The following is a 72,089-nucleotide window of genomic DNA, read 5'->3' as shown; positions in this document are numbered from 1 at the left end:
AGAAAGTATCCTGACTGGTTTCATGGCCAAGTATGGTAATTCTGACATACAGGAACACAAGCGGCTGCAGAGAGTAGTAGACACACCCCGGACCATTATTGGCATGGCCCTTCCCCCCTTTGACAGCATCTACAGGAGGATCCCCACCATCTGGGTCATGCCTACTTCTTGCTGCTCCCATTAGGCAGGAGGTACAGAAGACTGAAGTCCCACACCACCAGGTTCAGGAACAGTTATTTCCCAATAGCCATCAGGTTCTTGAACTGACCTGCACAACTCTAACCCTACTTCAGCAATGGAAAACCATGGACCATCTCTTGCACTACCATGGACTTGTCTCTGTCTTTTTTTTGCACTAATGTCTTGTTTTTGCACAATCTTTTTTTTTCTTTCCCTTCACTTTTTTGTGTAATTTATGTATAATTTACATTCTGTGTGTTGTCTGTACCTATGTCTCTGGTGCTGCTGCAAGCAAGTTTTTCATTGTACCTGTACCTTACTATACTTGTGCAAATGACAATGAATGCAATTTGACTTGACTGGAAAATCGCAAATTTTTTTACTTTTGTTCAAAAAAAATGTGCTGCGATAAAGCCAATAACTACAGACCACTCACTTAACTTCAGAGGTGAGGATATTCTAGAAACAATAATCAGGGACATGATTAGCAGTTACTTGTACAAGTGGGGATTGATCATAGAAAGCTACCATAGATTTGGAAAAGATAAGCTATATCTAACTAACTGGATAGAATTGTTCGATGAAGTCACAGAGAGGGTTAAGATAAGATAAGATACAATATCTTTATTAGTATCATGTACATCAAAATACACTGTGAAATGCATCTTTGCGTAGAGTGTTCTGGGGGCAGCCCACAAGTGTCGCCACACTTCTGGCGCCAGCATAACATGCCCCTGACTTCCTAACCCGAACGTCTTTGGAATGTGCGAGTGAAATGAAATTGGTGTAGTACTTATAGACTTCTGAAAAGTGTTTAATGAAATACCAAAAATTAGGTTTTCCATCAAGATTGAAAGCCACAGAAAAGCACTTACAGAAAATTGTCAAAGTAACAGGAAAAAGCAGGGAAAGGCTGTTTCTCAGACTGGGAGAAGTATACACTGGACTGCTCCAGCAGTCAGTATTAGGACCATTGATTTTCTTAATTTTTTTAAAAATTTGGACTTGAATTGTATAAGGCACAATTTTCATATTTTCAAATAACTCAAAATTTGGATCCACAGAGGATTGTGAGGAGAACAGTGATAGGCTTCAATGAGTTGGAAATATGGGCAAAGAAATGGCAGATGAAGTTTAATCTGGACAAGTGTGAGGTTTGCATTTTGGGAGGCCAAATGTAAGAGGAAGGAATACAGTAAATGGCAGGACCCTTAGGAGCATTGATGTGCAGAGGGATCTCGGGGTGCAAGACCATAGCGCCCCGAAAGTGGCAATGCAAGTAGATAGGGTGGTAAAGAAGGCATATGGCATACTTTCCTTTATTGGTTGGGTCATTGAGTATAAAAGTTGGCAAGTATAAAACTCAGGCCACATTTGGAGTACTGTGTGCAGTTGTGGTCACGGCAGTACAGGAAGGATGTGGAGGTTTTGGAGAGGGTGCAAAAGAGATTCATCAGGACTTCTTCAGGATTAGAGAGGTTGGACAAACTTAGATTGTTTTCTCTGGAGAGTCAGAGGCTAAGGGCAATCTGATAGAAGTACGTAACATTACGAGAGACATAGATAGGGTGGATAGTCAGAGGCTATTTCCCTTGAGTGGAAATGTCAAATACTAGAGGCCATAGGTTTAAGGTGAGGTAGGGAGAGTTTTAAGGAGATTTGGTAGGCATGTCTTTCACGCAGAGAGTGGTAGGTGCCTGGAGGGCTCTGCCAGGGGAGGTGGTGGAAGCGGATATGGAAGATACATTTAAGAGGCATTTAGACAGGTACATGAACAGGCTGGGGATAGAGGGATACAGATCATGTGCAGGCAGATGGGATTAGTTTACATTGGCATCATGGTCACCACAGACACTGGGGGCTAAAGGGCCTGTACCTGTGCTGCACTGTTCTATGTTCTATACAGACAGACTGGTGAAAAGGATGGAGAGCTGGCAGATGGAATTTAACGCTGACAAATGTTAAGTGTGACATTTTGGTAGGATGAATAAGAAGAAACAATATAAACTAGAAGCAAATACACCCAAAAGCTAAAGATGTTATGGCCAACATGAGCAAAGGGGTACAAAAGCAGAGTGATCAATGGGTAATTTGAGAAATGAAATTGCAGAGGCAGGCTGAGAAAGTTTTTAAAAAGACACATGGGATCTTGAGTTTCATTAACAGGCACATGGAATACAATAGCAAGGAAGTCAGAAGGAAATTTTATGAAACACTGGTTCAACCATTGGTTCAGCTATGGTGTCTTCTTCCAGTGCCACATTGCAGAAAGGCTGAGAAGACTTTTGGGGCCATGTAAAAAAGCTTTACCAAAATGATTCAGGGATTAAAAGAATTTAGTTATGCTGATAAACTGGAGAATCTAGGGATGTAGTCCTTGGGATAGAAAAGGTTCCAAGGGGATCTGATAGAAGTATTACAATCATAAAGAATACACACAGAGTATGTAGATGGAGACTGTCCCCATTGGCAAGGTGTCAAAAACTATGGAACATAGACTGAAAGTGATTGGAAAAAAGAACCAAAAGACACATGAGGAAAAACATTTGTACACAGCCAGTGGTTAGGTTGTGGAATGCACTGCCTGGGCTGGAAGCGGAAATAGATTCAAATGTAGTCTTCAGAAGGAAGTTGGGTAAGTATCTGCAAGGATACCATGCTTTAGTCATACTGTGATCCTGTAAATCAGTCCTGTCTAATTAAGTGGTGAGTGGCAATGGACTATTAAGCAGTTAATGGGAGGAGGAGGCTCCAAGGATATGCTCATCCTCAATGATAAAGTAGCCCAACGTTTTAGTGCCAAAGACAACGGTGAGCTGAAAGTGCAGAGTACAGCAGTTATGGACTCAAGGGGCCAAATGCCCTCCCTCCATGCTGAAACCATTCTATCAAACTGCGATTCTGTGCTCCTATAATTTGTCAGATCTCAGGCTGGAACTGCACCTGCTCAGGGACAATTGGTCTTCTGCAGTTTATTGCCACCAGCAAATGAACCCTTGCTGTCTGAGAGGGCAATGAATGATGAGATAAACAAAGAGAGAACGAGGACGCTCAATCTGACTTGTACTTACATGTTCAGTGTTGCTGAACACTGATTATCACTTGTCAAGTCACAACTATTCACGTTGGCCGTGAAACCATTGACTCCTAATTAGATCTAATCAGGCATGGATCAGAGAAAGCAGGGTCAATGACAATCAGCTGCACCAATCCACTGAGTTGCTTGTGTAATGATTGTGCTTGGAAGAATAATTATGGCTTTCAAATATTGAATTGTTAATTTTCTGTCCATCTTATCTTGAACAAGGTACAGTCAGTTAGAAAATGGTGGGAGAGCATTTGGTACCTGTTTTCTTTGTTGCTGAAGCTGGCTGTCATCATAATTCCTCTTTCTCTGTGACACGTTCCTGGCTATGGTTCCACAGTCTCAGTTAAGTTTCAACTCAAACAACAAAGTGCTGATTTTGTGAAAGGGTGCTATAAAAGGGGTGTTTTGCAAGCCTGAGGTGTGAATCCCCCAACTTGGTAGCTTGGAGCGAGAGTAGGATGTGGAGAGCTCAGGCATAGAGTCACAGAAACAGGTCTTTTGACCCACCCTCGCATCCTATCTATAATAATCCCATTTATCAGCACTTCAAGTTCAAGTTTATTGTCATGGGCATACATACCCAGAGTATAAATGCCATGAAAATTAGCTTTTTGCAGTAGCAGCACAGTACATTACAAACATGACAAACATAATTTTTTCCTCCAGGTGCTCCGGTTTCCTCCCACATTCCAAAGACGTACAGGTTAGGAAGTTGTGGACATGCTATGTTGGCTTCAGAAGTGTGGCGACACTTGCGGGCTGCCCCCAGAACACTTTGCGCAAAGATGCATTTCACTGTGTGTTTCGATGTACATGTGCCTAATAAAGATATCTTATCTTATCTTACATAAACTTAAATTAACATTAATTATACTTAACTTACACAATAAACAAAAGTAACATAACAACGTTTGTGCAAGTTGAGGGAAATAGCACTTGGTCCATCGCCTACTATGCCTTGGCGATTCAAATGCTTGTCCAGATGCTTCTTAAATGTTGTGAGAATACCTGCCTCTATCACTCTGCAAGGCAGGGTGTTCCAGGTTGCAACAATCCTCTGAGTGAAAAATTTCTTCCTTAATTTCCCTCTAAACCTTTTGCTCTTCACCTTAAACCAATACCCTCTAGTCTTGGACACCTCTGCCATGTGGAAAAATTTCTTACAATCTATCTATGCCTCTCATAATTCACTTTTCTGAAGGGTTACACCAGTTGCTCCATGCACATGTGGTACAACAACACGCAGGCTGGTTGCCAGTTGCAACATCTTGCCAATATGAAGTGTTTAAAAGCATGGGAAAAATTAAGGAGAATTTGAATCCTGATAAATGGTGGGGTTTGGGTGGGATGTGAAGTAATAATGTTAAAATTCTCAAACTTGAACCCAATCTGCCTTGAGCCACCCCCCTCCAAGTTTAAGTGGAAGTGGGTTGCACGCAAACCACCATGCTCCCAGGAGGCAGTTAACTCATTTAAATATTTTAAAGAACTATGTGTCTCATATTTTACTTCCTTTGTGGACTTTAACCCTGGTCAGCTGGGTTTCCCAGGCTTGGAAACCTGGTTGTTAAAGGGAGGCAAGGGCTTCTTTGTGGATGAGACTACCAACTTCCCAACACTCTCTCTGGGCCTGCAGGAGCCATTGGCTCCTAATTCTGCAGAGCAGAACAGCTGCTCGCCCACTTCCCCTGGCCCTCTTCCAAATTAACCTGTTCCTCCCTGAAAATGACATCTCTGCAATCAGACCCCACTGTGATATTACTAAATCTTTACCCCACCTTCTTGATTAGATTCCTTACTGTAACTGTCAGCCAACCCTTGTAATCTCAATCTTACGAGTGTTGTCTGGACTGTGGCCTCAGCCACAGCATTCTCTGCCCAAAAGGGAGGCAAATCTGTCATCAAGCTTTCAGGCAGGAATCCCGTAAAAATAACTCCCAACACAGTGTTCTGTGACTCCCCATCGTCCCTCCACCTCAGGTGAAGATGTCACCCTTGTTAATATCAAAGTCAATAGATATGAACATCACTGTGTAAATGTGGTTTGGTGGTAGAATGGTATTGGCGACTTGCTTGTGAGGTCAAGTTATATCGATTCACATAATTGCCATACTGAGGGAACATTGCATTGCCAATAGTTCCATCTTTCAGAAGTCTTTCAAGTGATGCCACACCTAGAGTCTGCAGGTGAGAATAAAAGATCCATTGAGGAGCTGTACCTGGCCTCCTGGTTAATATTTATTCCGCAAACAAATTAACTAAAGTTATCTATCTGGTCATTATTGCAATACTGTTTGTGGGATGATGCAGCATGAATTGTTTCTACACTTTTTTTAAGATTACAATAATAACTACCAACTAAAAGTACTTCATTGGGTCTTAAAGTACTTTGGGGCATTCTGAGATCATAGCAGGTTTTATGTAAATGTTTCCTTTAGCAAGTCTTCAACTTGCTCAGCCACTTTGTAGTGATTATTTTTTCTACTTTCTGATGTAACAGGAGATGGTAATGTACAATATATACCTTGTGCAGTGAACAAAGCTCCACGATTTGAGGTTGACTTTTCTGTTATGCTAACTCTTGCACAGTAAAGAATCTTCGTATTAGTCTTATATGCTTTAGATGCCAATCATTACAATACTCTGGAGGAATGGTTTACTGCACTTATTGATTTTTGTAGATATTCTGACTTATGGACAAAATTGACTTCCATCTGTAAAAATGAAACCTGTTTGTTACTGGGGATGACCTGTAATCCCACAGCACAGATGGAGGGCATTCTGCCCATTCTGCTCTCTGAGAGAGTTATCCAGTTAGTCAGACTCACTCTTTCGTCATCACCCTGCAATTTTTCAAGTTTGTTCCCAATTGCCTTTTAAAATTTACTTCAGAAACTACCGGTTTGAATTATAAAAACTCATTATTTGTTTTTCATCTCCCCTTCTGTTTTTTTGCTAATTTTCTTAAATATGTGTTCCCATATTTAAGAAAACAATTTCTTTCCATGAGGTCCGTCAAAACCTTTCATGACTTTGAACATCTTCTACTGAATCTTCCTTCGACCTTCACTGCTCGAAGGGAATCAATTACATCCTCTTTAGATTTCATGCATAACTGAGGTCCTTCGTTCCTGATGTACTTCCAGTAAATCTGCATTGCCTGCTTTCCAAAATAGAATGCTGATCCTGGAAGCTCAGGAAGGTAAGTACATTTAAAGTATTTTAAAATATTGAGGTAAAATAGCTTTCTTAGGGCCAGGTTGTGCAAAGCTACCTATCTCTGAGTGGTTTTGTTGATGTTGTATTTGGACCAGTTTCAGTGCTGCTGTATTAGTGGGGAACACAGCAGTCTACCTAGGGAGACTGGGATCACCTTGGGCCTGCTGACATTCTCTGTGCACTAATTTTGGCATATTTTTTATGTTATTTGTGCTAAATCCATTGATAATGCAGCAGCGCAGTCCCACTATGAGATAGATAAGGCTAGCATCCTGCCCAGGGACAACACATAACATTCCCGTAATAAATGTCCATGATCAATTAACACTTTCCCCAAAGAGAAAAACAGCTCCATCCTGACATTCAGCAGTCATCACTCGATGACGCTTGGGCACAGGGGCTCAGAGAGTCAGTCAGACAGTTCGACCTTGAGTATTATTCAGCCAGATTAACTGAGCCTGGATTCATTCCAGTCAGACAGTCTAACCTCAAGGTTAGTCCATCCAGATAGTTTGACCTTTTGGGTCAGTCCAGCCTAACAATCTGATCCTGGCTCTCCTTCAATCAGATGGTCTGATCCTACAGTCAGTCCATCAAGACAGTCTGATTCTGGGGTCAGACCACACTGGGTTCAATCACATCAAGTCATCTAACCTGAGTTTAGTTTAATCAGGGGTAGTCTGACCCTGGGTTTGGAAAGAGATGGTCAGACAGACCTGGGATTATCGTAAAATGTGACTGACTTTCTCCCTGGTTTTGTGGTTTCTGAGTGAGTGATGAGGCAATAGGGGAAGTAATGGCTGACTGGGCGGGTGGATGGGTGGTTTGTGAGGTGGTGCGCTTCTTCCACTGCTTACATAGGCCCTTTGTGTGCTCCTGATGCATAGCCTCAAAGTTCTCAATACCATCCTGAATGCTACTTCTCCACATCATGCAGTAATGGGGCAGAGGTTCCCAGGAGTCGGTGGGAATGTTACATTTTTTTTAGAAGGATTTCAGCACATCCTTGAATCTTTCCCTCTGTTTGACTGGCAATCTCTGACAGAGCTCGGAATAGAGTGACTTTCTTGGGAATCTGACGTTGGGCATGTAAATGATGACTGAATAATAATTAAGGCCCCAAAACTGGGGATGTTGCCCTGGGAGAGAACATTGACATTCATTCACTTTGTCCTTCCACTGAATTTGGAGGATTTTATGGAGACAGTGTTGAGGTACCTGCTGTAAGTAACTCAAGTTTCTTAAAGCAGTACTGAACTATCATGTGACAAATTAAATTAAGACAATCATCTGTTCAATTGATTGTCAAAGATCTTATGGCATGGTTTGAAGCTAACCATGAAAGATAATTCAATCAATAGTCACTCCTCAAGTAATAGCACAAAAAGTGGATTAATTGGTTTCTAATCCTGCTCTAATGTTGTTTGATCAGCTGAATTTTTCTAGAATTTTCTGTTATTATTTCAGATTTCCAGATTCTGCCATTTCATCTTCTAATCTCAATGCTGTTTGTGAAACCGTCTCTGCACAAATTGGCCTGTGCGTTTGACATTAAAGGATTCTTTGACGTTCTTACGGTGTGAGAAGTCTAATATGGCTTCAAGTTAATTTATCGAAACAGGTATGAAGTGATCAGAGTGAGGATGATATGTTGATAAGTGTACTGGGGTGGGGGGAGTCCCCAGAGGCAGAGTAATTAAATCAAACTCCTATTCTGGTCAAGAGCTGCAGGTAGGTTAGAAGTGGATCCTCTTCTTCACAGACCCAAAGAGCTTTAGGGAATGAGAGAAAGCGAGGATGGTAAAACAAGATGAAACTGAGAGTAAGATGGAGTAGCAGTGTTAAAATAAAGGCAACAAAAAGAGGGGCAAATGTAATGTGGTTGTGATACAGAGACAGCAACAGTCACAATTCTGTCAGAAACCAAAGTACTAATTAGAAAGAGCATGAAAATGAGAAGAGATAAAACAAAATCTGTTAGAAAGATCGATATACACAAGTGTCCTGAAATTCTTGAGGGATTCCTTCAGTATTCCACCATAAAGCTTGCTGTGCCAGGATTCCACAGTTTCTAGGAATTCCTAGTTGAATGGCAAGTTTAGGAATCCCTGTTTACCTTTCATATGGCCTGAGGTCATCAGAGCTACGTAAGGGGGCTCCATCAGTCTGCAGTTCTTCAGCTTTTGTGGAACATGTATATTAATCGAGGATCACATGTTGAGCAAGCTCCACGAAGATGCATCCAGTCGCCTCTGCTGAAACTCAACACAAGAATGCTTTTTGCAAGATTTTGTAGATTAGCCCCCTGCATAGCAGCAGTGCAGGGAAGGGCTTGGACAACCCTCCCTCTGCTTCCCTTGGGTGCCTTCTTTACCCAAGCTAATTAGGTGCCTTCCACTGTCTGCAGTAGCCTTGGTAGCCTTGGTTGTGGCGTGGGTGGGTATAAAGTATGCGATTTACACAAGAGCAACTTTGCATGTGTTAGGTCATTGGTCCTGGCTCTTCTGGTCCTGACTCATTTTAGCAGGTCTGATGTTCGCCCAACATCGGGCATACATCTAATGATGTCGTCCAGTATGGAGTGTCTTTCTGCAGCTTTTCCCCATTTACCAACAGAGATCTACGACAAAGCTGTGACTTATAACCAGTACTTTTCACTCACAGAGAAACAAAGACCAAACTATACTGCAGATCATCAAAGACATGTGAATTCAAGGATCCCCAATGAAGCCAAAGCCTTTGCCACACTTGTATTTCTGTGCTCTACATTTATCATTAACCACTAACCAAGATCACAGTGATTCTATATCACATACCTTCCAGTAAAGGAAGCTGCTATTTCCAACCTCTTGATGTGTTTGCAACTCACAGTAGCTTGGGGCCATTAGTAGCACTGAGGGGATTGATCAGGTCCAGTATTTTGTGTGTGGGGGTGCCCAGACACAACAGAGAGCACTTTGTCTCTGCCCCCCCCCCCAACCCATGTTCTCTCTTACCCTGTTTTCCCTCACCTCCAAGGCAGCCTTTTATCCTGCAGTATTGTGGCTGCCATAGAGTATTTTCTTTAAGTCCTGCAGTTCTTCCCAACAGCCAACAGAGCAATACAGGCAATTCCTTTGAAAGATGTGGAAGCAATGTTTTTGCATATGATCCAGGATAAAAAAAAACACACAAATGATTTTCTAACTGGGATATGCACCAGTTCCCTATTTTTTGCAGATCTCTCAGATGGATGCTGCATGTAGAACCTGCTCGGTGCAAATAAAAAGGGTGAACACTAATTTCAAGGCAACTATACCCACTGTAGTTGGATCCATGAACCTGTCTATTTTTAGTCCAAGTAAGAATGTGCATGGAAGTCAGAAACACAGAGAAAAAAGCCATTTTGAGAGAATAAATGAAGAAATATACAGAAGAAGAAACATGTACAAGAAAGAGGAAAGGTTAAACAGTAACAATGTTGTGCCATTGTTCACATCAAATAAATTGTTCTCTTCAATATAAAGCATAAATGAAAATGGGCAATGAATGACCTCTGCTGGGACACAGCATGTCATTCAACAGCCCACTTCACCTTGTACATTTGGTTTGTAGGCCAGGAATTTTCTTGTAACATAGAAGGAGGTCATTTGGCCATTGATTCCATGCTGGCTGTCAGTGCAATTCCATTCCCTCACTTATTTCCTTTAAATCCATTTCACACATGCCCACTAACATCTATCTGATTTCCCAACAGCCACCAATGCATGAGATAATTTACAGTTGTCAATTAATGTCACAACCCACATGTTTTTGTGATATGGGACCAAATTGGAATACAGGAGAACCCATGCAGTCACAGGGAGAATGTGCAAACTCCACAGAGACAGCACTGGAAGTCAGAATTGAATTGGGTGAGTGGAACTGTGAGACAGCTATACTCCTTCCAATGTTCCCCTCACTGTGTCCACTGAGGCTGATGGAACAAGATGGGACAATCCTTAGTATTCAAAAAACTTTGAAGGAACTATAAAATGCATTTTTTTCAAAATCTGTGACTTGACATCTCTAATACTTTCTGATTAAAACTACACTTTGATTTTATTTATTATTCATTCTTGATATGTGAAGGTCACTATGACACCTCATCCCTAACTGTCCGGTGAGGAGTTGATCCTAATGATGTAGTGACATCGAATGCCTTGTTATGCCACTTCTGTAGGCAACTGATAGTCACCTCATTGATGCTGATCTGAAGCCACATATGAACCAGACAATCTGAGGCAGTTTTTCTTCCCTAAAGGGAACCATTACAAAAAGCTGACAGCTTTATGGTCATTTTTACTGACATGGGCATTTTAAAAGTGAATTAACTGGATGAGTGCCCCAGGTTTTTGGATTAGTAGTTGGAAATGTAATCACGTTCATAAATACCTTGTGAATAAAGAGTATACTAATGTAGGGAATAAGAGTCATGAGTGGGCCTATGGACCCTTGATCCTGCTGTACTGTTCAATACGATCATGACTTTAACTGCATTTCCTAGCCTAATCACCATCATCCTTGATTTCTGTAGTTTCAACATCTATCTATCTCAGGCTCAACAGCTCTGTGATAAGAGAGAATGTAAAAGTTTCATAACCCACTGAAAAATGAATTTTCTCCACATTGTAGTCTTAAATGATTTATCCCTTACCCTGGACAATGCACTCAAGTTTTCGATTCCCTAACTAGAACCAACTTTCTCAAAGCAAACCCCTTAAAATCTCTCTCCATCTTCTAGACTCCAGGGAATACAGAACAATGTTGTTCAATCTTTCCTCAACAACTTCACTTCTGAAGTTTATCTAGTAACCTTCATTTCACCTTCTCTAAGGAAACCAAAACTGTACAAATTATTCCAGATGTGGTCTTGTCAAAGCACTGTATGGCTACAACAGGACCTACTAATTTTGTCTTTCTTTCCCTCGCAATAAAGTCCATCATTCCATTTGCCTCCTCAATTACATCCTGTATCTGCAAGCAAACTTTCTTTGGCTCTTGTACCAAGGCATGGAGATCTCACTGAACCCCAACAATAGTCTCACACTATTTAAATCATATTGTGTTTTTCTATCTTCCTACAATAATGGATGACTTCATTTTTCCATTCATTATATTCCGTCTGCTATATTTTTGTCCACCTTTTGCATACATTTTGTCTTTTATTCACAACTTACTTTTCTACCTATCTTTATCTCAACAGGAAACTTCAGTACATTACACTTGGCTCCTTCATCTAAGTTATTTATAGAGATGTAAATACCTGAAGCAACACCACTGTGAGGCATCTCACCAGTTATAGTTTTCCAACTGAAAATGACACATTTTCTGTCTGTTAACCAATCCTCTGTCCATAATAATGTGTTAGCTTCTACCTCATGAACCTGTATCTCATGTATTAACCTTTTATGTGGCAGGTTATCAAATGCCTTTTGGAATTCCACTAGATTCTCTTATTCTAGAGCAAAAAAAAGCAAATTGCTGGAGGAACTCTGCAGGCTGGGCAGCATCTGTGGAGGCAGGGGGATAGTCAACATTTTGGACTCAAGCATTGAAGTTCCCCTTATTCTACCGAGCTAGCTATATGCTCAAAGAAGTTTTTATAGGCTTGTTAAATATGATTTCGTAGAACCTTGTTGACTCTTCCTAACGATGTCTGCTCTTCTAAGCTCTCTGATATCACTTCCCTAATAATGGATTCCAGTATTTTCCCAATGACAGGCTTGTAATTCCTTGTTTTCCTCTCCATTCTTTCTTGGATAGAGTTATTTCAGCTGCTGCTTTCCAGTCTGGAGGAATATTTTTAAAATTTGGTTACCTTCGGAAGATGACAACTACTGCCTTTGTGTCCGTGTCTTTTAGAACCCCAGGATACCAACCCATTAGCTTGCCTAGTACATTTGCTCTATTGATATTATAAGTTTTAAATTCCTAACTCTTTTGACTCTTGATTATTTTTCATCTTTACTACTGTGAAACAGATAAGAAGTATTTGTTTATCACCTGCGACATTAACCTGTTCTTCATTGCTAATTCCCCTGTCCAAACTGCAAAGGGACCAATGTTCATTTTTGTTCATTCTTTACATTTTTTGTACTTGTAGAAGCTTTTATAATCTGTTTCTAAATTTCTTGCTGGTTTATTATATTTCTCCTTCAGTATTAGTTTTTTCCTTTGCTGCATTCCAAAATTCTTCCAATTCTTACACTCTGTAACTTTCCAAGCCCTTTCTTTCAATATGTTATATTTAACTTGGATGGATTGGTTTTCTTATGTCCATATTTCTCAAAAGAATTATGAAATATTTATTTAAATGTTCGCCACTACTTATCTACCATCAAATTTTCAATCTAATTTCCCAACATACTTTAGCTAACACACCCTCCCCTTCCACATTTCTATAATTGCCTTTATTTACTTTAGGCTTAGACTTAAGTTTGTTGTCTTCAAACTGAATTTGAAATAGTATCAGATTATGATCATTCTTCCTCTAGGGTCTTTTATTATGAGCTTACAAATTAATTTTATCTCATTACACATGATCAGATCTGAAATAACCTGTTTTCTCATGAGGCCCACAAATATTGTTCCAGAAAACTATTCTGTGAACTTGACTTCATGTATACCCTTGCCAATTTGATTTGCTTAGTCCATTTGAAGATTACATTTCATCATCTTTGCTTCAAATCCCTGTTATTTCTTAACTTATAGCTTATTAAGAGACCTCAGTTCTACAAAATACATAGCAATTTAAAAATTGTGGATTTATGTCTTCCATGTAACTTTTCCATGTAATTGTTCCAAAGAAAGTAAAAGTAGAATGTGAACAGGCATGTATAGTAGGTAATTAGAAATCCAAATAACATGTTACTCTTTATTCCAAAGGAATTGAACTACAAGAATAAAGATTCTTGATGAAATTGCATAGGGTGTGGTGAGACTTCATGCAGAATACTGTGTACAGTTTTCCATCTTCTTACCTAAGGATATACTTGCCTTAGATTGAATGCAATAAAGATTTGCTAGATTAATTTCTGAAGAGACTGTCCACTGAGGACACATTGAGTAAATTAGGTCTATAGTTCCCAGAATTTTGAAGAGTAAGAGGTGATCCCAATGAAAAGTGTAAAATTCTTAAGGGGCTTGACAGGTTAGACATTGGAAGGAGATCTAAACTTAAATTTCAAGGTCTTAGAATAAAGGTTTAGCCATTTAGGATTGAGATGAAGAGAAATGTTCACTCCAAAGGTCATGAATATTTGGAATTCTCCAGCTTAGATGCACTGTTGTTCTATTTCTCATGCTGTTATATTTTTAGGTGGAACATGACTCTTTTTGTAGTAATTCCTACGTTTCATGTCCCACACCACCTATGCTACTATGCTGCTAATTCAGACTGTTAAAACCCACAGTAAAATAGGGGTTAAATTGCCAAAAAATAAGATTTTAAAAACAGGATTCAGTGCTTAGGTGTGGGAAAGTAGCAGGCATTATGGCTTTGCATGCAATTGACCACTAGGAGTGAGGTTTCGATTTGAGCAACCATTACAAATCAGGTTAGGAGATTAGCAGTAGTCTGAGTTTTTGAGTTGAGAAGATTAGGAGTCAATGTTTTTAAAAATGAGTTGAGAAGAAATTTCTTTATTCAGTGAGGTTTAAGTATTTGGAATTCTTCACCCTGGGGGATGTATATGCTCTATCATTGGGATTGTTTAAAGCAAAGATCTATAGTTTTTTTAATCTAGGAGATCAAGGAATATACAGATAGTGTGGGAAGGTGAATCCCATTATTGAATCTAAAGGACAAACTGAAATTACCAACAGAGTCCTTGAGAAGCAAGAAATGGCGATTTATTGCATCCACATTACATAACTGATAAACTACCACACCTGTTGATCAAGTTTAAAAATAGAGCTCCTGCACTGACAGGGAGGTAAGATCACTGCCTCTGCACTCCAGCCCAAAACTTTCCACCTTAGCTCACATTTTGGACACAATAGAGGATTCTTTCCATTAAAAAAAAAGATGTTGCCATGTAGACATTTACAGCATGCACCCATTGAAACTTATGACAAATACATTTCAATTAAAAGGCAACTCACTGAAAGTTCTTAATTTAGAGCTGGAGAATTTGGGGCTGGAACAGGTGGAGAGGCAGGAGTATCTACTAGAGATCCCTATTGGTAGAAGGATTATAATAAATGTACAGAAGACAGCCGAGTGAGTAGTGGTCTTAATTTCAGAGAGGAGCCATTTCATCTTCTTCTTGAAGGACTGGAAGAGAGTGGACAGATCTGTGCTGGAGTTGACCAGAGACAGTTTGCAGAGGGATAGTGTCAGAAGAATCTAGGATTCAGTGGAAAGAAAGAGGAAGAGGAAAAGAAAGAGAAGATCAGAACTAAGAAACAAAAACATAATGCTTTTTTTCTGGTGTTTTATTTTTCTGCATAAATCTCTCTCCATTTTATTCTTTAAATTCTGGAGCCAGAGTACAGATCAACAGGGACTGTAGATCTTCCATTGCCCCACCAATTTGATTACTTCTTTCTGAAGAACATCATAACCTGACTGGATCCTGTCTTTTCTAAACTCTTGGCACACATACATATGAATTAATGTGCACAAAAAATACCCTTGGATGTCCATACACAGATGGACTACACAAATGTTTGCAATTGCCCATACAAATTTCGGCACAAACTCACGCATGCTTGCAGCAGCATCCACACAAGGAGATAAGTGTGCACTCATCGACACACTGGCACAGATCCAGATGTATTTGCATTAATGGATGTGTTACTATGTGTGACAGACTCACGTGTACGCTAAAGCACACATCAGTGCACACACTTTCCAAGCAAACATACAGATTAAGAGCAGGACTAGACCAGCCAGCCCTTCAAATCTGCTCGGCCATTTAATAGGATTGTTGCTAATCTGAGTGTAACCACATTCCTCTACCCCCTTGATAATCTTCCATCCTGCTACTCATCAAGCGTCTGCCTACCTCTGCCTTACAAACTGTTCAAAGACTTTGCCTGACTCTTTGAGGAAAAGAATTCCAAAGACTCACCATCCTCTTTCAGAAAAATATTCTACCTTTTTCCCTCTTAAATGAATGATCCCTCATTTTAAACAGAGAACTCTAGCTCTAGATTTTCCCACAAGAAGAAATATCCTCAGCCACCCTGTCAAGAACTCTCGGGATTTTAAATGTTTCATCAATTTCCTTCTCACTCTTCTAAATTCCAGTGGATTCAAACCCAGCCTGTTTAATCTTTCCTCATAAGACAATCCTTCTATTCCAGCTGTTAGTCTGGTAAACCTTCTCAGAACTGTTTTCAATGTATTATTAATATCCTTTTTTAAATAAGGGGACCAATACTGTACACAGTATTCCTGTTTCTGGTTTCAGCTAAGCAATCCAGAGTAGAAATACTGACTGTTATTTTATAAAATTTCTTCATCTCCAACCCAGAATATCAAATCCAGTTGTTTCGATTGCTGATTCAGCTGCGATCAGCTAGCTACACATGAACTGTCTCAAACCTTAAAGTTTCAACAGGAATTTCAACCCCAGGGCACCTCAGACAGAAACATTTCAATTAGCTATAACAGCAGAGAAGGAAGGTAAGCACTAATGTGACGGTGATCTAATTGTGAAGTACATAAATCAGAATAAGGGAATTACATGCAGGCAGTCACGTTTAATTAGATGGTGAAATAATGAAATGAAATGTCTGATAAAATCTGATTTAATCTTTAGCATATGGCAGGCTAATTTCCATATTTTATATATATGAGTCATCAGGCAGATTCTGCACCATAAGAGATGTAGAACAATAAATCATTATGGCACAGAAGGTGGTCCTTCAGCCCATCAGGTCTGTGCCTATTCCAGGTAGAGCAATCATCCCATTCACCTCCCCCCCACCTTTCCCCCAGCCTTGAACATTATTCATCCTTAAGTACCTACCCAATTCTCTTTTGAAAGCCCTGATTGACTGTATTTCTACCAATATTACAGCCAGTGAGTTCCATATCATAACTACTCCCTGCAAGAAAAAAAGGATTTCCTCACATGCGATGGTGGTGAGGTATTATGTTACCAGATCAATAATCCAAAGGCCAGGATTGACAATTCACAAGTGTGAGTTCAGATTCTATAATAGCAGATGTGGACTTAAAATTCAATTAATAATCTGGCAGTTAGCCAAAAAAAACACAACCAGCTTCAGTAATGATGATCATAAAGCTGCCAATTGTCGTAAAAACCTATCTGGCTCACAAATGTTCTTCTATTCTTGCCTAGTCTGTCCTACTTATGACTCCAGACATACCGCAGTGTGGTTAACTGTTCAGTGAACTAGTGAACAACTCTGTTGTTGAACCAGAGCCACCATGTTAAAGAGAAAAAGAATAAGAGTGAGTGGGCTACCCACATCAATCCAAACACTATCTAAGTTGAGAGGGCTGCCCCACAGTCAGTCAGTCAAGCAGCATTCAGATAGAGTTGTATTTACAGAATCATAGCTTACAGACAATCTGCCAAACTTCTTCACCACCATCTATGGGACAGGATCAGCAGAGGGGCAGTATGCAGGTGGGAGGAAGTAGCTCTGTGAATCCTTGACATTGACAACAGACCCAATGAAGCCTCATGGCAGCAGGTCAAACATGGCAAGCAAACCTCTCCTGAATTACTACCTATCATTTTCTCTCAGCTGATGGATCAGTATTATTCCATTTTGACCAACATTTGCAATAAGCTTTGAAGGTAGTAAGTCCATAGCATGTATCCTGAGTGGGGGATTTCACCAAGAATGGCTTGGTAGCATCATACTGACTGAGCTGACCAGGTCCTGAAGGACATAGCTGCCCATTTGGGTCTTTGACAGGTAGTGAGCCAACCAACACCAGGGAGAAGCCTCTCTGACCTTGTGCTCACCAATCTACCTGTGGTGGATGCGCTCTCCCTGGCAGCTTTGGGAGAAATGATGGCTATACGGCCCTTGTAGGGACAAGGTCCTATCTTCTTACCAAGTACATCATTCATCATGTTGTGTGGAACTACTGGTGCTAATTGAGGAACTCTCAGAACATATCTAGCAACTGGAAATAGGCATCCATGAGGTGCTATTGACCATCAGCAGCACCATCTGTGATTTCCTAACTTTTGCAATTAACCCAGAGAATCAATCCTGGTTCGATGAGACAATGCTTAGAGCAGCACCAGGCATACCAAAAAATGAGGTGCCGACCTGGTGAAGCTGCAACACGTGTACTGAATGGCAAATAGAATAAGCAATTGCTAAAAATAGACAATCCCACCACAAACAGATCAGATTAAAGCTCTGCAGTGCTGCCACATCCAGATATAAATGTTGTAAAATTAATTAGCTAATGTAAAAAGGAGACTCTAAGAACATCCCCACCCTCAGTGATGCAGGATCCAGCATGTTAGTGCTAAAGACAAGGCTGAAACATATGCAAACATGTTCAGCCCAAAGTGCCACCTCAACTTTGTCCTGAGATCACCACTGTCACTGGAGCCAGTCGTCAACCAATTCGAGTCATTTCACATGGCACCAAGAATGGCTGAGATCACTGGATATAGCAAAGGTTATAGCAAACATCACTGTACTGAAGACTTGTGCACTAGAATTATTCATGCCTCTGGCATCTATCCAACAATGTGGAAAATTGCTCAGATATGTCCTCTTCACAATAAACAGGTCAAATCCAACCCATCTAATTACTGCCCAATCATTCTACTCTCTGTCATCAACAAAGTGAGGGAAGCGTCCTTGACAGTGTTATCAAGCAGCACTTACTCATCAATAACCTGTTCACTGATGCCCAGTATTGGTTTTGCCAGGACCATTCAGACCCAGACCTCATCACAGTCTTAGTCCAGACATAGACCTATAAGCTATTTCAGAAGTGACATGAGAGGAACTATACTAGCTATCAAGGAAACAGTTGACCGTATGTAACATCACGAGCCCTGGAAAATTAAAGTCAATGGGCATCAAGAGGTAAACACTCCAATATTTTGAATCCTTCCTTGGACAAAGGATGATGGTTGTGATTGATGAAGGTCGGTCATCTCAGCCCCAAGACATCACTGCATAAGTTCTCCAGGCTGTGTCTATGCACAACCATCATCAGCAGTTTCATTATTGACCTTACTTGCACCATAAGGGCAGAAACACGGATATTTGCTGATGGTCAGATTGCTTTCACAACTTCTCAGCAAATGAAGCAGTGTATGCCAGCATGCAGCGAGGTTGAAACAATATTCAGGCAGTGGCTGATAAGTGTCCAGTAACGTCCGCAGCAAAGAAGTGTCAGGCAATGACTATCTCCAACAGGTCTACCATCTATCCTTGCAATTCAATGATGGTACAATCACCAAGTCCTCAGCATCAACATCCTGGACATCACTATTGATCAGAATCTTAACCAAAACAGCTTTATAAATATTGTGGCAACACAGCAGGTCAGAGGGCATCTCCTTATGCCCCAAGCCTTTCCATCACCTTCAAGCAACCTCCACTTGCCAGGATAAGTGCTGCTTCAACATGAAGCTTGACACTATCCAGGACAAAATAACCTAACTGTTCATTTGCTCCACTACTAGTGTACTGTGGCTGCCATCCACACCATCTTCAAAATGTTTTGTAGTTACTCATCTAAGCTACTTGGACAACACACAAATTCACAACCTCTACCACCAAGAAGGACAGAGGCAATAGGCACTTTGAAGCACCATCAACTGCAGGTTCCCCTTCAAGTAACATCCCATTCTGACTTGGAAATGTACCGTGATTCAATCATTGTCACTGGGTCTAAGTCCCAAAACTCCTTACCCAACAGCACTGTGGGAGTATCTTCACCAGAGGGATTGCATCAGTTCAAGAGAGCAACTCACTGTCAGATTCTCAAGGGCAATTTGGGATGAATAATGAACGTTGGCCTTGCCAGCAGCATCATGTCCAAAAATTATGAATGCAAAGAAATTCCCTTTCAATCCTTTTCCAAAACTTTAAATGTTTGCTTTCACCCATGGTCCTTGAACCATCCACTAATGGGAATGGCTTCCCTCTATTTTCCTCATCTTAACACCTCTCAACCTCCTTTGATCCAAAGAAAACAATCCCAGTTTCTTTTGTCTAATCTTGCAGCTGGAACCCCTGATCCCTTGAATGGTTCCAGTAAATATTTTATGCACCATCTTCAGGGTCTTCAGAACCTTCCTAAGCTGAACATAATTGGTCACAATTTTCTAGCTGTGACTTAACCAGGCATAACCTCCTTGATTATGGACTTTGTGCCTCTTCTTATGACTCTAAGGATCCCATTTGCTTTACTAACCAATATCTGATCATGCCCTGCCACTTTCAAAGATTTATGGATGCAATTCTTTTGGACACATTCACTCTCAGCCTTTTCTTATATATTTCTGGCATCTGATTTTTTTTTGCCTTGCATTGTTTTGTTTCTTTAATTAAAATACTTCATGCTACCCAAACTTAAACTTCACAATTTTTGTAAGCTGCTGTTACTAAGCAGCTGAAAGTGCCAACAGTCAAAGACCATGTGCTCAAACATTAAACCCTTCATAGAGGTTGGCTTTCGAAACTGCTTGTGGATAATTAGCTTACCTCCTGGCATCTCTGTCAGTTCATTCAGTGGAGGGACATTATCCAAAGTGTTGGCGTACTTCTTTGCAGCTTGACGCTGGGCATAACGTGCTTCAATTTCCTTCTTTGTCCTAGGTATTCGACACTTGAAGATGCAACATAGTACGATTACTGAAAAGAAACAAAAAGATCTCAAGACTTTCCGAATAAAGCAATTTGCTGATTATTGAATGGTTGTAGTATTTGCCTTTGTGTCATAAGTTCATGAACCCAAGCCCTTATCTAGAGATAAGCATAAACTCTAAGCTGACCCTCCAGTGTACTGCAGAGGTCCTGACTGTCTTCTCAAGTGGATGGCAAAGATCCAATGGTACTACTTGCATCTTTAGGTCTCTTTCACAGCAAAATTCCAATAATCTGCTATCCAACTATCCGGAAATCCCAGTTGTTCAAAATCTGGCTCACTGGGTGATATTTGTAGTGCTCTCTTTCCACTTCTTAGGATACTGGTTTCTACACTTCCTTCCACTTACCAGGTACCCTGGTTGTATGCTCCGTTTCCACTCTCCAGGGCCTTGGTTCTCGTACTCCCTTCCATTCACTAGTACACGGTTCATGTGCTCTGTTACCATTAACCAGGGCTCTGGTTCCCCTGCTCGCTTTCCACTCACCAAGGCCCCAGTTCCCACACTCCCTTTAAAATTGCCTGATTCACTGGAAGATATGTTACTATACTGCCTAGCATCTTAAAAAGTGAGTTAATAGGTGCTGAGGAATTAATGAGATTCAGCAGCCCAGAAAATCTGCTAGTCTGACACCAACAATGTCCCAAATATGCCAGATTATTGTAGGATTTAGTTCTGGGTGGTAACAAACATCACAACTGTACTCTCGGTTCTGTATCGTCTGTAACTAATGCTCACATAATCAGGAACAATCTTTTTTTTATGCATTCTTTTGTCCATTTTTTATTTGTTTAACTCTATCCCAGGCTGAAAGTGTGTTGCTGCCTCACATGCCTCACATAGTAATCAGATGGGAATACACTGAAGTACCATAATCATTGCTCTTGCTCACTGCTGTTCTTCTGTTTTCTTCAATCTCAAATCTCTTCTCCCAATTCAGACTGTTGCTTTACTGTCATTTGAAGCAGTTTCAGGCTATATTGAACACTCAGTGATTATCCAACGTGGATAAACTCAATACTTAAAATCCTATTTGTTCCAGTGACAAAACTGTCCTAAATCTGTCATTAGGTTGTGGGCTCAGACCCACTCTGAAAGATCAGCACATAATAAAGCAGTGAGGGAATTGTGTGTAACAGAAGTGGCATTTTTGATAAGACATCATAATCTTATTGCCCTGTAGAATACTGAGATAAATCTGTTAATAAGCATCCTGTTTACAATCAGGAACCCCAACCATTCGCTTCCGTATGAAGGTGCAGCAGCCCTATGCCAGAAGGGTTGGGATCACATTCTGATCTTTCACCATCCATTGTGGAGTTTAATATTACATCATACTTACTACCAAAAATATTTACACAATGAGTCTTCTTTCTTTTACAAAAAACTGGATGAGAGGGAATGAACTGCACCCAGGGTATTCAAAGATGTAGAAATATTTTGCTTTTGTTGAAGCTGAAGCACTGAAGTGTATGAGTACAATGTGATCGTCAATCCATCTCATTGATTAGTGCAGAGACAGTTTTATCCATCAGCAGCACAAGTGACACAGAATTATATCATGATTGGTGTCTCCTTTCACTCATAGATATTGGGAATGGGGAGTGGGGTTTTAGTTATGTAGACCACAGTTTATCCTGGGAAAGCACAATTGGATCAAGCAAGAACATTCAATGACTGACTCTATCCCCAGCATAATAAAACTGATTGAAGGAGGGCAAATCAGTACTAAGTAAAAACTCATCATCTATGGTTCTTATGGGATTCTGACATCCAGCTTGGGATAGTTTTGAAGAACTTGCAGATGGAAACCAGTTTCCAGTAATTCCCATGATTAAAAAAGTCATTAACTTGCCAAAATAAGAACATGATTTCCATCCTCTGCTATGAATTCATGTTGGCATCATATCTCTGGGTACAGTCAAAGAACTGAATGAAAACAAACAAATCAGGAATGTATGTCAAGAGTGGGTTTGAAGTGCAGCCAATACCATTGGAAGTGGGCCTCATTTTTGCGTAGGCAGTGGCTTCTCTATTCCACTTAGCAGGCCCCAACTTTGCAGGTTTTCAGCTGGTTTCTTACTTTTGTAGCACTTGCAACGATCCAGTAATTGGTATAGATATCCAAGTTTTTAAGTTTAGGACTAATGCTAAGTCCATCTTGAAGCAGACTTGACCTTGAACTTCCACTGTTCCTGAACTTACAGCTGACATGGAGAGTGCTTCCAGATTTTCAGTTCCCTTTATATGGAAAATGCATTTCCTCAATTCACTCTTGAGTGACCTACTTCTAATTTTAGGCTTAGATCCTCATATCCTGCATTTCTCCACCAGAAGTACTTTTTCTGTCATCATCCCATCGATATAATTCTTGGATTGCTCTTCCATCTTTGTGAGTGGAACAGATTCAAAAGGACAGTTGAGTATGGGGGATGAATTGTCAATTAAAGCTGGGTTCTGGTGGGACTTCCAGTCTTCAGACTGTTGACAGAGGATCAGGGCAGTTCTCTCAGTTCGACCTTTTTAATGTGTTAGAATCAGGGTACCATGTCATAACAACGTCTCTCCTGGAAACCCACACCTCCCCATTTGCTCCAGGCAAAATCTAGTGAATTAGCATGGTTGGGATCTGCTTGGGTAAGGTTAAAATCAGTCAGTGATCATCGATCTGATAAAGTGAAAGCATCCATTTCTGTGGCAATGATGCTGTGGTTATTGTAGCACTGCTCGCTTTTTGGGACCACAGGACAGTGCTGCTTCATTTTGGTATATTTGCATATAAATAAGCAAAGGTGTCATGAGTGCACATGATGTAATTTTTCTGCTTATTTGCAATGTAAGCACACCCATCAGTTGCTATTAGTCTGCAATAAAGTATACACCCATGTTCAATAACCTAGAGATAATCAAAGGTAATACTAACCAACAACAGAAGCCTTTCTCACATGCTACCTCCAAATGTAGTGCAACAGGCAACAAAGGACTGTTGCAACAACCGACATGTTTTGACCCTGAGAAACAATGATGGCTTGAAGAAAATCTTCAAAGCTTCAAATGAGCATTGCAGATTAATGGCTCTGACCACAGGAATTCCAAACCACATTCAGGAGAGAAAAACCACTTGGGTGCTAAAAGATTTCCTGGCTACAATGTGTGTCAGTAGACCTGCACTGGCAGAAACAATTGGGGAAAAAGAGGACGATAAAATGTGGCATGGAGAATCATCCTGATAATTTAAACACAATGAGGTGCAACACAAGTTAAGGAACAGCACCGCATCTTCTGTTGGGACTCATTGCATCCTTCCGGACTCAAAATCAATTCTCTAACTTTAGGTAACCCACTTTCTCTGTGTGGCCATTTCTGTTGTCAGTTTTCCTTCTGTGATTTTGGCTCAGTTTTTCTCTCTCCATTAGTACAGCCTCACCTGCTGAGTATGTCCACAGCCACAGAATCAGCAAAACATAACACAGGCAAACAAGAAAAATCATCATTTAACTGCCCCTGTTAACCCATTTGACCTGGCTTCACTCCATCACAGATATTTCCTGTGTCCTATCCATCTCTCGCTCCCCATTCTTCGCAACTTGCACTAACTTGCTTTTCATTTAAGGAATAAATTATGATGACCTATTGCCTAAATTGGCTTAAATGTCCTTGAGTACTTAAGGTGAATTATTTGAATGAGGCTTTTAATTAATGAAAGGATTTGATAGGGTAGATACAGAAAAAAAACATCTTCTCCAGTGAGGAAATACAGAACAGGACACAATCTAAAAGTAAGACTTAAACCTCCAGCACAAAAATCAGGAAGATATTAGGGAACCCTAATTGTAACTCTGACCCACAAATTGAAACCCAGAACTCTCTGCCTCAAGAGAGCGGTAGGCCCTTCTGTTGAAGTTTCCAAGGTTTAAATCTCTGTTGTCACAACAGAGAAAGAAAAACACTTTTTTTTTGGTAGCAACTTAGTGATCAAGCTATCATGGGAATGCTGATAAATGGTCTTCAGGGAGCACCCTGCCAGCCTAACCTTAAGCCTAACCATAGGTGGGGAAGCAGTAATTAGCTGTGCTCTTGTGTCCCTGCTGTAATCAGTCTTAATGCTGTGCCATGGGTGATATCTGTCACTGCGTGTTTGTGCTTGACTCGGATATCCTACCACCTAGACAAGACCAAGTCTGATTCAAAGACTCGTGTACGTGATGAGAGCCCAGGGCACTGCCTGCTTCCTCTCAACCAGTCTCTGCCAGAGTAGGGAGATGCCAAATGTAATTTATTTCCATAGCAATTATGTTTCCAGTGGGACATACTGGCGTCAGGGCTGATCAGTGAGACGGAATGACAATCTATCAAACTGTGCTCAGATTTTCCAAAGATTTAGCTTCAATAGAAATCCCCCCCAAAAAATTCTACTCCTACAAAGTTTCAATAAATAGAGTTGGAAAAGGAGGACTTGCCTTCTATTAGTTTGTCTGAGGGCTATGCTGCCCATTAAATACTCCAGGTCACATAAAGAATGGCCTTAATGCAATGTCAATCTTTCCCTATACTTTAAATTAACTGCCCATCCTCAAGACATAAACAGAAGTAAGGTGACATAGAATAACCTTCCACACCAACTCATCAAACAGTCATTCCTTGGGGACAGACTGGGTTGGGTACAAAGTAAAACTCTCTCTGGACTATGCTATCAAACACTCTACATGGGAAAAGTACAAGAAGAATTATTGTCAATAGACAGCACACAATGTCCTTAGATTCAATGAATCTGTCTGAGCTACATTACAGACAAGTTCCACTGTGCTGGTGTCACAGTGTGAAGTTAGATGAATGTCACCATAAACAGTAACATGACAGCTAAGGTGTTTAAATAGAATAGGCCTCAGTAGGAATTACTCAGTAGATATTAAAAAAACCTTGATAATTTCTTGTAATGCTGCTGCTCCAATGCTCTTTTGATTCAAACCGGCAATCCAGAACCCTACAAGAAGTCCAGGTACGACTTACAGAACACCATCGTGAGAATGAAAAGGCAATTCCATGTGAAGTTAGAGACACAATCAGATGCACGACAGCTGTGGCAGGGTTTGCATGCCATTACTTCTTATAAGGTGAAACCGAACGGAACCGATGCTTCAGTCACTGATGAGATCAACGCCTTTTATGCATGCTTTGAAAGGGAGAATAACACTGCACCTGTGCGAATCCCCACAGCATCTGGCAACCCTGTGATCTCTGTCTTGGAGGCCGATGTCAGAATATCCTTCAAGAGGGTGAACCCTCGCAAGGTGTCAGGCCCCGACGGTGTACCTGGCAGGGTACTGAAAATCTGCGCGGACCAACTGGTTGGAATGTTCCCACCTGCTTCAAAAGGGCATCAATCGTACTGGTGCCCAAGAAGAGCAGAGTGAGCTGGCTCAATGACTATCTCCCAGTAGCACTCACATCTACTGTGATGAAGTGCTTTGAGCAGTTGGTCATGGCTAGAATTAACTCCTGCCTGAGCAAGGATCTGGACCCGCTGCAATTTGCCTACCGCCACAACAGATCTACAACGGACACAATCGCACTGGCTCTCCATTCAGCTTTGGAGCATCTAAGCAACAGCAAAACATACATCAGGCTGCTGTTTATCGATTACAGCTCGGCGTTCAACACCATCAGCCCCTCAGTACTAATCAACAAGCTTCAAAACCTGGGCCTCTGTACCTTCCCCTGAAACTGGATCCTCAGCTTCCTTATCGGCAGACCACGGTCAGTGCGGGTCGGTAGTAACATCTCCTCCTCACTGACAGTCAACACAGGTGCACCTCAAGCTCTACTCTCTCTACACTCATGACTGTGTGGTTAGGCACAGCTTAAATGCCATCTATAGATTCGCCGATTACACCACTGTTGGTGGGAGAATCTCAGATGACAATGAGGAGGCGTATAGGAGTGAGATAGATTGGCTGATTGAGTGGTGTCACAAAAACAACCTCGCATTCAACATCAGCAAGACCAAGGAATTGATTGTGGACTTTAGGAAGGGGAAGTCCGGAGACGACCAGTCTTCATTGAGAGGTCAGCGGTAGAAAGGGCGAGCAGCTTCAATTTTCCGGGTGTCGACATCTCAGAGGATCTATCTTGGGCCCAACATATTAATGCAATCACAAAGAAGGCACACCAGCAGCTCTACTTCATTAGGAGTTTGAGGAAATTTGGTACGTCGCCAAAGACTCTTGCAAATTTCTACAGATGTACGGTGGAGAGCATTCTGACTGGTTGCATCACTGCCTGGTATGAAGGCTCCAATGTGTGGGATTGAAAGAGGCTGCAGAGGGTTGTAGACTCAGCCAGCTCCATCACGGGCACAACCCTCCCTGTCATTGGGGACATCTTCAAGAGGCAGTGCCTCAAGGCGGCAGCATCCATCATTAAGGACCCTTACCACCAGGGACATATCCTCTTCACGTTACTACCATTGGGAGGAGGTACAGGAGCCTGAAGACCCATACTCAATGTTTCAGGAACAGCTTCTTCCCCTCCACCATCAGATTTCTGAACGGTCATGAACCCATGAACACTACCTCGTTATTCCTCTTTTGCACTATTTATTTATTTTACTACTGTAAGTTAACTTTTATGTCTTTATGTCTTGCACTGTACTGCTGCCGCAAAACAACAAATTTCGTGACATATGTCAGTGAAAATAAACCTGATTCTGATTCTGATTCTGATTCTGAACCTGCTGCATTTATGCACAATGATCACTGCACACCAAAAATCAATTCATCCGCTACCTTGGAACCTGTTCTATGAACATGTAAAGTCATCATGAATTAGTTCTGCTTGTAGAGTGAAATGCTTCACATAAGAAAAGGGCCAGAGACAAATTCCCAAGGTTATAAATTTAAGGCGTGTTTCCATTAGTGATATTTTACCTTGACAGGATATATAACTGGAATCTAACCAAAGAAATGGAGCACCTTTTATGACTTTAAGTCATCCCAAAATACCTCACAGATAATGAAGAACTTTTGAGGTTGTGGTGGGAAACAAAATAGCATAGTCCATAAAAAGCCAAGTGATTTTGACCAGGTAAACAAGTGTCAGCTGAGAGATAAATATTGGCTGGGACACCAAGAAGAATCCACTTGCTCCTCTACAAAATAGTCCTATGAACTTCTACAGTCCCAAACAAACTCACACAGGGCCAATTAGAAAAAGGTAAGACTGTGCTCCTTCCTATTACAACTGAACCCCATATTCCCAAACTCCAGAATCCTTTCATCTTAGAACATAGAACATTACAACACAGTACAGGCCCTTCGGCCCACAATGTTGTGCCGACATTTTATCCTGCTCTAAGATCTAGCTAACCCTTCCCTCCCACATAGCCCCCCATGTCTCTATCATTCAAGTGGCTATCTAAGAGTCTCTTAAATGTCCCTAATGTATCTGCCCCCACAACCTCTGCCGGCAGTGCATTCCATGCACCCACCACTCTCTGTGTAAAAAACTCACCACTGACATCCCTATTATATCTTCCTCCAATCACCTTAAAATTATGCCCCCTCATGTTAGCCATTGTTGCCCTTGGAAAAAGTTTCTGACTGTCCACTCGATTTATGCCTCTTATCATCTTGTACACCTCTATCAAGTAACCTCTCATCTTCCTTCTCTCCAAAGAGAAAAGCCCTCACTCACTCAACCTATCCTCATAAGACATGTTCTCCAATCCAGGCAGCATCCTGGTAAATCTCCTCCGCACCCTCTCTAAAGCTTCCACATCCTTCCTATAATGAGGCGCCAGAACTGAACACAATACTCCAAGCGTGGTCTGACCAGAGTTCTATAGAGCTGCAACATCACCTAGCGGCTCTTGAACTCAATACCCCAACTAATGAAGGCCAACCCACCATACGCCTTCTTAACAACCTTATCAACCTGCGCTGCAATCTTGAGGAATCTATGGACGTGGACCCCAAGATCCCTCTGTTCCTCCACACTGCTAAGAATCCTGCCATTAACCTTCCAGAAGAGGGACAGAAGCCAAGAGAAAATGGAGACAACAATTACAGAGTGAAGAGGTGGGCGTGAGAGGTTATGGGTTGAGTAGGGGTGTGGTAGTAACTGTATTTTAATTTGTTGTAAAGTGTGGATGTTACATTTAAGGCTGTTTTTGCCCAAAGGCCCTAGACAACAAGAGAGCAAGAAATGGACTCACCTCTCTTTTAAATATGCCATCTGGCTTGGAGATAGAGGATATGGCAAATTTACTAAAAGCTAAAACGAAAACAGGAAAGATATAGCAGTGGCCATATCTGGAATTACATGTTGCGCACATACTGACTGGTTGCGCTGACTTACTCACGGCCAAGACGAATATGGAGAAGACACCGACCACTTGCCATAGTCGCAGGCCCCAGAAAACCACGGTCTCTGATGTCACAGGATCTGGCTTTTTCGGAGGAATTGTAGTAGACTAGAAGAGAAAGAATGTCACTGGTGGCTATGCAGATTTTAATACATTTTTTTGCTATAGAGTGTAGAAGTCCTGCAACTGAATTCATTTCACAGGACACAATGTCAGCTTTACAGCAATGTGGGAACAGATGCGGGAACAGGAATCTATTCAGCCCCATTGTGCTACACTGTTAATTGAGGGTTGAGCTACATCACAACTGAACCTACCCATTGAATTCCATATTTCTTGATAACCGCCCTTTCACACAGTGCATTCCAGAGTGAAACTGTAAAATCTCACTGCCACAATTCCACCCCCGCCATACTTCTTTTATGCCATGTACCTTACATCTGTACATTTTAGTCTCCCACCCTTCTACTGTTGGAATTACTTGCTCATTACTTATTTTTTTAAAGCAGCAGGATTCCAAAAAACTTTATCAATTTTCCTTTTAATCTTCCTTATTCTGATAGAAACAGTCCCAGCTTCTCCACTCTCTGTCCATAGCTGAAGCCTTTCATCCTCAGTACCACAGGAGCAAATCTCTCCTGCTTTAACTGAGGTATAACCCATCATTTATAAAGATCTGGCAAAACTTTGCTTTCGTACTCATTTCTTCCATTGTTATAACCATACTATTCCATATGCTTTTAACCACCTTTTTGGCTCACCTTTCCATATTCAAGGATTAGTACACATACTCCCTGTTTCCGCACCCATCTTGAAGTTGTCCTACTTAGTTCATTTCTCCTTTCTTCATTCTTCTAACCAAAATGTGTCACTCCTCTGTATTATTTTTTCTGATCACAGCCTACCCATTTCACAGGTCTGTATCACATCTGTGAAACTGTACTGTTATCCTCCTCACTGTAATGTGCTTCAGACTTTTGTGTTGTCTACAGATTGTAAAATGCTATCTTGTATGCAGATGTCCAGGTTATTAATTTCTATCAAATAAATACATGCTTGCGTGTAACCTCCTGTCTCTGTGACACAGCTTATTGTGAGGGAGCACTTCACTCAGATCCAAAGGAAAATTTAATTTAACAAAACAACAGAAAACTAAAGAAAAATAAACAGAAAGAGATTAAATAGATTACAGGAAGACTAGAAGGAAACAAAGAATGAGATTTGTGCTGTAAGAGCTACACACATTAATCAGCTTGATGTTGTATGCTGTGATGAAAACTTGTAGAGCTGGGGATGGTTTGGAGGGAAATGAATGTCTTAGAAGCTAAAAAAAATATGTGAAAACTTATATTACTTGACTGTACATACTTTCGGCCTGCACCTCCAGTAGCACCAGCCATGTAGATTATTCTGTATGTTTTATATCCACAAACTCAAGGAATGGAGCTTCACTCAGTAGTAGGATCTTTTCAGGCATTGAGGTCAGGGTATTGTATGTGGGTGACATCCATTAGAACACAAGAGGCAGCAAGGATATTGTGGCTATGCCACTCTTCAGTCTCTTGTTTTATTAGTTTGGATCTTTATACAATTTTGTAATAAAGGTGAGGGTGAATTGGAAAATCAATATAAATAAAATTCAGGAGAGGAATAAAATAGTTGATTTACCATAACCTGTTTTAAATTAATGTTCATTTAATCTGTAGGAAATATTGCAGAAAGTTTGAAATCCATCATTACGGATCTATACCAACAAGTATTTACTCATTCAGATCTCTCTCTATCTCCTCAGTACTATTTTTATTGCTCTTTTTAGGCAGTCATTCAGATTGATGAAGACTTGTTCCGCTCTAGTTTTGTGGGTCCTCTTGTGGCTAATGAGGCCAATGTGGGGACGACAGACTCTGTCACAGATGGGGCAAGAAGTGATTGACGGAGTGAGGGGGTGGTAGTTTGTGAGCTGTTGTGCTTTTTCCATCAGGGCACATGGTGGAAGGAGTGAATGCTCCTCTCCACTTTGACTAGCCTTGGGCAGAGATTCCGAGGAGTTCCTTGAACTTTTTTAAAGCACACCCTTGAAGCTTTTTCTCTATCCTCTTGTTAATCTCCTTCCATGACAGAACTCAGAATGGACTGTCTGTTTCAAAAGTCTGGTGTCAGGCATACAAGCAAAGTGGCCTGCCCAATGTCTGAGAGTAATGAGGACCTCAATTATGGGGATGTGGCCTGGCTCATGTTAGTTTGTTTATCCTTTCAGTGGATTTGGAGACTTTTGTGAGGATATTGTTGGTGGCATTTTTCCAGTGCCTGCTATAGTTAGTCTGTCTCAGAAGCATATAAGAGGGCAAGGAACACTGCTGAGAGTAGACCATGAGTTATTTCCAGGTCTGAAGTCTTGATCTTCAAATACCCTTTTCCTCAAATGGCCAACAAGTATGCTTGCACATGGATTTCATCACTGATGTCTATCTTTGCCAAGAGGTGGTCTGCATTTTTCAGTGTCTTGTCGTGAATCTTTATTGGTGGAAGAAAGTGATGCACATGGAGGTGAGGTTGGGAAGGTTGGAAGAGGACTTTGGTCTTGGTGAATGTTGTGTGCAAGCTCAATCCTCTTGTTAAAGAGGGGATGTGGGAGAGACAAAAGGTGGAGATTGGAGGAGGTTAAAAGAAGAGAGTCAGAGAGGTTAAAACAGGGAAGGAGAGGGAGGGTGAAGGTAAGATGCAAAGGGACAAAACAACTGAGGGAAGGTGAGAAGAAGATAACAAGGGGAGAGAAGTGGAAGGTGGTAATTAGTTGCAATATGTTGAGATGTAAAAAGAAATGGGAAAGCAAAAGCAACAAAGCTTTGAAATGAAAACGACATAAAGAAATAAAAATAGAAAATGCTGGAAACACTCAGGAAGGCAGGCAGCACCTGTCGAAAGAGAACTTCAGGTTAAAGGCCCTTTGTTTTCATCTTCTGATGAAGTTCTCCGAGGCAGAATCTGTGGATAGATTCTCCGAGGCAGAATCTGTGAGGCAGAATATCTTTCCACAGATTCTGCCTCACCTGCTGACTGTTTCAGATTTCCAGCATGGACAGTTTCTTGATAATCACCTAGTGGAAGAAGTTGTTTAAAAATATTAAACTACATTTAAAAAAATGCTCTGCTCCTGCCATCTGTTGGCCGGGACTAGAACTACAGGCTGCTTGTCACCCTATCAATGAATGGACTTTTATTACTTTCTCCCATCCTGAAGGTGCTATCCCGAGTTAGCTGAGGCACCTCTTATACTGCCTCACCTCCTCCAGCATCCTTGTGGTTTGATCAGTCAGTACTCCTTCAGGTGAGAGAGTTGGCCAGTTCCTGCTCCAGGTTAATCTGAAATTGGCTCATACCAGGGCAAAATGATGCTTATCCTGGAACACATAGGCTTGAAGTGGACCCAGTAATTGCTTCATTAAAGAGGTATGGACGTGTACTGTGGGTCCTTGATAACTCTCCAGGAAAACAAATGTAAGTTTGCATCTCTGTCAGAAGCCCTCTGATTGAACTATAGTGTCGTACAGCGTAGAAACAGGCCCCAAGGCCCAATAGGTCCCTGCTGAGCATCAAGCACCCATTTACACTAATCCCATTTTATTTTTCTACAATTCCATTAACTCCCGCCAGATTCTACAACTCACCTATACACTTGGGGTATTTTACAGCGAGCAATCAACCTACCAACCTGCACGTCTTTAGGTTGTGGGAGGAAACTGGAGCACCCAGTGGAAACCCATGCAGTCTGGAGGATGTGCAAACTCCCTACAGACAGCAGTGGAGGTCAGGATTGAACCTTAGTCACTGGAGCTGTGAGGCAGCATCTCTACCAGCTGTGCAACTGTGTAGTCCAAAAGAAATTCATACAAGAGGGACCCTTCAGTTTCACATTTGGTGATGCATTTAAAAATAAATTGTTTAGTAACAATCATTCATTAGGAACTACCATATGGGCCATTTTTAGAGCTGGGTATCCACACAGTAAGCTCCACATATGCTATCTTCAGGAGAGCCTAATTTTAGTAAAGGGGCACTGGCTTTAGCCTCCCTTACTGGTAAATGCAAAGGACTCGATATCTGTTTCAGATGCAAGCCCTGGACTCCTGTATTTCAGTTAGCTGGCGGAACAATTCGGATGCCCTCACATTGCTTGTAAAATAGTCATGGCATCAATGGATTTCTAAGCCAAAGTGTTAATTTTTCCTTTCAGACAGGTCACAAAATGTAATATTGGACTGTAGCTGACATGGATAATTGCACTTTGCATGATAAAAATCTCTTATCGGCACAGAGTCAGAGCAAATGAATAAAGGAGATCAGTACAGGAAGTTTTATAAAAGCTTACCGATAGGTTATGTTCCACTTGTAATAACAATATTTAAGCTTATCGGGAATTGGGTTGTTTATCACTGCATCACCTTGCAGCTGCAATGGTGTTATAAAGGTAGATGCTTTCATGTAACCAGAGCTTGCATATGCTTGCTGATGAACTGCATGAAAAGACATAAGTAAAAGGTAGAGGGGTGTGTGGTTCAAGGTGAGCCCAGGCACTCTCAGTCAAGGTCAATTCAGAGTCCTGCTGCAGATTTGAGCACAATTTCTAGACTGACACAAGTGCAGTGATGAGGGGATGCTGAATTGTCAGAGGTGCCCATTTGTCAGGTGAGATGATAGACTGAAGCCTGCTTGACCTCACAGCTGGCTAGAAAAACCTCATGGCATTATTTCATGAAGAGCAAAAGAACAATATTGTCCCTCAACTAGTTTCACTTACACAGGTGATTTGTCCCTTTGATTTATTCCTGTCATACTCCCTGCATTACAAGTGTGATTTCAATTCACAGCTACATAATCAATGATAAAGGACTTGGAGAAATCTTCAGGTGAAAGGTGATATATTAATAGGGACTTGAAATTTCTCCCTGTCTCAAAAGGTACCAAACACTAATGGGCTCCTGACAGCAATATTTTTATTGGATATGAGGCCCAAAGTGCTGAACACAATGGAGCTGGCCTTGCTTAATGAAGTAGTCACTGACGTCTCTTCTCTGCTGGCTCCATCATTGTGGAGCTATTGGAGGATCTCAAGCAGATCACAGATTACAGGCTGTGGATCACCGATGGATGGTTACAAATGACAGAGGCCGGGGGAAGCCAGGGGTGTGTTGGAGCTTCAGCTGGGCAAGGGGATGTTGGGTCTGGCGGGGGCACTGAGAGTAAGGAGGTTGGAGTCTCAATCAGCCATTGGAGGGTCAAGATAGTACTGGCATGCAAGAGTGAAGGGAATGAAGGAGACATAGTGGGGAAGGGAGAGGCGGTAGTGGGAGCAAGGGCTGAACAGAAAGCTTAAAGGAGATCTAACTTTTGGGGGATCCATGTGCCAGGAGCCTGCTTTTCTTCACGGTTGTTGCCTGGCCTGCTGAGTTCCTCCAACATCGTAGTGTTTTTCATCTGTGACCTTAACTTCTCGACTATTGCACTCTGTGATCTTGATGTAACCCTGAGCTATCAACCTTCACCCTGGTCACTGATTAAGTTCACGGTCAGCAGCTGTGGCACAGAGGGCACAGCAAGAGCCCTACCTTGTCATTCTCCTTTCTTTTTGACCACATCCAGCTTACTAATAAGCCTTCCTAGTGTCAGTCAACACCAGATTTGTCATGGAAAGGAGAAGTATTTAGAACTTTTAATGAAACAACCCCACAGATGAAGGAAATTAAATAAGAATAAAGGGCAAACCTTCCATTCTCCAATACTTATTTGCTTTAAATCCCAATAATAAATGACAGTGATGACATTTGTCATCTTCATATTGCTTATCACTCCCTACAAATTAACCACTGTTCATTCAAATGCAGCTACGGGGTGTAGTTAATATTTTTTATTAATTCCCCAAATTTGAATGCTGTTGGCAATTAATATATCTGAATTGTCTCACTAATTTCTAATTTACATGCTGTGCTTTGGCAATATTTTCTGAAAGCACGTATTTTTACACGCCCAGTGATAACATTCAGTCCTATCACATGCCATCTCACTGACACCTTTGGGTTTCCACACTTGATCAAAGTTGAGCAGGGATGTTTATTGGGTACTGTAAATTACCCCTTTGCAGGTAAGTGGCAAAATAATCTAAGGGGAGTTGATGGGCATGTGAGAGAGAAAAGATTGCAGGGGTACAGGGAAATAAGGAGGGGGAATGGGAATAATGGGATTATTTTGCTGGGCGCCTGTATGGACCTAATGGGATCAATGGCCCCTCTCTGTGTCATAATAAAGAAGTTAAGTACATTAAAGTTGGTAGTGTAGGAACAGAATTTTACATCAGCTAAATATTGAGAGGAAGGTGCCATTATCTTTGACCCCTTGACATTAATTTGGATTAGGTCAAAGCTGGTGATTTGTTTACATTTTGGTTAGTGCTTTGATTAAGTTATGACTAATTTAGAATTGGTTAGAGAAAGAATAATGCCTGTATTGAGTTTAAAAGCAGTGCTATATGGATAATGTTAGAATCAGCGTAAAGTTGGTGTTAGGATTTGGGGTATTGGTAGAGAGTTATGGTAAAAACTGGGTAGAGCTAGTGGTAGGGTAAAGGCTAGGGTTAAAGTTAGAAATTGGAAAAACATTTAGAGAAGGTTAGTGGTAATGTGAGGTGTTTTAGCGACCTTTTTGTTAAAAATGTATTTGGCCTGATCTGGATTTCCAGCATTTTCTGCTGGTTTACTTGAAATTTCTACATTCACATTTTTCATCTGTTACTATTTTGCTCCAGGTCTCAATTAATTCACAGATACAATCCTACTTGCCTCATATCTCCACCTGCTAACAACCCCCAGCCTTACCAACCTAATTCTCTGGCAAACAGAAACCAATGTATTTTAGGTAAAGCTTTTATAAGAAGACTAGATTTAATTCTGTACTGGTCATAACAACATAAGGGATAGGAGCAGGGGTAGGCTATTTGACGTTCAAGTGCTCTGACATTCAATAAGGTCATGGGTGGTCCTCTACTGATGTATAATCTTGACCTATCCCCACAACCTTTGATTCATCTATTATCCAGAAATTTATGAATCTCAGTTTTGAATACAATGAATGATTGACCCTCCACACCTTCTGGTGAAGAAGTTCAGAGATTCATCAACTTTGAGTGAAAAAGCTTCTCTTCATCTCATTCCAAGTCTGTGACCTTTACTAGAGAAACAAAGGACTGCAGATGCTGGAATCTAGATGAAAAACACTATGATGCTGGAGGAACTCAGCAGGCCAGGCAGCAACCGTGGAGAAAAGCAGGCAGTCAATATTTTGGGTCAGGACCCTTCTTCACCACTGAATCAGTCCTGAAGAAGGGTCCTTACCCAAAACATTGACCTCCTGCTTTTCTCCATGGTTGCTGCCTGGCCTGCTGAGTTCTTCCAGCATCATAATGTTTTTCATCTGTGACCTTTACTTCTGGACTCTCAGCCAGGAGAAATGTCCTTCCAATATCTACCTTGTTGGGACCTCCAAGAATTATGTATGTTTCAATGAGGTCACCTTTCATTCTTCTAAGCTCTGAAGAATAGAAGCCTAGTCTACTCAATAACTCCTCCACTGACACACCTGGCATCCCAGAATTCTGGTGAATTTTGAGAGCACTCTCAATATAGCTAACGTATTCATTTTTTTAGGTAAGGAGAGTAAACTTGTACATCATACATTAGGTGTGGCCTCAGCAAGACCTTATTACGATACCACAGAGTGAATCTTGCTTCACCAGATAGTAGTATATCCTGACAGTTGCTGACAGTTAAATCTTGAATTAAGGCTGCTACAACAAAGCTCAACACAACCTTGAGGAACAACTCCTTATCTTCTGTCTGAGCACACTGCAGCCTTCAGGATGCAATATAGAACTCTCAAACTTTATGTAACTCTACTTTCTTTTTGTCAGTGTCAGAATTGGCCATTTCTGCTGTTTTGATTCTGTTTTTTCTTTTTCTGTTTTTATAATCTAGCCTGTTGGGCATGCTCTACAGACCTACTGTTCAGAAAACATTACACAAAGAAGCATAATCTCTACTTACCTGCTGCAGTAAATAATTTGGTCTCACCCTGTTCACTTTGTTCTACTCATCCATTCCAAAAGTTTCTCTGCGATTAAAAATTAATTTGTTTTCTTTCTCAGTTCTGATGAAAGGTCCCGGAACTGAAGCTTTATCTGTTTCTCATTCCGCAGATGCTCCCTGACCTGCTGAGTTCTCCTAACTTTTTATTAAAGATTTCCAGCATCTGCAGATTTTTGATATTCATTTAGTTGAATTAGTGCTCTTCTCTTAAACTGTTATTTAGGGCATTCTTCACAGAGAGAATTTCAGTGATTTAATTGGTCCAGCTACCTGTTGATTGACCTGAGTATCAGGCAGGTTCTAATATGTTTCTCACACAGAAGGTCACAGATTCAAGACCCCCTTAATGACATTCTTTATGACGACACACACAGATTGCTGAGAAGTATCAGAGGTGACGTCCTTGCCTCAATTGCAAAGAAAGTTCCAAAGTCCTCCGTTCCAAAGAAAATAACCCTATCTTATCAAATCTTTCCTCATAGCTACAAGTTTCCAATTCTTGCACCTTCCTTGTAAATCTCTTCCTCTGCACCTTCCCCAGTCCAATCATTCGTTTCCTGTAATGTGGTGACCAGAATTATATGCAGTACTCAGTCTGTGGTCGAACTGGGTTTGCTTACAATTCTGGTGGGAATATTGGTCTGTGGACAAGAACATTTTTTTAATGATGTCATTCCTTTAAGGATTGTTTCAAGTGACTAACTACTTCTTGTGATGCAACACAGTTTGAGAAAAGAAAGCTCCAGAACGAGTCTGTTGTAAAGAAAGCAACTTTATGAATGTCAGTTGGCTCTGTAAGCTTTTGTTTTGAATAAAGGACTTTGCCATATGTTTATATCACTGACTACTTCCAATAAGGGAGAAGCTGATTCATGGTATTTGCAGTGATATTTGATGAAATTATTGTACTTAGATGCAGTGCCTGAGTAAAGAGCAAAAGCCAGGGGTTGATACCCACCCACAACCCTCCCATGCCCTCCCCCAATCTGGATGTTTACTGAGAGACAGCAAGTTGCATGATTTAATGAGAGAGCGCACAATGGAATGAATAAATCTGCCAAGACAGTGGATTTTCTGCCTATGAATACAGAGCGTGGAAGGAAGGATTTACATTGTACAATGAGCTGGCTATGGCAGATAAAGCTGAATATGAGAAAATAAAGATGGTCCTGCATCTCACTGGTCACAAAGAAAAGGAATTGTACTGTACCATAAAGCCTTCAAATGAGACCCAGGGATCAATTAGATGAACTATCACATATTGCAACCTGCCTGGAAATAAAACAGTTGATATTTAACAGTTATTTACATACAACCAGGAGCAGGGAGAAATTATCAACAGGCCTGTAATAAACATGGAGATCAGTGACTGAATGCAAAAATTTGAGAGCCAAAGATCCCTAGAAAAGAACCAGCAAAGGGAACATGTCACTCCTACCAAGACCCAGTTATCCCCTGGGTAAAAGTCAAGCCAAGTCTGCTTCACCCAGAGGGGAAAATATAACTAGAAATATTTCAAATATCTGAGAGTTAACCCATTCAGAAAATCAACCACTCATCATCAACGGTCATTCGCAAACTCAAAGTTTGCAAGATCTGTGGTCTCTAAGGTACAGACCACAGTTCACAGCAGACTTTGTGAGGCTTCCAAAGGACTGACAGTTTAATCATTAGATATCATTGTGTCACCTTCTCAGAGCAACTGAAAGGCTGAAAAGGACAAGGAACTGCTGAAGAAGGCTAATTCACAGTCATTACGCTGTTTGAGCGTTTCACCCTTCCGCAATACCTCAACTCAATGGATGATAAGCAGTCCTGTGCAGAGGCTTATGAGCACATGAAGTAGAACTCGATTCCCAACAACAGAAAGGCAATAGAAGCAGAAGTGCAAGAAATTGTAAGCCTGCAAGAAGTGGCCAAGAAAGACAGGCACATCTTTACAGTGTCACAGTGAGTGAATGGGGAAATAGGAGGCAGTCTGTGATTTTCCTTCTGGGTCCTCCGTGCACCGGACACAGTCGCAACCAACAACATGTTTGATGGCCACCACTCCCTGTCCCTTTGACATGAATTTACTGGTGCTATTAGATTTCAAAGTGAAAGTAATTAATCTGGAGTGTTTGAGGCTAAGATATCAAAACCAATAAGGGTCAATCTGGAGGAGGGAGAAATGGATGAGGATAAATAAATGCAAAGACAAATGAGTGATGGGAATTGGTGTAAATAAATGAAATAAAATGGCCGAGTTATAAATAGGAATAAGACTTAAGTATAGGTAGGGATGAATGAATGTATCTATGCAGCATGGAACGGGATTGATAAAACAGGTGATAATACACTAAGTGTGGAAAATAAACTGAAGTAATTATTTTAAAATTAAATTTTTTTAGAAATTTTATTTACTGCGTTATAACAGGCCCTTCTGGCCCAACGAGTCTGCGCAGCCCATTTTAAGCCCAAATTAACCTACCCGTACATCTTTAGAATGTGGGAGGAAACCGGAGCACCTGGAGGAAACCCACGCAGACATGGGAAAACATACAAACTCCTTACAGACAGCGACTGGAATCGGACCCCAATGGCTGGCACTGTAATAGCATCGCGCTAACTGCTACGCTACCGTGCCAAGAGATCCGGAAAAAGTATCCAAGCACTCATGTAAGTAAATGGAATTAGAATAGATGGGTGCAATGGTCACCATTGAGGCTGTTTCTGTGGTCTACAACTTTATGGCTGTATGACTCTACACTTGAAACACCAAGGCGTGGAAGGCTATGGATCACATGCTGGTAAGTGCGATTAGTACAGATGGGTACTTAATAGTCAGCATGGATACAATGGGCTGAGGGGCCTGTTTCTATGCAGTATGATTCTATGACACTTTGAGAATGCATGGACTGAAATCTGGATGCAAACTAGATGAGGACGGAAAAGAAGTGTATCAAGACAGAAGAGAATGAATAAATAGAAAAGGAGGCAAGGTATCAAAATCTATTAAGAAAGGAATCCAGGCTGTAAAGAGGAGTTCAAAAAGAAGAAAAAATGTTACAGAGAGCATTTATATATTTGAAGATCAAAGATGTAATATGACTTATTTTATTATTTCAGTGTGTCACAGACCTTGAAGGCAGGAAAAGAAAGAATCTGCAGCCTAAGTTTCAGAGAAGATTTGTGAGCTGTTCAAAATCTGAAATATTCTTGATAGAATGCTTACAGTGGTGGAAGTGACAATAACCCGAGAATACAAATCTGAGGAAATATAGAGTCTCCATATGGAATCCAGTCACAGAGCAAATGACATATTTTGGTGTTCTAGAGCATAGTTCCAGAGGTAAAGGATTTCAGCTACAAGATCAGAGAGCTGAAGATGGGGCTGTTCTCTATGGAGCAAACAAGACTGAGAGAAGATTTGATAGAGATGAACAACAGCTTGATAATATATATGGGGTAAATAGAGAGCAGCTGCTCCCATTACCAGGTGGTTTAATGACCAGACGACATGTCCAAAATGATGGGCAATTGATAAGGGGAATGTAAGGGAATTATTTGTGCAGAAAGTGGATTTGATCTGGAACTTACTGCCCTGTAAAGGTGTTGAAACCACAGACTTATAAAAGGTAATTGGATGTGTGTTTCAGGGAAAGTAATTTGTAGGTCCATTCCAAAAGAAGTAGGAATGAGATTATAAAGAGCTGGAAAGAACTTAATGGGCCAAATGGCATCTGCCTGCACTATGAATTCTATGAAAATCTGAGTGGGTTGCTTTAAAGATTTCTCAACCATCCTGTGGGCAGGGACTGGTCAGCATAGCACAAGCCAGTAGGTCAGCATTGGGGATATACAAGTGATAAGTCCATAATTCTTCCATGAGTGCAAGGAACTCACCAGTGGCAGCAAAGTTTGAGCCATTACGTTTCTGACTGTGCTGATGACTAAACAATATGAACAGTTGAATGTATCTTCATTATTTTTGATCCTCATTTTCTTATACTGATTTATGATTCTCTTATCCACTCTTTATAGCAAAGTTTTCTTATCACATTGGTTGCAATAGGAGCTAATTATAAAGGAAATGTCAGACCATTTTGTATTATCTTAATGATATCTGCCTTCCAGCTGCTCGGATGGTCTTTGTCTCAGCAGGTTATTGGCCATTTGAATCTGGTTTTTAAATTTATTGGCAATTTCATGACAGACACACAAGTAATTTCTGATTTACTGAGTTGAGACAGAAAAGCTAAGGTTCAGCATGATGAATAAAAGTCTCACCAAGCTTCTACTTTTAGTTGATACAATGGTGTACCATGGGTTAGCCTCTCACTGTTATCCTCAGGCAGACAACAGAGAAGGGAATCTGGTGGGTGGAAGAGGTACTGACAGTAGAGGATTGATCCCTATAGTATGCCATTCAATATAAAAATAAATCCCAACCTCATCACAGTGTTGGGAGGGAGGATAAAATTCCGCCTCTGTGTACTATCTGTTGAGCACTGTCTGGTAACCCTTGCACCATTCTGGAAAGTGTTTGTTGAGTGTGGGCAGGATAAAGATGGATAAGCCCTCCCCATCTCCCCTGTCTATTCCCCGTTTAGTTTTCTGATTGTCCCTCAGGACCTTTTCTCCCTGCCAAGCTCCTTTGAACCCACTACAACAGAACAAGCAAATGCTGCTTCCCCCACCACCCCATGACCCTGTTCCAATTGAGCTGCAACCTATCAGCCTTATAGACATCCCTACTTATTGAATCCCCTATCAATATTGCTCTTTTCTTCCGCCTGTCCTGTCCCACTGAGTCATTTGTGTTGCCATAGTCCTGACTCTGGCTGCACTCCCCTGAGGAACCATTGCCCTCGTCTATACTCAAAGGGAGCAAGATGGTCTCAGTGGGCTCCTGCACCACCTGCCTACTTCTCCAGTTCTGCCTGGCAGTAACCCACTCCCTCTCTGCCTGCACATTCTTAACCTGCTGTGTGACCACTTTTTTAACTGCGCTATCCATGAAATTCTCCGCCTTGTGAATGAACTACAGTAAATCCAGTCATGAAAGCCAGAGTTTAAGCTACTGCAGCTGGAGACACTTCCTGCTCACGTGGTTGTCTTGGTCACTGAAGCTGTCTACAACTTTCCCACATGGCACATGATGTTCATTGTACTCTCCTGAGCTGCCATATCATTCCCTAACTTTACAGTTTATAATTTATAAAGCAGAGATTGTTTACCAGCTACTCACCAATCTGTGACCCATGTTCTGCCTACTTCAATCATGAACTCTGACAAGAGACTTTCAAACCACTGCTCGATCTGCACTGTGTTTAAACTCATGCATTCTCTGTTCCCATCACATTTAAACTCTCAGGCCTCTGTTGGTGCTCTGTTTAAATCTTCAGGGCTGTGTTTAAACTCTCAGGGTATTTGCTCCTGCTGTGTTTAAACTCTTTGGATGTCTCTTCCTGCTGTGTTTAAACTCCCAGAGCTCTGTTCTTGCTGTGTTCAAACCTTCAGCTCCTCTGTTGCCACTGTGTTTAAACTCTCAGAATCTTTGTTCCCACTGTGTTTAAACTCTCAGGGCCTCTGTTCCCCCTGTGTTTAAACTCTTGGGACCTCTCTTCCTGCTGTGTTTAAACTCTCAGGGTTTCTGCTCCCACTGTTTTCAAACTCTCAGGGCCTCTTTTCCCACTGTGTTTAAACTCTTGGATCCCCTATTTCTATTGTGTTTAAACTCACAGGGCCTGTGTTCTTTCTAAAATACATCTGGGGCCTCTGTTCCTGCTGTTTTTAAATCTTGTTTGGATGGAGATATAAAATAATGTGGATATGAAGTCACAGGAGGTATTAGTAGATTCCCCTGCTAATAGTAACTAAAGTGTAGGACAGGGTATAAATTAAGAAAGGATGGGAGTTTGTAAGAAAGGTTCTGCAATGCTCCTGTGTGATTTTGATCATCATAAGGACTAGACAAATCAAATTGGCATGGGTAGCCTTGAGGAGGAGTACATAGTTTTTATCTGGAATGATTTCTTAGGGCAATATGTTGAGGAACCAACCAGGCTAATCTGGAGACACAAGAGACTGCAAATGCTGTAATGTGGAACAAAGGACAAACTGCTGGAGGAACTTAGTGGGTCAGGCAGCATCTGTGGAGGCATAGGATGGTTGACGTCTCAGGTTCAACCCTTGCATCAGGACTGAGAATGTAGAGGGGAGATGGCCATTATAAAGAGGTGAGAGGGAGAGGTGAGGCAGGGGCACCAGCAATCTGGCACTGTGTTGTGGTAAATGATTAGTTAAGGAATTTATGGGAAAGGTTCTCTGGGAAAGAGTGATCGTGGCATGGTAGAATTTCAAATTCAATTTCAGGGTGAGTAACCTTGGGTCTTAAACTGGTGCCCTAAGCTTAAATAAAAGCAATTACTATGATATGAGTTGACAAAAGCAACTTGGAAAATAGATTAAAGGGTAGGATGGTAGATCCACAATGGTGAACATTTAAGGAAATGTTTCATCAATTTCAAAATAGGAGAAAGAAAGGCTCTTTGATAAGGATGGATCATTTGTGGATAACCAAGGAAATTAAGGATGGTATTAAACTGAAAGAAAAAGGAAATGAGGTTACACAGATCAGTAGTAGGCCAGAGGATTGAAAACATTTTAGAAATCAGCAAAGGACAACTAAAAAACTATGAGGAAAAAGACCGAGAATGAGAGTAAATTAACAACTCATATGAAAACAGGCAATAAGAGCTATTATTGGTATTTATAAAGAAAGACTGTCGATCAAGTTGGTCACTCAGAGGATGCGAATGGGGAATTAATTATGAGAAATGGGGAAATGGCAGAGACCCTAAATAATTATTTTGGATCAATGCTCATGTTGGAGAACAGAAAATAATCCTAATTATAGAAAATCAGGTTCTTTTGGAAGGAAGAAACTTAAAACAATCACTGGAAAAATTGACTAGGCAAAGTAATGTGGCTAAAGGCCGACATGTCTGCTGGCTCTGATGACTTGCATTGTAGGGCCTTAGAGGAAGTGGCTGCAGAGACAGTGCATACATTGGGTGTAATCTACCAACTCTCCTTAGATTCTGCAAATGTAATGGCATTTCAAGAAAGGATAGAGATAGAAAGCTGGAAACTATAGGCCGGTTAGCCTAACATCTGTCACTGGGAAAATGCAGGAATCCATTATTAAGAAAACAATAGCAGGACAATCAAAGCTATCAAGCAGAGTTAACATAGTTTTATGCAAGATTTGACAAACTTGCTAGACTTCTTTGGGGATGTAACAGGTGGATAAAGAGGAACAAGTATATGTCATGCATTTCCAGCAGGTATTCAATAAGGTTATGCACATGAAAAGAATACATGGTGTTGGAGGTAACACAGCTACTTATATTACTGATTTACATAAAGGGACCCAGTGTACTGTAGTGGAATTTGCTGATGATACAAAGGTAGGTGGGTTCACCTGCATAAACTGAAGTTCAGCAACCTAGTTCTGATGAAAGGTCATCAACCTGAATGACTAAGTTTGATCCCTTCACCACACATGCTGCCTGACTTTCACCAGCACTTTCTGTTTTTATTTCAGATTTCTGGCATCTGCGAGTTTTTGGTTGCTTTTTGTTTACAATGACTAAGAATTGGAGACAATTGTTAATTATTTTTGTTAAGTAAAATTACATCCATCACTTTGGTCACTTCAAGGGAATCAGGTTGCTCTTTTTGAACAATTATTTGGAAGTTACGTCTTTTTACAATGCAATCAGAACGATATCAAAACCATCAGTGACTCACTCAAAGGTGCCAGCCCAAGTGTAGAGAGAACCACTCTAAAAAAAAATTTAGGAGCCATCTGTCCTTTTTACTTTCATTGTCATCACATTACTATGAGATCAGTTACTTTACTGGAAGTTTCTTTTATTCTGTTCATTTATGTGGTTTGCAAATTGTTTTAGTCTTCTTTGCTTAGAATTTTTGGTCAAATATTATTCATTCTTGGAATTGTTGCTAAGGTGGGCATTTGTTGCCCATTTCTAAATGGGGTGGTGAGCCTTCTTCCTGAATCACTATTAATAACTTGATACAAATGAGAGGCTCGCTCAGCTGCTGCAGAGAGCAGATAAAAGGTAACCTGATTGCCTTAAGACTGAAATGATATGAAGTATAGGCTGGGTAAGGAAGGCAGGTCACTGTCTCCAAAGGACATTAGTTGGGCTTTCACAACAATCATTACTTTGGTCCTAAGTATTTTAAATTGAATTCAGAATCCTGAACTGTCTTGGTGGTATACAAACTATGAGGGATACAGATAGGGTGAATAAGCATACAGGCTTTTTCTCCTAAGGTTGGGTGAGACTAGAACTATAGGACATAGGTTTAGGGTGAAGGGTGAAGTATATAAGGGGAATCTAAGGGGGAACTTCTTCACTCAGTGGATGATGCGAGTGTGGAACGAGCTGCCAGCGGAAGTGGTAGATGTGGATTCAATTGTAACATTTAAGAGAGGTTTGGATAGGTACGTGGATGGGAGGGGTTTGGAGAGATATGGTCCAGGTACAGGTAGATGGGACTAGGCAGAAATAGATGGGCCAAACATTCAGTTTCTGTGCTGTAGTACTCTATGACTCTAAGAAATAGAAGCAGGAATAGGAAGTCTGGTCCTTTGAGCCTGCTAATTATTCATAAAGATCATGGCTGATCTTCTACCTCAACATTATTTTTCTATACTATGCCCATATTTCTTGAATCCATTAATAACAATTGATCTCTGTTTTGAATGAACTAAATGCCAGTGTCTCATGTCCCTCTGAAGTAGAGAGTTCTGAGTGGAGTAATTCCTCCTCATCTTAATCAAAGCATCCTATCCTTTGTCTGTGACTCCTCGTTCCAGACTCCTCAGTCAGGGGAACCATCCTACTTACATCCAGAAAAAATTTTGTCAGCTTCAATGAGAGCTCCTGTCTTTTTTCTAAACTCTAGAGCATATATGCCAAGTATACACAATCTTTCCTCATATGGAAAACCCATCATCCCTGGAAAAAGATGAGTGATTCTTCATTGTACTCTCTTTATGGCAAGTATATCCTTTCATAGGTAAGGAGACCAAAACTGAACACAATACGCCAGGTGGTGTCAAAGCCTTATATAATTGCAGTAAGACATCTTTATTCTTGTACTCAAATCCTGTCCTAATAAAGGCCACCACATCACTTGCTTTCCTAATCCTTTGCTGCAACTCCATGCTGGCCTTCAGTGATTGTGTTCAAGGACACCAAAGTCTCTTTGAACATCAACATTACCCTGGCACTCAACTTTTTTAAAACACTCTCTTTTTCTGTTATAGAACATAGAACATTACAGCACAGTACAGGCCTTTCAGCCCACAATGTTGTGCCAACATATTATGCTACTCTAAGGTCTATCTAACCCTTTCCTCCCACATAGCCCCTCCATTTCTCCATCATTCATGTGTCTATCTAAGAGTCTCTTAAATGTCCCTAATGTATCTGCCCCCACAACCTCTGCCGGCAGTGAGTTCCACGCACCCACCACTCTCTGTGTAAAGAACTTACCCCTGACATCCCCCTTATATCTTCCTCCAGTCACCTTAAAATTATGCCCCCTCGTGTTAGCTATTGTCGCCCTGGGATCAAAGGGGATAACATCACATTATTTCATCTGTTCTGTTCTCACCCACTCAACTAACTTGTTAACACACCCTTGAAGCCTCTTTACATCCTATTCTCTCATCACAATTCCAACTAGTTTTAAAAATCATAGGATCACAGAAACATACAGCAGAGAAATAATCCCATTTGGCTCACCTCACTCATGCCAACCTGATGCCTATCTGCACTAATCCCATTTCCCTGCATTAGGCCCATGTCCCTCTTTGCCCCTCCTATCCAAATACCTACCCAAATGCCTTTTAAACATTGTAAGTGTATCTGCTTCTACCATCTCCTCGGGCAGCTCATTCCAAAGATTCATCACCCTCTGCATGAAAAACTTACCCCTCAGATCTCCTTTAAATTTCTCCCCTCTCACATTAAACCTGTGCCCACTAGTTCTAGACTTCCCTGGCCTGGGAAAAATACTCTGACTATCTATCCTATCTATGCCCCTCATAATTTTATAAAACTCTATATGGTCACCCCCCTGTCTCCTACATTCCAATGAGAATAAAACCAGCCTACCTAATCTCTCCTTATAACTATAGCCCATCATTCCAGGCAACCTGGTGAACCTCTTCTGCACTCTCTCTGTTGCTACCAAATCCTTCCAGTAGTGTGGTAACCAGCACTGTACACAATGCTCTAAATGTGGTCTAACCATTGTTTTGTACAGCAATAACATGACATCCCAAATCATACTCAATGTCTCGGCCTAGGAAGGCAAGCACACCAATTGTCTTTTTTGCTACCCTATCCATCTGTGTCACCACTTTTATGGAGCTAGGGACTTGCACCCCAAAGTCTCTCTGTACGTTCCGCAGTGCGGGAGAGGAGGGGAGAGCAGATCCCCTGGTGGATCTGCTCTCCCCTCCTCCTCTCTACCTGCCTATCACTATCTCTTACCTGTATCTGCCTATCACCACCCTGTGCCCACCCCTCCTCCCTTCTTTAGTCCACCTATCACTGCTCTGCTTTTCCCTCCTATATATTGTGCTTCCCCTTTTCCTATCTTCAGTCCTGAAGAAGGGTCCTGACCCAAAACGTTGACCACCTGCCTTTCTCCACGGATGCTGCCTGGCCTGCTCAGTTCCTGCAGCATCATTGTTTTTATTAAGATTCCAGCATCCGCAGTCCTTTGTTTCTCTCTCTGTACATCAATGCTCTTAAGGTCCCTGCACTTACTCTTTTGTCCTACCATAATTTGACTTCCCAATGTGCATTACCTCACACCTGCCTGGATTAAATTCCATCTGCCACTGTTCCACCCAACCTTCCAGATGATCTACGTCAAGCCGTATCCTCAGACAACCTTCTTTGCTCTCTATGACTCAACCAATTATCATGTTGTCTGCAAATTCACTAATCAGACCACCCTTGTTCTAATCCAACTGCTGTATCATTGGCAAACTTGGAAATATAACATTTGGTTCCCTCAGTCAAGTTACTGACATAGATCATGTGTGGCCGGGGCCCAGTGCATTGCTACTCCACTGATTTTTGCTTTCTGTTCGATAACCATTTCTCACTCTGCTCAGTGTTTTATCCTTAACTCCATGTGTTTTAACCTTGTCGACAACTTCCTCTTTGGGACCTTATTCCAAAGTCGTCTGAAAATCCAAATACACCACATCCACTGGTGCGAATTATAGTAGTCATATTCACAAAAACCTCCAGGAGATCAGTCCAATAGGATCTTCATTTCATAAATCTATATTAACTCTGCTCAATTCTATTATTTTTCTCAATGTGTTATTATGTTTTTTTATTACATCCTTCATTATAGATTCCAGAATTTTCCTTACTACTGAGGTTAGGCTTGACTTTCTTCCATCGTTCTTTATTCAGTAGTAGAGTCATATCTGTTACTCTCTAATCTTTCAGGAACAAATCCAGAATCTATATAATTTTGAAGGGTGATACCCAGAGTGCCCACTAGCTCTATAACCACCTCTCTTGATATTCTTGCTTGTGATTTGTTGGCTTTTGGTTTCACTAACTTCTCATACTAATTTTTAACCACAACATACTTCAGTCCCTCATTTTCACTGGATCCTTAGCTCTCTGAAACTTGCAGTGGCTTTATTGTGTTTCTGCCACGAAGAAAGACAGAAGGTAATTGTTTACTTTCCCTGCCATTTCCTTATTGCCTGTTATAAATTCTCACATCACTTCCCATTAGAGACCCATAATTGCCGTACTCTTCTTTCCCTTTCTACATAACTATAGAAATCTTAAAGTCCATGTTTATGTTTCTTACTAATTTATTCTCATATTCTATCTACTCTTTCTTTAATCAGGTTCTCTGTCCTCTTTTGCTGAAATCTAAAATGCTCCCAATCCTCAGCCCTACTTTTATTTCTGGACACTTTATAAGCCTCTTCCTTGGATTTTAAACAGTCTTTAATTTCTATTAATCTGGGCTTCTGATTTACTAGTTCAGTATCATGTGGCCTTAAAATAGTAAAACGCATTATACTGCCTTTAAAAGGTAGAAAATCTCAAAGCGCTTCAGAAGAACATCATCAAACACCATTTGATATTAAACCACATAATGTGATATTAGAATAGGTCAGCAAAAGCCTGGTCAAAGAGGTAGGTAATAAGAAGCATCTTAAGGAAAGACAAACTGGAAGGCAGACGAGATAGCAGTGGTACTTCCAGAATCTGGAATCCATCAAGAGGAAACTGTAGCCAACCAGAAACCACAGACGAAGACAAGGCAAGAAATGAGGAAATACAGAAGTATTGGAGATTTGTAAGAATGGGAAAGATCACAGGGATAGGAGCATAAAGCCACAAAGAATGGGTAGCACGGTGGAACAGTTTTGTAGCTGGTAGAGCTACTGTGTTACAGCTCCACGTTTTTCACATGTTCCTACCCATTGACACCATATACTTTGCCCATGTGTAAAATATGCAGGCAATTCACACGGTCCATTTAAATTCAAAGCTTGACATCCAAAATACTTATTACAAACATAGACTTATGACTATGAGTCAGTAAAGAAGGTTATGAACAATACCTCTTTATAATTCATTTACTGTTAGTGGGTGATGCTTCCAATGCCAGCTTTTATTGCCCATCCCCAACTGCCCTTGAGAAAGTGGTGATGAGCTGGCTTTTTGAACCACTGCAGTCCCTCAAGTGAAGGTACTTGCACAATCCTGTCAGGTAGAGAGTTCCAAAATTTAGGAATGGTATTATATTTCTAAGTCAGGATAGTGTGCAACCTGGTGAGGAACCTGCAGATGGTGGTGTTCCCATACACTGCTGTCTTTGTGGTTGGTGGTAGAGGTTGTGGGTTTGCAAAGGGCTATTGGAGTAACCTGGGCAAGTAACTGCAGTTTATTTTTTAGATGATGCAGATTGCAGCCATGGTGCGCCAATGCTGGGGGAATGAATATTTGGGTGATGGACTGAGTGCCAAACATCTTGCTCAGTCTGATGTTCTTGAGTGTCAGAGCTGCACTAATCCAGGCAAGGGAAGAATATTCTGTCATACATCCAACGTGTGGAAGGTGGAAAGGCTTTGGGGAATCAGGAGTGAGTCACACAGTACAATCACTCCTTTTTATGCACTATGGTTTATTTGCAGAGGGGTGGTAGGTGGCAGTTTCAACTCAAAGCTCAATGTTCTGGCAATATACTTGGCTCTCTCCTAAGCCACAGTTCTCCTTGGCTCTGCTATAGAACAAAACTTCACCCCTCAAAGTCCATCACAGCTTGAATAAAATGAAAATAACTAGTGTTTTTCTGCTGCATCATCATTCTTCCACACACATAATCCCTCGTTCATCCCAGCTGCTTGTCACTATGATTTTGCCCTTTGTACAACTTACTCCAAAATCTCACTTAGGGTGCTGATATCTTTCTCTTCCTGGCACTGCAATAAATGTGGTCAGAAAATAAGGAGAAGCAATACATATGTCCTGAAACCCCACTGATCCAGGACTATTGACAACTATGCATTGCAGTTACGGCAGGATAGTCAGGGAATTCTTTTCCATCCTGAAGGAAAGCACCAACATGGGTAACCAGGAAACTCAAAAGCGCGGGATACCTGATCTTTATAGTTTGCTTTTGTTTGAACCGCCAGTGCAAAGAAGCCAAAGCTTTGTTATCAAAGCAGTAGCAAAATCTTAACCATTAAATCATCAAACCCGACAATACAGTTAGATTGCACTTAGCCCATTTTGCCTGAACTGTCTCACTGAAAAAGCTTCTCAGATAGTCACATCAACTCTCTTTCCTTATTGTCCTTTAGAAGTTTCCTTTTGAAAGTAGTGCAGCAAAAATTCTGCTGGAGGAACTCAGTGGGTCAAGCAGCATCTGTAGGAGGAAAGGAATTGTCACCGTTTTGGGTCAAAACCCAGCATCAGGACTCCTTTCCTCCCACAGATGCTACTCAATCTGTAGAATACCTCCAGCAGATTGTTTGTTGTTCCAGATTCTAGCATCTGTAGTCTCTTGTCTGCCTTTTGAAAGTAACTGATGAATTTGGTTCTGCCATCTGTTCAAGCAGTGGATGCCAGATCATAACAGATCACTGTGTAAGAACAAATCATCTCATTAAGCTGTGAGGGGTGAAGTTTTGTTCTATAGTGGAGACAAAGAGAATTGTGGTTTAGGAGAGAGCCAAGCATATTTCCCCAATCCTTAGAGCAATACAGCACAGATACAGGCCCTTTGGCCAAATGAGTACGGTGCCCACCCAGCTAGTCCCAATATCCTGCGTTTGGCCCATATCCTTCCAAGCCCTGCCCCTTCATATACCTATTCAAGTGCTTCTTAAATGATACTATTGTACCTGCCTCAACCACTTCCTCTGGCAGCTCATTCTATATACTCACCACCCTCTGAGTGAAAAAGTTGCCCCTCAGGTCCCTTTTAAAGTTTTTCCTTCTCAACCTAAATCTGTGCCTCTTAGTTCTGGACTCCCCTACTCTGGGGAGAAGACTCTTACTGTCCACATTATCTATGCCTCTCATAATTTTAAACATTTCTGTAAGGTTGCCCCTCATTCTCTTACATTCCAAGGAATAAAGATCTAGCTTGGCCAACCTCTCCCTATAACTCAAGCCCTCTAGTCCTGGAAACATCCTCATAAATCTTTTCTGCACTCTTTCCAGTTCAACCACATCTATCCTATAACAGGGTAACCAAAATTGCACACGGTACTCCAAGTGCAGCCTCACCAATGACTTATACAACTGCAAAATAATGTCCCAACTCCCATACTTAATGCCCTGACCAATGAAGGCCAGCATGAATGCCTTTTTCACCACCCTGTCTACCTCCCCAGTGCCCTACCATTCATAGAAAAGTCCTATGCTGGTTTGACTTTTCAAAATGCATCACCTCACACTTATCAGTATTGAAGTCCATTTGCCACTCCTCGGTCCACTTCCCTAACTGTTCAAGATCCCCCTGTAATCTACAATAACCTTCTTCACTATCAGCAACACCTCCTAATTTCCTGTCATCCACAAATTTACTGATCAAGCTTTGTGCATTCGCATCCAAATCATTTATATAGATAATGAATAACAAGGGTCCCAAAACCGACTCTGTGTCACACCACTAGTTACTGGCCTCCATTCTGAGAAAGAACCTCAACCACCGCCCTCTGCTTCCTACCTCTGAGCCAATTTTGAATCCACTTAACTAGTTCTCCCTGGGTTCCATGGGACCTCACCTTCCAGACCAGCCTACATGTGGGACCTTGTCGAAGGCCTTGCTGAAGTCCAAACAGACAACATCCACTGCCCTACCATCATCTATCTTTTTGGTTACCTCTTCAAAAAAACTCTAAAAGGTTTGTCAAGCACACCTTTCCAAGCACAAAGCCATGCTGACTCCCCCTGATCAGACTCTGTCTATCCAAATGCTGGTAGATCCTGTTCCTTGGAATTCCCTCCAGTAATTTCCCTACTACTGATGTCAGGCTGACTGGCCTGTAGTTCCTTGGCTTGTCCTTGCTACCCTTCTTAAACAATGGAACAACATTAGCCACCTTCCAGTCATCGGGAAATTCACCAGTGGCTAATGATGAAGCAAGTATCTCCACAAGGGCCTCCGCAATTTCTTTTCTAGCCTCCCACAAAGTTGGAGGATGCACTTGATTAGGTGCTGGGGATTTATCCACCTTAATGCGCTGTAAGGCTGCAAATACCTTCTCCCTGGTAATATGAATTTCCTGCAAATCATCTCTGCTAGTTTCCCTTATCTCTTGAGCATCCATGATTTTCTCCTCAATAAATACTGAGGAGAGATATTTGTTAAAATCCCGCCCAACTCCTACAGCTCGAGACATAGGCAGCCTTGCTGATCTGTAAGGGGACCCACTCTCTCCCTAGCCACCCTTTTACTCTTTAAATAGCTATTGAACCTCAATATCCCTCATCAGCTGAGGTTCCTTTAACTTGCCAGATTTACCCTCCACCCTAACAGGAGCATGTTGCTCCTGGACTCTTGATATTGCCCTCTTAAAAGCCTCCCACTTGCTATTCGTTTCTTTCCCTTCAAACAGGCTCACCCAATCAACCTCTGCTAGATCCTGCCTAATTTCCCCAAAATTAGCCCTGCTCCACTTTAGGACCCTAACCTGCGGACCTGTCCTGTCCTTTTCCATCACTATCTTAAAACTAATAGAATTATGATCACTAGAGCCAAAGTGCTCCCTGACTGCCACTTCTGTTACTTGCCCTACTTCGTTCCCTCAGAGAAGGTCCAATATTGCACCCTCCTGAGAAGGGCCCTCTATATATTGACTCAGGAAACTTTCTTGGACACATTTCACAAATTCCACCCCGTCCATGCCCTTAACACTTTGGGTAGTCCAGTCAATACCAGGGAAATTAAAATCTCCCACTTATACAACTCTATTATTCTTACAACTATGAACAATTTCCCTACACGTCTGCTCCTCAAGTTCCCGCTGACTATTGGGGGGTCTATAATACACTAGAGTGACCTTCCCCTTCTTGTTTCTTAGTTCTACCCATACGGCCTCACTGGATGATCCCCCAAGAATGTCATCTCTAAGTACTACTGTTATGTCCTCCCTTAGCAAAAAAACAACACTCCCTCCTTGCTTACCTGTACCTCTGTCACACCTGTAGCATCTGTATCCTGGAATATTGAGCTGCCAGTCCTGCCCTTCTCTCAGCCATGTTTCTGTTATGGCTATAACATCCCAGTCCTCAGAGCCAATCCATGCTCTGAGTTCATCTGCCTTACTTGTGAAACCTTGTGCATTATAATAAATGCAGTTTAACTGGGTATTCCTTTCCCTGCCTTTACTGTGCCCCTGGCTATCCTGATTACTAAACTTGCTCTCGCTGGCTACTGCATGCCTTGCACATGAATTGCTGGAACATTGAGTGTTTGGTTGAAATTTCCACCTACCATCTCTCTGCAAATAAACTATAATGCAAAAGAAGGATTGATCACATAATGTGACTCACTCCTGATTCCCCAAAGCCCTTCCATCTTCGACAAGTCAGATATATGATAGAATATTCTTCACTCCTGTTTTTTGCCAATTCCCTTATATTTAGGTTCTTTTCTTACCAAATCTTCTGCTGGTGGAAAGTTTCACTATTTATTGTCAAAACCTTTCATGTTTTGGAAGCTTTTCAATCTCTTTATGTTTATCAACCTTGATTATATTTTTATTAACGTATCCTTTGCTGGTTTTAATTGTCATTTGATGTAAACTGCTGAAAAAATCCGGTTCTTCCACTCTCCCCTGCTCTCTTTCCCAGGAGTGCAAAAATAAGTTCAATAAGCTACCAGGTCTAAAATGCTTTTAAATAATGAGGCAAACAATAAAAATAGAGAGGAAAATAAACACTCCTGTGCAACATTCAGCAGCAGCATCAGGCTGAGGCAAAAGCAGAAACAGAGTTTCTGACCCATATTTGAGCAGTGCAGACTGTATGATCTCCTAGAGTTTCTCTGTACCAAACATTTGCTTTTCTTATCAAGTGTCCAGGCCTCAGCTGGTAGCTACAGCACTGCCTGTGGTAACCAATAGCATCAAGGCAGCTCAGTCAAAACAGAAGTGCAGAGGATAGGTTAGGGTGTCAGAGAGAAAACAAATGGTAACTCACGTCTGGGTCCAAAAACTGGGAGGATGTGGCTGAGATAAAGAGAGAAAGCAAAACATTGACGGAGCTGATAATGCTGAGGGCTGAAATGCAGGAGCGCTGGTCCTCAGAACACGCCATCCCCTCGGACACTCCCCTTGAACCACAGCCGGTTACGATATGCGTACATCTACAAACTGACACACACACACACACCGTGAAGAAGCTGAGAGATTGACGAGCTGAAGCTGGGTTGACAGGATTCACATCTGTCCTTGAATCGGCTGCCTTTTTCAGCTCCACGGTACACAGGGCCTGCACTGCACCTTGGGGAAATCATTAATTAATTAAATGCGTCTCCTTTTACACACAGTCTGTAGGCAAACAACAGTCAACAAAGCAAAGAGTGTCGGCAGATTCCTTTAGTACTAAAACAACCAAGTTTCTGCTTTCTCTGCATTCATATTTAGCATCAACCTGTGCAATTTACATGGGAACATTACAGGAAGTAGTTTACTGTTAAGTCTTGTTTCACATAAAGTGCTCTAAGGCAGACAGCGGGGGAACATATGAACTTGGAAACAGGACCAAACCCTTCAGTCCTCAAGCCTGTTCAATTAGATCAAGGCTTTCCTGTTTACTCTGTTTACTGCCATTGATCGTCTTTACTTGATATCCTTAATGATGGAACTCTTTCTAATCAGAATTTCATCATCAGAGGAACATTGATTTTTGCAGGTATTTCTATATCAGACATTTGTTAAGTGATGTCATTCCTTGTGCGATGCTCTTTTTGGTACCATGCTCTCTCAGCAACAACCATCCACCCACCTGCTAAACAGGAACAATTTAACCCTCCTGCTTACTCCCTTCCATCACCTGATCTTCCAGGTATCAATCCCCAATTGCCTAACTCCTCACTTGCCCTTGGTCCCAATCTTACCAAACATCCAGCACCCTGATAGACCTTAAAGTGATCCCCAAGTCCCTGACCTTTCAATCTCACATAGCCCCAACCCTCTGATGGCCACAAGCCTCCAATTCACTGATCGGTGACCATCCAATCCTTCAGGCCTTGGCCCTCTGATACATTAATTGCTTACCCTTTTGTTTCCCTATTCCCAGAGTCCCCAATCTCATTCACTGATATGTTGATTCTCCCACAGCCCAGACCACCTGATTCCCTGATCAATGAACCTCCAATTTTTAAGGCCAGGCCCTATGGTCCTTTGAAGTTCTGAACCTTCTAAGCCCATGGACCTAATTCTCTGCTCTCCTGATTGCTGACCCTATTGTCCAAGTTCCCATATGGAGCACCCTTAAGGTGCCAATCTTCCGATGGCTAAACTGATGCTTCCTTCCCTAACTGGCCTTGATCCTTTGACACAACTCATAAAAAGCTGGAGGATCTCAGCAGGTCAGGCAGCATCTATGGAGAGAAATGGACAGTCGACATTTTGGGTTGAGACCTTTCATCAGGACTGGAAAGAAAAGAGGGGAGATAGCCAGTATAAAAAGGTGGGGGGCGGGGGAAGGATAGAGCAAGAGCTGGCGATGATAGATGGATCCAGGTGGGGGGGAGGTGATAGGCAGATGAGGGAGGGGGGACAATGGGAATGATGTAAGAAGCTGGGAGGCGATAGGTGTAAGTGACAAAAGGCTGAAGAAGATGGAATTTGATAGGAGAGGATGGTGGACCATGGAATAAAGGGAAGGAGGTGACGAGGGGAACTGGTGGGAGGAATGTGTGGGTGATGGGCAGATGGTGAGGGCAGAGGAGGGGAAAGAGAAGGGGTGATGGGGCTGGTGGGATAAGGGAAAAAAGGAACAGAGGGGCGTAGTTACTGGAAGTTAGAGAAATCAATGTTCATGCCATCAGGTTGGAGACTACCAAGGCAGAATATAAGGTGCTGTTCCTTGGCAGTAGATGAGGATGTGGACAGACATGTTGGTGTTGATGGCCAGCCCAAGCCAACTGACCACCCCCGGTTCTCTGATTCCCCTGATCCTTGAATTTCCTGACCAGTCCCACTATTGCATCACCAGGCACGAATCCTCTTATGGGGAGACCAGATACCGTCCTCCAGGACCCTGTCCTGATCAAGACTCCAAACAATGGCCCTCAATATCTCTTGCCCTGAGATCTATTCTCAGTCATGGTTGAGACATATTCTTCCAATGTTGGGCAAGGAACAAGAAGTGTAATTTTGATTCAGTTGCACTTAAAACTTTCAACTTCTTTTCAAATAAGATTTGATTTTGACAATAGGCCAGTAAAATTTCTTTTTCTGAAAGGAGAGTGTCAAACCATTTTAGAGTTTGACACATTCAAACATGACCATTAAATTTGAAAATGAAAGTAATACTCCTCCACAAAATATTATAATAACCTAATTTAACCTATTCACTCAGTATAAATCAGGACACTAAATTTTACTAGGAATCAATAGTAATTGAAATATGTGAGTAACTAAAACGGCACTAGCACTTCCTATTACATGTTTCTGTCAGATTTTAGAGTTACTTCAATCATGTGTAAAAGTCTCATAATTACATTCAAATTTATTCTGTTTCAGCCTTGACTTGGTCAACAGGTTGTGAATTAAAAGCCCCAGGCCAGGAACATAACTAAACCAGATACAACGTAAAGGGATGTGTACATCTTGGATGGACACTAATCAGAAAAGAATAAATTTCTCTCTATATTTGGAACAAACTCATAACATGAATAACATTGGTAAGAAAAGAAATACATTAAACTGGATTAATCGTAGTTTGTGGGACTGTACATTTTCTACATGACAAAGATGACTGTATTTCAAAAGTTGAGATATCCTGGGATTACAAAGGAAAAAATATATGATACTCTTATTTTGTTCTCAGATTGTTTATTTTACCTTCCTTTAATCTGCACACTCCAAACGAGTTTGAGTGCTAGTCCTGCAGAGCGTGGACCTGAAGATCATAGGTCCATGAGATTCAAAATAATTTGGCAAATTGGATCTGAAATTAGATTGGTGATAGGAGGCAAGGGGTAATGGTTGAGCATTGCTTTTGTGTGTGGAAACTTGTAAGCAGTGGTGTACTGCAGGGATCTGTGCTGGGACCCTTGCTGTTTGTTATATACATTAATGATCTAGATATGAGTGTAGAAGGATTGATTAATGTGTGCAGTTGACAAGAAAATTGATGGTGTTGTTGATAGTGAGAAGGGTATTCAATGATAGTAGCCACTGAGTGTATTCAAGAACAGATGCTGAGCTTCTACTTTAGAATAAAAGAAGCCCATCACTTGTGCAGCCCACAGATCTGTGATATACCACATGTCAGGGGAAATAAATCACTATATCCTATATGTTTGAGCACACCAGCCATGGGAACATAGTAAATTGCAGTTAGTCTCTCATTGCTGTACTTTTTATCCATTTTCAATGACGATGGGTTGAATTGGATCATCTTGTGCCACGTCATTCTGTTTCCATGATGTTTGAATAGCTCAGTGCCAGGCCAAGTTATTTAGCATTGGGAAAATAAAAACATAAGAGTATTAGGAAACTCAGAACTCACAGTTTAGATTCTTTCACATTATAGTTCTGATATGAAATGAACTGCAGGGTTTAATCCCAGACTGATCAGTAATTCCTGAATTAATGGCCCAAAATTAATGGTCACGAACAATCCACCTGTATTCGTTGAGGACATACGCAAAACGTTCCCACTTACACCTTGGAGTTTTCCCAGCAGAAACTTGAGGACAGAAGCCATCTAATCAGCATCATACACAAAATGCTGGGGGAACTCAGTAGGTCAGGCAGCATCTATGGAGGGAAATAAATAGTCGACAAAATAGTGTCTTTATAACCTTTAACACGTGTACAGTGTCTCCTTTGTTAGAGAATACCTCTTGCTGCTGAATCAAAAAAGAACAGGGAATGAATTTTGAAATATTTTCGTTACACTATCAGTCTTGTACTTGTTGAACTGCATTGGCTCCCTGAATCATGATCAACCCACATAACTGCTTCAAATATTCCTGCCTCTGTAACCTCTCCCAGACCTGCATCCTTCCAAGAAGACTGTAATCCTCCAGCTCTAGTCTGCTACACATCAAGAGTTTCCTTTGCCCCACCACTGGTGGCAAGCTTTCCACATGCTGGGCCCCAAACTGCTAATCACCCTTCTTCCAGTCTCCTCTGGCTTAACACTAATTTGTTTCTTTTCTCCTTCCTCTGCTTTGTGATGTTTTTCTGTATTAAAGGCATGACGAGTTAAGATATTTGATGTTATTTGTGAGGGCCTGAAAGGGTTTGTTACACACGTGGTAATGTGGGAAGTAGCAGTGGAGGGATCTGCAAATGAAGATATGAATTTTGATTGTAATTAGTTGATAAATAAGTATTCAAAAGAGTTTAATAAGATAGGGAAGGTGAAAACAGTATTTAACACTAGACAGAATTTCTTAATGAAAGGGCAGTGGAAAATCTAATTAAATGGTTTATAATATAACAAAATAGAATGTCTGTGTGTCCCACACATGGCTCAGTAACGAAACAATCTAGAACTCTGAAATTTTGCATGTAAGTTAGGTTTAGCAAAAGGATGTGCACTACACTGTTTTTTTTCTAACCCCCCAAAAGGAAGCCCTCCATAGGGCAAAGGGGGCCTAATTCTAATATTCCTCGTTAAAAATTGATGGACCTAACCTGAGTACTTTTGGCCTACTGAGAGAAACTAAAAAATTGTGCACCAAGTTTTTGTGGGAGACCAACTGTGACTTAAACCAGTTATAAGAATATATCCGAGAGAAAGAACCAAGTTTAGTGAGGCACCAAAGAAATGCCTTGGGTACTATTACCGATGTTGTTTATAATAACCAAGGAGTCATTTATTGTTGGTGCTTCTAGTAGAACAGGAAACATTATCTTATTGATTTACTTTTGGTTAAAGTTCGGAGACAAAACATGATTGCCCTGGCTGTGGCATCATCAGGCCTTGCTTCAACACTTTTGACGGGGTGGGGGGAAGGGAACTGCACATTTGGCTTTTAAACTCCCTTCAAATTTGACAAATGTGGAGACTCCAACATGTAACATTAGCCAGGGAACTGCAAAAGAAAATCTGAAAAAAGATTGTAAACTTACTGTCTGGGATGAATGTACAATGGCACTCAATGCAGCCACTGAAGCATTAGATTGAGAGTTGCAAGATTTTAGACAATAATAAATGAATGGGAGGTGTTATCTTAGTGCTAGCTGGAGATTTTCATCAAACCCTATCAGTAATTCCATGAGGTACTAAAACAGACAAATTGAAAGCCTGTATTAAAGCATCATATATTTGGGAAAATGTTAAGCAATTACACTTGAAAACCAACATGTCAGTACATTTGACAGGTAGTCCATCTGTGAGAGAGTTTTGCTTTAAATTTACTCAAATTAGGAAATGGAGAAATTAAACAAGAAGGCTCAACAGAAATAATTTTGATGAAAAACTTGGACCAAATTGTTACATTACTTCATGACCTAATGCAAGCTGTTTTCCCAAACGTCACTCAATATTATCTGAATTACCAATGGTTGCCTGAAAGAGCAATTTTAGCACCAAAAAGTGACGCATGAATTCTTTTGATTCTTTCTGGACAACATGTACAATATAAATCTATTGACAGTGTGACAAACATTGATGAGGCTGTACATTTTCCTGTCACCACTTGGTGTGCCATCACATAATCTTGAACTAAAAGAAGAAGCTCCAATCATACTACCCAGCAATTTGAATCCAAAAATACTATGCAAAGGCACAAGGTCATCACTTCAAAAATTACTACCACATGTAACTGAGGCTACAATAATGACTGTTAATGCTGTTGGGCAAAACGTTTTCGTCCCTTGGATACCAATTATCCCATCTAAGTTGTTACTCTGAAGAGAGCTGTGGATGCAGCTCAGTACATCACAGAAACCAGCCTCCCCTCCATGGACTCTGTCTACACTCCTCATTGCCTCGGTAAAGCAGCCAACATAATCAAAGACCCCACCCACCCTGGACGTTCTTTCTTCTACCCCTTCCCATCAGGCAGAAGATACAAAAACCTGAAAGCATGTACCACCAGGTTCAAAGACAGCTTCTATCCCGCTGTTATAAGACTATTGAACGGTCCCCTTGAACAATAAGGTGGACTCTTGACCTTACAATCTACCTCGTTATGACCTGCACTTTATTGTGGCCTGCACTGCACTTTCTCTGCAACTGTAAACACTTTATTCTGCATTCTGTTATTGTCTTCCCTTGTACTACCTCAATGTACGGATGTGATGAAATGATCTGGATGGATTGCATTCAAAACAAAGCTTTTCACTGTACCTTAGTACATGTGACAATAATAAACCAATTTACAAATTTAATCTACCTTTTCCATTAAAATGACTTAAATTCCCTGTTCATCTTAATTTTGTTATGAGCATTAACATGGTTGTTGGATATTGAAGATAAAAATAATCTAATAAATAGAGTTGAACATAAAAATAATCTATACAGTTTTACACCTGATTCGAAAGAAAGAAATATAGTGCATCCTGGATCACTTCAACATTGAAATCAAGTAAATGTATACATTGTGCTTAAAGTACTTAAGGAGAACTATATTAAATAGAACCATAGATCACTACAGCACAGAAAACAGGTCATTCGATCCTTCTAGTCTTTGCCGAAACGGTATTCCGCTAGTCCCACTTACCTGCACCAAGTCCATAACCCTCCAGACCTCTCCTGTCCATGTATCTATCCAATTTATTCTTAAAACTTAAGAGTGAGCCCTCATTTACTACATCAGATGGCAGCCCGTTCCACACACCCACCGCTCTCCGAGTGAAGAAGTTCCTCCTAATGTTCCCCCTAAACCTTTCCCCTGTCACCCTAAAGCCATGTGCTCTCATATTTATCTCTCCTAATCTAGGTGGAAAGGGCCTACTCGCATTAACTCTGTCTATGCCCCTCATAATTTTGTAAACCCCTATCAAATCTCCCCTCATTCTTCTACACTCCAAGGAATAAAGTCCTAACCTGTTCAATCTTTCCCCGTAACTCAACTCCTGAAGACCCGGCAACATTCTAGTAAATCTCCTCTGCACTCTTTCAATCTTACTGATATCCTTCCTATAGTTAGGTGACCAGAACTGCACACAATACTCCAAATTTGGCCTCACCAATGACTTATATAACCTTACCATAACATCCCAACTCCTATACACAATACTTTGATTTATGAATGCCAGGATGCCAAAAGCCTTTTTTACAACCCTGTCTTCCTGTGACGCCACTTTCAGGGAATTATGTATCTGAACTCCCAGATCCCTTTGTTCCTCCATACTTTTCAGTGCCCTACCATTTACTGTGTATGTCCTCCCTTGATTTGTCCTTCCAAAATTCAACACCTCACACTTGTCTGCATTAAATTCCATCTGCCATTTTCTGGCCCATTTTTCCAGTTGTTTCAGATCCCTCTCCAAGCTTTGAAAGCCTTCCTCGCTGTCCACAACACCACCGACCTTAGTGTCATCAGCAAACTTGCTGATCCAATTTACCACATTATCATCTAGATCATTGATATAGACAACAAACAACAATAGTCCCAGCACAGATCCCTGAGGCACACCACTAGTCACAGGCTTCCAGTCTGAGCAACAACCATCCACTACCACTCTCTGTCTTCTCCCACACAGCCAATTTCGAATCCAGTTTACAACCTTTCCATGGATACATAGTGACTGAACCTTCTGAACTAACCTCCCATGTGAGACCTTGTCAAAGGCCTTACTAAAGTCCATGTAGACAACATCCACAGCCTTTCCTTCATCTACTTTCTTGGTAACCTCCTCAAAAAAACTCTGCAAGATTTGTTAAACACATTCTACCACACACAAAACCATGCTGACTATCCTTAATCAGCCCTTGGTTGTCCAAATACTTGTATATCCGATCTCTCAGAACACCTTTTAATAATTTACCTCCTACTGATGTCAGGCTCACCGGCCTGTAATTACCTGGTTTACTTTTAGAGCTTTTTTTAAACAACGGAACAACATGAGCTACCCTCCAGTCCTCCGGCACCACACCTGTGGCTAAGGACATTTTAAATATATCTGTCAGGGCCCCTGCAATTTCTACACTAGTCTCTCTCAAGGTCCGACGAAATATCTTGTCAGGCCGGGGGATTTATCTACCTTTATTCGCTGTAAAGCAGCAAGCAGCTCCTCCTCTTTAATCTCTATATGTTCCATGACACTACTGCTTGTTTCCCTTCCTTCCATATCCACTATGCCTGCTTCCTGAGTAAATACTGATGCAAGAAAACTGTTTAAGATCTCCCCCATCTCCTGAGGCTCCACACTTAGACGACCACTCTGATCTTCTAGGGGACCAATTTTTTCCCTTACTATCCTTTTACTCTTAATATACTTGTAGAAACCCTTTGGGTTTACCTTCACATTATCTGCCAGAGCAACCTCATGTCTCCTTTTTGCCTTCCTGATTTCCTTTTTTGGTATTTTCTTACATTTTCTATACTCTTCAAGTACCTCATTTGTTCCTAGTTACCTATACCTGCTATACACCTCTCTCTTTTTCTTAACCAGAGCACCAATATCTCTTGAAAACCGAGGTTCCCTATGCTTGTTAACTTTGCCTTTAATCCTGGCAGGAACATGCAAACTCTGCACTCTCAAAATTTCGCCTTTGAAGGCCTTCCACTTACTGAACACATCCTTGGCAGAAAACAACATCCCAATCCACTCTTCCTAGATCCTTTCTCACTTCCACAAAATTGGCCTTTCTCCAATTTAGAACCGCAACTGGAGGACCAGACCTATCCTTATCCATAATTAACTTGAAACTAATGACATTATGGTCACTGGACCCAAAATGCTCACCTACACGTACTTCTGTCACCTGACCTGTCCGGTTTCCTAATAGGAGATCAAGTATTGCATTCTCTCTTGTTGGTACCTCTATATATTGATTTAGAAAACTTTCCTGAACACATATGACAAATTCCAAGCCATCCAGCCCTTTCACAGTGTGGGAGTCCCAGTCAAAATGTGGAAAGTTAAAATCCCCTACTATTACAGCTTTCTGATTCTTACATCGGTCTGCTATCTCACTACAGATTTGTTCCTCCAATTCTCCCTGACTATTGGGAAGTCTATAATACAACCCTATTAGTGTGGTCACACCTTTCCTGTTCCTCAGCTCCACCCATATGGCCTCTGTAGAGGAGCCCTCCGGCCTGTCCTGTCTACGCAGGGCTGTGATATTTTCCCTGAATAGTGATGCCACTCCTCCCCTTTTCATCCGTCCCCCTCTATCACGTCTGAAACAATGGAACCCCGGAATATTAAGCTGCCAGTCCTGCCCTTCCTGCAACCAAGTCTCTCTAATAGCAATAATGTCGTAATCCCACGTGCCAATCCATGCCCTAAACTCATCTGCCTTACCTACAATACTCCTTGCATTGAAATAGATGCACCTGAGAACATTTCTATCACATACAAACCTTTGATTTCTGTCTGAACCTGCAGTCCTCGCATGACCATTTTCCTCCTCCACCTCACTATCTGCTCTATCACTGTGGTTCCCCTCCCCCTGCAAAAATGTAATTTTTGCATACATATTTATTTTCACTGTGTACGCTTTTGTTGGGAACTTCAGTTAAACTACAAAATTTTAACACTCTTATTATATTATTCATGGAATAATTATATATTTGTTAGATTTTATTTTATTTTCAAGGAGTTTTATAAAACCCGATTGCATGGAAATAAATGCAAACATCATGATTGCCAGCATAATAACCCGAGCAATGCCAGATTTAGCAGCATGTACAAAATAAAAAGAAGAATAAATAGAAGAATGACGTTGCTTAACTCTAGATTTGAATGAAATTCTTTAAAAATGTTCAGGGCCAGTATTATACTGTTGGATTTACACTTATATAGCATTTTGGTATACAAAAACTTGAACGATTTCACTGTTGTTCTGCAGATGATAATTGCATGGCAAAATTCAACAAACTGTAAATGAAATGAATGGCTAGTTAATCTAATGGTTTTGGTTTTGGGATGGATATTAGCCAGGCTGCTAGGTAAACTCTCTATTGTTTGAAAAAAGGATTATGCAATTTCAAAGTCTACCTCAGTGGACACATGTTTAGATTCATTTCTAGACTTGACTGTTGGTTCTTTCAAGGAATCACAGACAAGTTTGGAACATTTTCCCAAGCAGCCTATGATTAAGCTCTGTACAGCCAGGCAGTATGTTGATTTCACGGGCGGTGTCAGAGATTGTCACTTACCAGTTCTAATTATTGCAGCTCTGACTTGCGGTAAACCTCTAGAAATGATGCCCCAGGGCTTGATTCATTTTAATAACTCCAAACCAACAGGCTGAGGCAACTTAGAAAGAGGATAATATCCAGGCAATTGGGGCTACCAAAGAATGTCGCTCTTCTTCATGTGAAGATTTTTCTGCTACTGTGAAATTTCTGCTTCATTTCAAATATCTCAAAGCAAAAACCAAGAATCAAGGAATCAAGGCAAAATCAGGGAATTAGATTAATCCTTCAGCAGCTCAATAAACCACAAGAAATTATTCAATTAACCTTTACTCTTGGTACTGCTGAGGGAATTCAGTATTGTTTGTAACAGCCCATAGATCTCATACTTCAGTCACCAATTCCATCCCTCTCTCTGAAAACTGTCAGAAATTGAACAAGATTGTTTATATCCTTCCTATCAGAAAATTCTCATCCTCGCCATCTGTGTAAACTCCTCCAGCCATATATCCCTCAAAGATACCAGCATGGATTGGACTCTTGTGCATCCCCAAATTTAATCACTCTGCTCTGTCCTTAAACTCAAGTATTCTCTCTCAATACCTATTTACTTCTTTCCCCTCCTTTAAGACATTGTAATATATAATAAATTCCATGTCTTAAAATTTATCATTGACTATGCCTTTGGTTACTTACCCTAATATCATCTTATGTAGCTTGGTTCAATTTTCTTTTTGCTTCGTCATACACCTGTGAACACCTTGGGGTATTTTGGTATGTTAAAAGTGCTATATCAACGGAGATGAACAGAAAATGCTCCACAGGTCAGGCAGCATCTGTGGAGAAGAAAAAGTTAATGCTTGAGGTTGATAAACTTTTGTCAGTTCTGATGAGCTGAAGATCAACATCACTCAGATAAAAATCACGTATATTCATAAAATGTCACTATCCACGCAAAAATCATTTTGCTCCTAAATATAATGAATTTTCCTCATTTCTCATATATTTTCTTGTGCTCCTTTGTCCCATTCAATCAACACTGGCTTTCAGAGCATTCTCTTCAATCACATTCTCACATTTATTTCTCTGTATCTTATGCTCTGTCACATACACATAAATTTCTTCCTGATTTTTCAGACACCCACCTATTCTGGAGGATAGTTACAGAGGCTAATTAACCTACCAACCAGTACATCTTTGGGATGTGAAAGGTAACTGGAACACCCATGAGAAACCCATGCAGTCACAGAGAGAACATGCAAATTCCACATGGTTGGCACTGGAGGTTAGGAATGCTCCAGCAGCAAATTATGGTAAAAGATGATGTGATACTCAAGATGCTCTGAAGTGACTAGTTTATTCCCAGTCAGCTGGCCATTATCACAAGAAGGTATTAATCAAACACCATTGTCAAGATTTCTTCTTCATGAGCCCTAGGTGGCAATTTAAGAGGTAATTGTCCCTTTAATGATCCTCCAAGTGTCTTGTCCCAGCACAATTTTCAATTCTTTTATTATGCAGCACGCATGGCCTTAATCAATGTTTTAGCTTAAGATCTCATTATGCTCTTTGCAGGCCTCGTCATTGTCAATGGGGAAAATTAACCAAGATTTCATAATTCAAAAATTGCAAGATGCCATCTGCTTAATGTAATTGAAAAATCAAATGTAGTTCAAATATAGAAGTTTAGCCAACGTGCAATTTAATCACTCATTTCTCTCTCTTCACTCTCAACACTTGGCAAAAACCCCTAGCCACAGGAGATCTTTCTCAGTAAGTTATGGGTCAAAATCTAACAATTCCATTTTTAGGCAAAATAAATTAGCACTTGGAACTAAACAATTTGGAAAGGTCCTTTGCATTACTCAGTATTTGTTGATGATGGAGGGGTCACATTAGATTAAAATATTTAATCCATAATCCATTTGAAATATGGGTTTGCTGGTTGGTTTCATACTTCAAGAGTGCCCCGTGGCACTTGATGCCCCCACCTCCCCACCCCTCCTTCCACCACTCCCACCCACACAAATGAATTTCCAAAAGGTTTGACTTGTTTAAGAGCCCTCCTTACAAGGAGGTCATTGTCTCTTCTTCTCATTTGCTGACCAGTCAGATTCTAGTAGCACAAGTTTACAACTATTACCAGAAAATGCAAGGAGGGGGTGGTTAAGCAAATATTTTTGCAATGATTATTAATAGAAGTGTGGAACAAATGGCCAATGTGGCTGAGCCTGCGAAAGTCAAAAAAAAATCTGCAGATGCTGGAAATCAGAAATAAAAACAGAAAAGAGTGGAAACACTCAACAAGTCAGGCAGCATCTGTGGAAAGAGGAACAGTGTTAATATTTCAGGTTGGAAATGCTTCATTAGAACTGGAACAGAGAAATTGGAGCAAACCAGAGAAAATCAGAAACTGGAGAAGAAAATAAGTTGCAGTAAAGGTAGCAGGAGAAATGGATAAACTAGAGGGAATATCTGTGATAGGGTGAGACCAGGTCAAATGGGTTATGGGTGATCGTGCTTCTTTGCCTGCATTATAGATTGTGGGACATGTCCAGCAGGTCAGGCTGATGAATGAAGAGAGACTATCTCAGCCACAATCACAGTTGAATAACTTACAGCAGAAGTGGCCAATTCTGATACAGGCAGAAAAGGCCTTATTTTAGCAGTGCTGCCCTTGAACTTCTTCCAATCTAATGTGCTGCATTCAGTGTTCATAATGTGTTCTCCTCTACAGTGATCACTTTGTGGAGGATCTGTGTTCACTCCACAGGAGTAACCCTGAGCACTGTAATACTCCACCCCTATCTGTTGACTCCTGCACTATTACAATGAGATCTCATGTAAGGTTGAGGTACAACACCTCATCTTCTCTCTGGGCATATTGTAGCCAACTGCGGTCAATATCAAATTCTCCAACATTAGGTAATTTGTTCTTTCCGTCTGCATCAGAACTGGCCATTTTTGTCTATCCCTTCCCCACCTTCTCTGCTACTTAAAACTAACTTGTTTTCTCGTTTTCCTCGTTCTGATGAAGGGCTTGGACCTCAAATGTTAACTCTGTTTCTCTTTCCATCATTTTCTGTTTTTATTTGCAACTGTGGCTGTAGTATGTTATACTTTATTGATGTATGCTTCAGAAGGAAAAATATTGAAACATAAAGGTGAGGGTGAGTGAAAAGAGATTACACAGTTTCTTTTAAAACACTCAGATGCATAGGCTGAGCGGCTGCCATCTCTGCAGTGTTGGAATCAAGATCCATTGCACTTTCTCCTGCTCCAATTAGTTTCCTTGCAGGACTTGAAAGCATAGAAAATATCACCCTCTTCAGTTTCCCCTGCCTTTTACCCTCTGCTGGCTTTTTAAACCTAAGCTATGTTGCAACTATTGGCTGCTTCAGTGCAGTGTCAAGCAATTCTGAATGTTCCATCCCACAGATGTGAATAGAAGCAAAGCCTTACCTGTCTGCTCAAGTGATTGTTGAGTTTCAAATGACATTATTCAGAAAAAAGTTCTTCCTTTTGACTCTGCCAACATTTATTTCCCAACCAATATTAGCAAAAATAGCTTATGGTTATTAATGTGATTTCTGTCTTTAAATGGCTGTATGCAAATTGTATACAATATTTATCTTATAACAACAATCAGTACTGTTCATAACTAAGTCATTGGATGCTAAATGTTTCCTGCATTAGTACAATGGCTACTCATCAAAAATGCCACGTTGGCTGTAAAACACATTGGAACATTCTGAAGTCATGAAAAGCATTATTAGCAAGCCTTTTATTTCTTTCTTCCCCCAAGGCATGATAATTCTTTTTAATAATACTTCACTTTTTCTTTCTTAAGTGAGTGGGCAAAGATAAAGCAAATACAATATAACATAGGGAAATTTAACATCATATGTCAGTGAAAATCAATCTGATTCTGATTCAGAAATGTGAGGTTAGAATCAGAATCAGATTTATTATCACTGTCTTATGACGTGAAATTTGTTGTTTTGCGGCAGCAGTACAGTGCAAAGACATGAAATTATTGTAAATTACGAAATAATAAGTAGTGCAAAAAAAGAAGTAATGAGGTAGTGTTTATGAGTTCATGGACAGTTCAGAAATCTGATGGCAGAGGGGAAAAAGCTGTTTTGGAATTGTTGAGTGTGGGTCTTCAGGCTCCTGTACCTCTTCCCAATGGTAGTAACGAGAAGAAGGCATGTCTCAGATGGTGAGGCTCCTTAGTGATGGATGCCACCTTCCTGAGACACTGCCTCTTGAAGATGTCCTCGATGGTGGGTTATGCAATTAGGCAGGAAGAATAGAAAATCAGAGTAGTATTTAGAAACAATGCTGCTGTACAAAGGGATCTGTGTATCCTTGTACATGAAACACAGATAGTTAGATAATGTGCATCAATTAATTAGAAAGGAAAGCAGAATTTTGCTTTTTATTGCAAAGGAGATGAAGTAAAATTAACGATTTTTTTCTTTCTCCCAGTTTTATCATTTCTTTTCCTTCTTAGTAACTCACTCTTTTTTGGTTGCTTCTAACTCATTGATACAAAGGAGACATATAAACCAGGTCACTTGTTCTGTAAAAGAATGAAATATCAGACCTGTCTAAATTGTCAGTTCCTGTTTAACAAATGGGCAAAATCCCAATTACCTATTGGCATGAGTACTGTTAATGGAAAAGAAGACGCAGGAGATTTCATGCTGTGTCTGATTCATTTATCATTATTAAAAAACCCCATATGCTGCTTGACAAACAAAGGCAAATTCTCTAGCTGACCTGGTTAATATTTTAACAGTATATAATGAGGTCAACTAGCACACTGTTGATTTCCTGAAAAAGTTATCCACCATAAAAACAGTATATGAAAAACAGTACATTTCAAAACAAAGGACTTAATGTATTTTAAAGTGCTTGGAATATCCTGGGGTATAAAAAACCATATAAAGGGAAACTAAGGAAGTGAACTGGCAGTTTAGTTAGGTGAGTCAGTCAAGATGCAGTGGCAGACATTTAAGGGGATCTTTCAGAATACACAAAATAAATACATTAAAAGAATGGAAATTCATTATTAGTTAATTAAAAAATTTAAAGGTAGTATCAAACTTTAAGAAAAAAACATAGAATTGCATAAAAACATACGATTGAATTCTGTTATGTATAAATGTGATGTACAAATATGCATAAATTCAGTGAGCAGTTGAAGATGATATTCTTTCATTAATTTGCCAACTTGGCTCAATGAACCAATTGTTGCTTTCTCAGAGAAAATAAGCTAGGTATACTGATCCTGAGGAAGTGAGTTCAAATCCCACTCTACCAGTATGAAGAATTTAATTTAGTTTAAGATTTATTGGAATAACAAGCTGGTATCAGCAAACGTGATCCAAAAAACTATCAGATTATCATAAGAACCTACCAGGTTCCCTTAAGTCCATTCAGGATAGAAACTATAGATATACAGATTAGACTACATGTGACTTCAATTTCATACCACAATGTTAATTTAACTGTCTGTTATAAGCTATTACAGAAACTAGATTTAGTCAATAAATTTCTGCTTCACCAGTAATGCTCAAAACCTACAGATTAGTAATACTGGGGAGAATTTTCTGCTTCACTGTTTACTAATATATAAACTCTGCAAATCTTAATTTGCATTTAGATTCAGTGTGTTGGCCTATGAGTTCCAAAGTAGGAAAGTAGCAAGCTCCTTTCCAATTAACCAACCAACCTGTAAACTTGTGGGATGTGGGAGGAAAACTGAGCACCCAAATGAAACCCATGCATTCACAGGGAGAATGTGTAACCTACATACAGGCAGCACCGGAGTTCAGGATTGCCATCCATACTGGCAGTAATTGCCAATAATAGCAATCTCACCAGTTAAAATCAAGGATATAAGATGTGGTGAGTATATGATGTTCTAGAGAAATAAATGACTTTGACTGTATGGTTCTCAAAGCTCTCAACAAAGGGTCTTCCCGCTAGCATTTCTGGACCGGTCACAGGTGAATTTATAGTCATTGGTGGCTAAGATTAATTAACAGATTCATTATTATCATAACCTGTTACTACTGAATAGCAGATGACAGGTTGGACTTCAATCTAGTGCTTCCTAAATTTCACTGACAACAATATAGAAATACATTGCAAATCTCAGAGACTGGACCATCCTAATAATGATACAAAGGCAAAATTATGAGGGCAAGTTGATTTGGCTTCCCTTTGAAATAGGCTGATTGAAGGTAGTCTAAAAGATATCTTTAAATTGGTAATACAATTGTGATAAGGAATTTTAAAAATATCTAAGAGAAATATTGGAAGAAAATTCTCATCCAACTCCTGTGCTACAAAATTGTCTGAACTCAAAATACTTAGGTGGGTTGGAGGAAAGGGTCACAACCTGGCAAGATGCACCTCCCTCTTCCAAATAGCTCAGCAACAGCCTGAGTTCCACCACCAGTACAGTGGTGCAGCTAGTAGAGCCACTGCACAACCTTTCAGTGAGTACACAGGTTTCCTCTGAGTGCTCCAGTTCCATCCCATGTCCCAAAGATAAGCAGGTTGATAGGGTAATTAGCCACTGTAAATTGCCCCGAATGTGTAGGTGAATGGTAAAATCTGGAAGGTGTTGATGAGAATGTGGGAGAATAAATAATTAGATTAATGTAGGTTTAGTGTAAGTGGCTGGTTGGCCTGTTTCCGTGATGTATCTCTCCGTGACTCTATGACTATGACCAGCAGCTGGTGAATGGACTTGGAGTGGACAACACACGTTAATGCCTGAACCACACCACTGGTAATTGGTGAGGCAATCTAGGGTGGATGCTACACTTAATGCCTGATCCATACCACCAGTATTTGGTGAGGGGCTGCTTATTACTGGCAATTGACCTTTACACCTCCTGTGTATTTGAAGTTTTATCTTTTATTGTCTTTGGAGTTGCTTGGAGCACTGGAGCAGACTTCAGATTCGTATGGCACAAGCAAATCAGTTCTTTGGAAACGAGGGGAGTGTCAGAGTGAGTCGATTCCACATCTAATTTGCTATAATTACAACATTAAAAAAAAGCAAAATAAAAACCTCAGAGGAAAGCAGATGAAGTCCATGAGGTTTGGAGGCAAAAGCCAGTTTGCAGCTAGCAACA

General features: G+C 40.8%; 1 protein-coding gene across 1 annotated transcript; it reads right to left on the bottom strand.

The window, feature by feature from the left end:
- Window positions 1-14,748: 14,748 nt before the first annotated feature.
- Window positions 14,749-54,746, bottom strand: tmie (transmembrane inner ear). Its single transcript, XM_052023473.1, has 4 exons — window positions 54,630-54,746; window positions 28,696-28,810; window positions 20,177-20,326; window positions 14,749-14,855 (listed from the first exon to the last, which is right to left on the bottom strand). Exons 1-4 carry the CDS (start codon window positions 54,744-54,746, stop codon window positions 14,749-14,751), a joined length of 489 nt encoding a protein of 162 aa, XP_051879433.1.
- Window positions 54,747-72,089: the final 17,343 nt, after the last annotated feature.

The sequence above is a fragment of the Pristis pectinata genome, chromosome 9 (assembly GCF_009764475.1).
Source record: "Pristis pectinata isolate sPriPec2 chromosome 9, sPriPec2.1.pri, whole genome shotgun sequence".
Taxonomy (NCBI): Eukaryota; Metazoa; Chordata; class Chondrichthyes; order Rhinopristiformes; family Pristidae; genus Pristis; species Pristis pectinata.
Note: the sequence above shows the minus strand (reverse complement) of the source record. Positions and strands in the feature narration are given on the sequence as shown.

Coding starts and splice junctions, on each gene's coding strand:
- tmie (XM_052023473.1), bottom strand. CDS start 54,746: ATGGCGTGTTCTGAGGACCAGCGCTCCTGCATTTCAGCCCTCAGCATT. Junction 28,811..54,629: donor CCCAGTTTTTGGACCCAGAC/GTGAGTTACCAT, acceptor TTTCTCTTCTAG/TCTACTACAATTCCTCCGAA. Junction 20,327..28,695: donor CATATTCGTCTTGGCCGTGA/GTAAGTCAGCGC, acceptor GTTTCTTTTCAG/TAATCGTACTATGTTGCATC.